This window comes from Ctenopharyngodon idella, chromosome 24 (genome assembly GCF_019924925.1).
Source record: "Ctenopharyngodon idella isolate HZGC_01 chromosome 24, HZGC01, whole genome shotgun sequence".
Classification (NCBI taxonomy): Eukaryota; Metazoa; Chordata; class Actinopteri; order Cypriniformes; family Xenocyprididae; genus Ctenopharyngodon; species Ctenopharyngodon idella.
In genome coordinates, this window is record NC_067243.1 from 11,365,318 (window position 1) to 11,437,406 (window position 72,089).

The window sequence follows — 72,089 nt, forward strand, 5'->3', positions numbered from 1 at the left end:
ACATGAGGTAGTTTAACACTGTCTTGCTTTGCAAACTCTGCTGTGTGTGTTCATGTGTTTTGAAGGAGGCGTGGCTTTTGAAGGGAGGGTGGGATATTATGCTTTCAAAGCTAGCTTGCTATTGCTAGCTGCTCCGAAAATTGCCTACCCTACCTTTAAATCAGTTTGCCGAAACTTTCACTGAATAAAATTGAACGGAACTAACCCTTTCAGCAATAGTTCATGAAATTTATTAGCTACTGACTGATACTGACTGCTACTGAAATGCATAGCCTATATATATATATATGCTATAAAAGATGTTAAATGCTAAAAAGAATAGTTTCCCATTAATACACGGGCCTCAAATGTATAGATGTGTGTATCACTTAATAAAAATGGATAGGCCTTTCAGATTATCAGTGTTATATCAATTATATGAAGAGATGCTTGCATGTTTGGTAATGGCTGTCTGTATCTGTTAATAAAGAATGTTGCAGATCTGTTTGCTTCAAACTGGGTAAAAGGTTTCAAATAAGGTCAATGTTTGAATTAACGGTGAGTGGGCAGTACAAATAGCAACAAATTCATGTGTCAGTCAGTTGGTTTGGTAAAACATTAACCTGAGGTTAATTATGAGAGGTCATGGACCATATGTTAGTGTTTGCAGTATGCATTTTGTGTTATCAGTCTTTATGATAAGGCCAAAATGCATACATTTCCTACCACATGCTATGTGAAGACAAGCCTGTGCTGCTGGCCTGACCCTGGTTACTATGGTTACGATGTGTACTTTGTTGTGGCCGCTAGCAGCTGTGTCCCAATTCAGAGGCTGCAGACTTTGAAGGAAGCGGACTTCAAAGGCCACACTTTTGAAGTCTGAGAAGTTCGTACTGAGCATTGTTGACTCTTTCACCGCCAGCATTTAAAAAAAAAAAAAAAAAAAAAAAAAAAGTTGCCAGCCACCGCCAGCATTTTTGATCATTTTCACAAAAAAAGGTTTTATGGCCCCAAGAATATTTTGTTGTATCAATATCTGAACATGCAATATATAAAAAGGAAGAACAGAGCCTCTGCTTTTAAACAAACAAAAAACATTTTATTCTAGCTTCTTGCATTAATTTTTTATCAACACTTGAATGGTAGGTTTCAATAAAAAAAAGCAACATTTTGAACAAAAAGCTGCAAAAATTGTGTTTTTTTCAAAGACTACAACGTGCTTTTATCGCTTGTTTCTACTTGTTTTGCCTGTGTTTTGATCCGGAGATTCTGTACTCTTTCAGAAGTTGCATAACAGCTCCCCTAACGTATAAAGGTGCGTTCACACTGCACTTTTTTTTGTCCAATTGACTTCCATTCATATGCATACGAATGCGTCAGACCAAAACGCAAGCTCGTATGAAAAGTTTCGCACTTCGCTGCTTTCCAAAGTTCAAGTTTGGTGAACTCTAACCTGCGAATTCGGATCACGTGAAGATGTGCGACCAGTAGAGATCGATTCGTTACTCTCTGCTGAATTAAAGCTTATACTTTTGCAGTAAAGTCGAGTAGGTTGTATATTTTTACATTTTGAATGTATAGAGGGTATGCACGTGACGTCACCGTCGACCGTTACGACTGCGGTTACGCCCACTGAGTGGCAGCATTGGTTTTCAGCGTGAAAAAACACAAAACACATCCAAAACGGGAAAGAGCTTTGCGACTGACTGTACAAATAGCTTTGACACAAAATCTGAGGTATATTTTTACAGACTGCTGAAAGCTACAGAAAAAAAGAAGCAAATAGGTCGCTGCAATTCACAGAAACAGCTGGACTCCAGGCAAAGAAACATGTTTTGCAGTTATCATTTTGTGTCAAAATGTTTGATTTTGGTGTAAAATCATGCCTATATATTGTATTGTTATATATTGTGTTGAAAACGCATCAATTTAATATTTACCATCTTATATTCTGCATAATTGTGTGTTTTTAAATAAACACTACAAAAGTTTTAGGGCTGGACGATATGATGAAATATATATAATTGATCGCTCCGATTTATACCTACCTATATTGTAGTTATATAAAGCGTTCACAGGCAGATTTGCTTTATGTATTTTCCCGGCGTCGAAATCAGGCACATAAAAATGTCAGGAAACACGATTCCTGGCTGCATGCCAATATCCATGGATTAGGTTTCTTTGACATGTCATAAGGAACACTTTCGAGCCCAACCTTTAGTGTAATCGTTTGTTTTACTCGCGTTTTCGCAGTTTCCCCTATTAAATCCAGTCATGCAGCAGGTTCTTTTGCCACTCAGTCCAGCTGAGGGAGCGCGTTCCGGCGGGAAAGTGACGTCTATGCATACCCTCTATTATTATGTTATATGTTGAATTTATGTTTATAAAAAAGACACTGTAGACTGTGACGTCATATCACGACCGTTGTAGCATCCGTTGAAATTTTGCAAGTCTAGTGTGTCTGCGGCTTAACAGTGAAAACGCGAAAAGCCTAGCAACTGTGACAGCTGACGAGTGAAAGTAACATTTGTACTGGACTTTTTTAAGAGTTATATTCAACTGTCAGAAAACAAAACATGTTCCTAACCTGTCTGAATCAAACGTGCAACACAAGTCCTGAAAAGTGAAGCTAAAGCGTCTCGATCGCCCCCAGGTGGCTGGATGCAGTATAGGTCATAAACCCCGTCCTCTCCATGTAATGTAATGGGATGCAAGACAAACTAAACAATCAATTTTTTTTTTTCCAAAGATGGTTTCTGTCATTTTAGGCAGTTTTTAATCATGCTGATGTTAGTTCAAGTGTTCACTCTTTAAATAAGTTTGTTTTTAGTTAGTTATTTGATGCTATAAAAACGTGGGTTTTGACATCATGATTGACAGCTGAGATTGAGTAGTCACTGAAGCACCAAATGACTTTTTTCTGGATCTTTAGGGGGAGATTGGAGCTTTAACTTTAATTTCTACATTTCCAGAACTGTTTATTTGGCACTGGCATAATGAGATATTCTGCAGTAAACTGTATTAACCGATTCTGCGGGAATGTGGGCGGGACCTTGATATCGCGGCTCTACTTCGTGCTCACTACTGTGCAGGCTCGAGACTCAAGATGTCAGCGCCATATTGGCACACTTGCGGCTTCAGTTATCACAATGGAAGTGAGTGAAGGTGCGTCGTCCACCTTTTTTACAGTCTAAATGCTCACCTTGGTCCATTTCAGTACGTACATAAAGAGTATAAACTGTATAAAATCGCATCTTAGTAAGATACAAGTCAACCGCTTTATACACAGACATATATATATATATATATATATATATATATATATATATATATATATATATATTGCCCAAGAAATGAAGGATGCATTTCAAGGCCACATTTGAAGGGGCCATCAAATTGGGACAGTTTTTGTCGCGCTGCTGTGACGCAATCGACCTTCGAATGTGGCCTTCAAAGGATGCAGCCTCTGAATTGGGACGCAGCTGCTGTCTGCCTGGTAACCCAGTTCTTGCTAATTGCTGTTGTCTTGGCAACAAGGTGCCCAATGTAATCTGGAAAAAATGGGTAACAATCTGCAACAAATGTATGTATTCATTAGAAGAATTCAGCCTCCCCCTTCAGCCGTTCCTTTGGCAGACAAGACTACATTTTAATCTTTGTATTTGGGATTTGAATAAAGTGAGACAACACACCTGACCTTACAAGATCACACTTATTTCAGCGCAACCTCGACTATGGGCTGCCGGCCACCTGTTAGACAGCAGTGTAATATGAAACGGAAAGGGCCTGCTCTGGTGTAGCATCGTGTGTTATCGTGTAATTCAATAGAGAGGACCTACACTGATTTTCACCCGAGTGAGATGTGCACATCATCATTCAGAGGAGACAATGAGTCTAATGTGCATGTTTAGTCCAATAATTCACCTAATTTAATTCTGCAGTAACTCTTTGCATAATGTACAAAATTAGCCCACTGTACCTTATAAAACGACAATATGAATGTGAATGTATTTATGTATTCTTGATATATATATGCTGCTGATTTAAAAATGGTCCCAACATTATTTAATAAGCTGCTAATACTATTTAATGTAATCTTTTCCATAAAATGAAAGTGAATAAGGACTCCATGACAAAAAGCAGCATAAAACTGGTTCATACAACTTGTGCACTATAATTTGTTATACCCAAATATCCCCGCTTTTATACTTTTAGAATACTTTTGTGGTGCTTTTTTAGTAATTTTGTAGCTTAATAGACCTAGTCTCATTTTGCTTTCATGAAAAAAGCCTATTTTTCAAACAAAATTTTTTTGTGTGTTTGAAAGAAGAAAGTCATTCAGGTTTGAAACAACATGAGGGTGAGTAAATGCCAATTGTTATTATTTCTGGGTGAACTATTGCTTTAAAATAGTGCAGTCAAATCGCATTTAACGAAATAGTTTATAAATATATATGGGTCATTGACGAATAAGGGTTTTAAAAGTGTAAAAAAAAAACATAATTGAGATATAATTAATTTTTAGGTTTTGATTAAGTGTTAACAATGAGATTTTTTATTTATTTTTAATCAATTAACACTGCTTTTGTCATTTTTTACAAGATGCACAAAATTTGTCACTAAAAATGTCATTCGGTTTAACAAAAATTTTGGTTTTACCGAATTACACTTTTGTACGGAGCCCCGCACACGACATGCAAGAAAAAAAATTAAATCGTATGCACGATTTACTAATTCGTTCCCTCGATTTACTAAATCGTGCGCACGATTTACTAATTCGTTAGCTCGATTTACTAAAACGTGCGCACGATTTAATATTTCGTTCCCTCGATTTATAAATCATGCGCGGGAACGAAATAGTAAATCGTGTGCAAGTTTTAGTAAATCGAGGGAACGAAATATAAATCGTGCGCAAGATTTAGCTTACTATTTTTTTTTCCTGCATGTCATGTACGGGGCTCTGTACTTTTGGTTATACCGAATGACGATATTTTCAAACAATGCTAACAGGCTGATATCTAGCTAGCTAGCAAAAGGACAATCAAACATTTTATATTTAGTACAAGTTTTTAAAATATTACAACATTTTCCATGTTTTATAGTGGTTGTACCGAATGACCTGATGTTTCAGGACATGCGTATGAGCAAGTGAAAACATTAATATTTCAAATAGTTAAGAGAGAGTTAGTTACTTTGCTTCATGACCACGTGGTCCTTTGCAGGTGTCTGAATGATGTCACCTCCTGTCACATGATATTGATCCAAAATGGTCCCTTTATATTGGTTACTCCGAAGACATTGACCCATATATATACATATATATACAGGTTTATGTTAGATGCAATAATCGTGATTATTCAATTTGACAGCACTACTTTAAAATAAAGATTTCTGTCTCTGTAGCTACAATGTGTTTAAGGGTACATGGCGGATTCTTTCTATCATCCCTCTCTTTCTCTTTTTGTCCCATCTAAACAAACCGATTAAATCATTAGGCTTACAGTATGGCAATACTGACACAGTGATTCATGACAAAAAAAAAAAAACCCTTTAAGTAACACTGTACTGTACTTTTTCATTGTTCTCTCAAAATATTTGGAAGTTAGCCCAAATTTCTTCATTTAATTTGACTGTTCTGTATAAATGGGATGCTATAAACATTTCGCACAGCAAGTCCATGTTTAGTTTGAAAACATTTCTGAGAAACTGTAGCTTAGGGAAAAGCTAAATCCTTCTCCTGAGATCATTTAGTGGGCATTGAGTTTTAAAACCAACCATGTGCGTAAGGAGGTTGTGTTACTGTTTTCTCTTCAGTGTATATTCATGTATGTGTCATATACAAGTAATTTATACAGAGTCATAATGAGATGCATACATCAAAACTAGCCATTTCTCACCCATATTCTGATCCAGAAACATTTGCATTCAGCACCAACTCAGGATGAATCTCAGTGTATAGCAGACAATTTAAAACTGCAGCTTTGATGTATGCTTTCTGTTGTCTCTTTAAATTTAGACTGTTATGGCCAAAACTGAGTCCATTATGCTTATATAAAAGAATATTTAGTAGGTCATGCATAGCTACTTAATTTGTGAAAGCAAATAGTACTTTTACAAAGGCTTTGTTCTTGCAAATGTTTTATGTATGCCATTACTATCCTCGTTTCTGATTAACGAACATATGCTAGAACCTTCGCCAACCTCTTAACAAAACGTGCATTGGTCGCTGTATAAATGTTTAGATATGTTTCTAAATAAGTTCCCCTGCTCTCCATTTCCATTTGCAGCCTTCTCCAAAACCCGAAACCTTTTCAGTGAGACGTATTGCGCTTGATTAGGTTCTTCTGAAGTACCTCACATCCTTGCTACGCCCTTAATGCTGTCAGCAGCCATCAAAGACCTCGCTGCACGGTGGAAATGATCATTCCCCCATTACCAAGGCTCTACTATTTTTAACTGGTGAATGAAACCTTCTAACCTTTTCCCTGTTCACTCCTCAGCACATGTCTGAAAGGTAACTGCCCCAATAACGCACCGCGACATGTGTCAGGTACGCTAACCTAGGCTTGTGCTCCAAGAAATCAAGGTAATTTGATAGTTCTCTGTTAGAGTATGCAGAGTGAAGAGCACTTATAAAAGTGTTACCTTCATTGTTCCTGCTTTAAAAATGCACACAAGGTCATAGTTGGAGCTAATGAGCCCATACGAATTGGATGATATTATTTTTGGAAATGCTGAAACATGGTTAAGTGGGATAATAGCACAAACGGCTTCTGCTGTGTGCTTCCATTTTTATAGATGAACAACTAACTAAACAAATAAACAACACTGGAGTCAAGCTAAGTCAACATGCCTGTAAAAATTATTTTGGATCTGCAAAACACTGCCTTTATTCTTGTTTTGTTTTCCAGATACATTAAGCTTCAATTGAACTGGCATATATACACATACAGTAAGGTATTTTATCCATATTTGGGTCATGATACATCAATAATGTGATGATTGTGGTGATGTGATATAGTTTTACTCATTCATGGACTGCATTGCTTTGTGTTATCTTATAGCTATATTCTTTATATTATATTGCAGTTATATGTCACTCTGAGTTTGGTGAAATAGAAAGAATAGAAAGAAATTTCCTCTGCTCACATACTCTTTTCCGCTTTTTCAACATTTTTTTTTTTTTTGCTGTGAGAATATTGCTAGTTTTGCAAAGTATACAGAGGTACTTCTGTAGTACAAATCTGTCTTTGTTGCTCCTGTGAGTTTTATTTACCTACCTCAAACAGTATCTAAACCAAGAGAACAGATGAAATCCATCTCTGCATCATATTTTGGCCACTTTTTTTATCCCCAAATTCTGGCACAATATTTGTACCTCATGTCTTGAACACTCTGTCAACATTTAATATCATCCATAGTAGTCTTTTTCTTCATATGACCAATATTGATTGAGAGTTGCAGTTCATTTTCTATGAGCACCTCGATTGGGTCGATTGTTCAAAAATCCTGCAAGGAGACGGAAAACCCTGCAAAGACACTCAATAAAATGAAACTTTTGTTGAGGCAGAAAAAAAGTGGAACAAGCCTAAATATTGACAGAACATATTTGACTAGGGCTTGCTGTTCCTCGGATTTTGTCAAGCTGTACGGGAGCTCAAGCCGGCTGTGAATTGCGAATGAAGGTCTGCACGCTAGTGCATGTCCAGGGTGTTGTAGTGAGTGTGGGACTGACTTAATTTCCTTCCCAGTCGCCACACCTGATTTGGCGTTAACAATGGAGAGAGAGAGAGAGAGTTGTAAAGAAAGAAAGATGCATCTAAAGGGGAAGGAAGGATGGAAAACAAAAAGTGGGAAAAACAAGACAAAGTAAGTCAAGAAGAAAGTGAGAAGACAAAAAGGAAGAAAAACAAAAGGTAAAAAAGTAAGAAGGAAAGAAAATGAAAGGAAGGCGAAGAAGAAAGAAAGGTGCACGGAAGGAAGAAAAAAGACAGTAGGAAGAAAGAAAAACCAAAAGTAGGAAAGAGGAAGGGAAAAAAAAGAAGAAAGGCTTGAAAGAGAAAAGGAAGACAAAGTAAGTTGTAAGGGGAAGGAAGAAAAAAATAAGTAGGAAAGAAAACAAAAGGAAAACCAAAAAGTAGGAAGGAGAAAGCGGGGAAAAGGAAGGAAAGCAAGAGTAAGGAAAGGAAGAAAAAGTAGGAAGACAAAAAAAGCTGCAAAAGGGAAGGAAGAAAAAGTAGGAAGGAAGGAAAACAAAAGGAAAACAGAGGAGGAAGGTGGAAGGAAAGAAAAAAGAAAGGAAGGCAAGGAAGAGTTGCAAGGGGAAGGAAGAAAAAGTAGGAAGGAGAGAAAACGAAAGGAACACGAGGAGGAAAGAAAGAAACGACAGAAAGTTGCACTGATGAAGGAAGGAAAAAACAAGGGCAAGAAGACAGAAAGGAAGGAAGGAAGAAAAAGTAGGAAGGAAGGAGAACAAAAAGGAGGAAGGAAATGAAAAGGAACGAAGGCAAGGAGAAGGAAAGGAAGTCAAAGTAGCAAGTAAGGAAGGAAAATAAGTAATAAGTCCAATAATGTTGAAAGAGGGAAAAGAATGGAAAGGAACTGAATAGGAGAAAAAATAAGAGGGACTATAACAACCCTTGCTTCCCTCAAAAACAAAAAAACACTATTTAAACCATGGTTTTAGCTGGTTAAAGGTAGTTTATTCGGTCTCTCATCCCAACCAAGCTAGTTTTTAGCTATTTTTCTAGCCTATAACCACCTGAACAAAACCCATCTAAAACCATAGAAACTGATTATCTTAACCATGTTGGCCAGGCAGGGCGACCAGTACAGTAGGATTTTGTGGACCATAAAGGTTACCAAATTTTGTCTAGTTAAATGTAGGATAATAATCTGCATTCAATTAATCTGTAAACCCATAAAAACCCTCTCAGTGGATGGGGAGAAAACTGCGGAGAACGATCGCGCAACACGCTCCCGAGACAAACCTCCAAACACCCTCGCTGCATGTCGCTATCGGAGCATAATCTAAAATTACGCAGCGAAGCTAACTCATTAGCATACTCATGCACTGGAGGGAAATGCACTGATTATGTTTTACTTTACACTGATGACCGAGATGTATTCATCTGCTACGACCGCTGCTTTGTGTGTCTGCGTGTTCGGTCAGGGGAAAAGGGAGGGGGGGACGGATACGTAATAATCATCCTCCCTAGATTAAATGGAGGCCATTAGACAGATATTAGGGGAACAATTGGGAGTATTGGGCCAGGCTGTCCACTAGCGCACTTCACTACGTTCAACGAGTGAGTCATGGCTCCGGCTAATGGTTTATCAGCCGTGTAGACATAGGACAGTAGCGGGGCTGCGGAGGGCAGCGCACCGGGAGGCCTGGCCGCTGATATTTTATCGGCCTACATGTCTCCGGCTTCTGTTACCTCCTCTCCCGGCATTACCGGGAAAAAGTCATTACTGCTGTAATTATTTTCAAGAAGATGTACTCACAAATATCAGCTATTTGCTTTCTTTGATAAATACTACAACATTCAGGGGGGTTGTTTTGCTGCACGATGCACCATGTGCTTCGCTTTTTTTTTCTTTTTTTGTGAGGTTGTCATGTTATTTTCCAGGGTATGTCCATTTAGAAGTAGGTTGTTTTACCGCGTTTGCGTCCACGCGTTAATTGGTCGTAATTAAGGACATGCAAGCACCACAAAAAGGATGAGTGCGGTACTCATTGAGGTAGAGGCATGTTCGAAGCCGAACGTGTGGGTTGGTTCTGTCAGAGAGGCACAAGGCAAACAAAGCTGCTCGGTCATGTCTGAGAGCGCCATGAATAATTTCTGATTGAGCCCAATTATCACAGCAGACAAATCTGACAGAAACAGAGGCGGAGGCAAAATGAGTAAGACCTATTAATATTAGCAAAAAAAAAAAAAAAAAAAAAAAACTCCGGTATAGCGCGCGCGAGTGAAAAAAAATCGTGAGAGAAACATTGGCGCGAAAAGAGAACAGGCAAAACAATACGGTGCCAAAAGATCCAGAGGCGAAATTAGACCACCTTGTGTCAACACACAAAATAAAACGAGGCACCTGTTTATAATAGTCACCTCCCTGGAAGAAGCTTATTTCTCCTGATGGGACCCCTACTGATGAGAGGAGACCCGACTAATCTTTATGTGACCTGTACCTAGCCGCGGGGGACGGCGAGAACACAACGCATGCCCGGCGGTACAATAGGAACACAGAGACTCGTATTGACAGTTTGCAGTCGGTGGTATCGTTTTGCTCCCCAGGATGGCATAATCACATTATGGATGAAAGTGAAGCGTTGTCTGTATTAATAGGCCTTGAGTCAGGTGGGTTTTACCCCGGTGAGCCGAAAAGTAGGGTTGAAAACATTTAGTCGGTTTGACTAGTGCAGTGCTGCCACCATGTGGTGAGTGCGCATATGTGAACAAGTGCATCTTCATAATAAAGGCATGCTGATCATGTTTAAAAGGAACCAGGGAAGAAAAATAACACCTTCTTTTTTCTTTTTCAGAATATCTGAGCAAGTTTCCCATGGATTCGTGAAGTCTTTTGTCACTTTATGCCGTCAGTCAAAGCACATGTACATATTCCATTGCAGTGCTTTTCTCCATTAAGGCCAGAGGAGGGCAGTGCTGATCACAGTAGGTGTTCTTTAATGTACAGAGGATGTCAAACAGTATATTGATACGTTGTCAAGCATATAAGCCCACTTGGTCTCAGATTCTGGCATTACTTTTAATGTTTGTTTTTTTTTCTTCTACAATGTGATTGACTCCAAAAAGAATGTTATTAAAAAGTGCATGATTAGTTGTGGGATAAATAGGGGATACACACACAGCTTTGATAAAATCTGCCTGTTTAGTTTTGATTAGGTCAGAGGATATACAGTAATTATGAGAATTTAAAGATAAATTAGAGATTTCATTATAAATTACTAATATTATTTTTACATGAACATCATTGTAGTCTCTGGGACCCAAATATTAAAACAGTAAATCAATTCCAACAGAATATAAGGGCTTACACTTGTATATTATATGATATTATGTTATATTATTAATTTACACAATTTTTATCCTTATGCGCAGCTGTATTTACAGTAAAAACACATCAATGGCTGCTTGTCTTGACCAAATAGGTTTATGGGAACTGGCCAAAAAGCAAGCTTTCTCTGTCATATCCAATTAATGCTTATATAATTTGCCCCACATGAGCCAGACTAATGATTCAAGTTATTGATTTCTTGCTCTACTTTTAGGGAAGCCTTCTCCGGAGGACGAGATCTGGGGGTTTATCTTCAAACGCAGAATAACACGATGCTGTGTCAGGTATTTTTAGCTAAAACGCATGCAGTTTGACAGGTTTTGAATATATTTCTGACTTATATTTATGTCTAAAAAAAAAAACATTTCTATGTAGTGTTCGCTTTATAATGTTGTCTTCATTACAAATGCACTTGCATGGTGGCACATCTACTAAATAATAATAATAATAATAATAATAATAATAATTAGAAACTCAGGTTAACAAGTTGTAATTAAAAAACAGTGTTCGTTGTTACAAAGCAACTAACAATACTTAGCTTTTCATTATTCTATGTGTGGTGTTTAAAATAAAGTGTGAGCCCATATTTATTGTTTGCAAGCAATATTAAACACATGCTTAAGACAGTTTATTCAGCATTAAATTCTTTAATATGAATAATTCCTAAGCTGACATGAGGTCTATTGGAAATGCACAAGAAGGGAGCTACAATTACACATAAATAAATATTCCTGACAGCGCTAACACAAAGGCTCTCAATGTGCATTAACTATAATCCCCACGGTTCCTGCTGTTTGACCATTTAATTAAATGTAGTCGGTCATAGAGCTTTTGTGTGGAGATCCGTTGCACATAAGTCAAACTAGGATGTGTTAACACAGCAGAAGCCAAAACAAAAGGAATTAAATTCTCATTCAAGGATGTTATATAAGCACTCATTTGAATATGTATCTGGAGGTCTATTTGATGCACAACAACAAACAAGCAAAAGCCTTTAGCCAAATGACTGCGCCCCCATGTGGTTTGACCGAAGCCCGAACCATTTGTGGTTTTTAGAGACTGAAGTGCCAGTGTTGTCGAATTTCGACCCCCCCCTGCCAGATAATTACCCCCCTAGTATTGGTAGGTTTAGGAAAAGGTATGGGGGAAGGGTTAGGATTAGGGTTAAGATTAGGCAATCAGGTAGCGACTTCAACAAGGGGGGTAAAATTTTGGCAGGGGGTCGAAATTCGGCATAACACTGGTCTTATGAGTTGTTCAGTGTTGACTGTTTAGCATTTTTGAAGCTTATTCAAAGTGATACAGAAGCATTAATACATCACAAATCTTCATCTGTTTCACCTACTGCACTGTGATTTTTATGCAATGTTTATGCAATCAGATTAATTATTCATGAGCTTGAATTTGGCTGTTGCTGTCTTTCTTTATCTTGCCACTAGGTGGCAATAGTTAGCTTTCTATCTTCTTGTGCAGTATTTGAATATTTCACCATGACCACAGTAGAACAGAGAGTGACTCAGACTTGCAATGATTTCACAAATATGAGAAGAAAAAGAGAAACATGTATTTCTTATCTCAAGAAGTCAGATTTGATGTACACTATTCATAGTCTAAAATAATCATTGCAAGCTCATACATTGTCGCTTATGGCTTCTACTCTGACTGAGGCCTATATGTAAATTATTGTGAATGAAAATCAGGTTGTCCATTCAATAAGTACAGTCTTAGGGGCGAATTCACACAGCTGCAGTACACAAAAAAACAGTTTAACCAGACGCTAAATGCTGAAATAGCTGATCAAATTAAGACATTATCATTTTTTTCAGTGCGCAAACACCTCTTTTTTTTATGTGAATTAGGGTTATTATAAATGATTGCAACATTTTTCGTGCAAATGTCTGATTTTCCCAACTGAAATCTTTGGTAGTATTTTGTCGGAAAGCCTTATTTTCAATGTTTTGTCAGTTAAACACTTCACCAAGGTACATAACAGTCCCACTAATGAACTAATCAGTCAAATTAGCCCCAATTAAGGTCCATGATGTGATTAATGTAATGTTTGTGGGTGGTATAAGCGCTTGGTATGTGCATATATTTTGACACCATTGAAACTGCAGGAAATGAACAGCATGGTGTATTTATTTGCACGTTCCTCTGTCTAAACAACTCCCCCTCTCTGCAGCAGTCTGGTCTGAAACATGTCATGAATCCGAGGGGACGGAGATGTTGTCCAACCTATGGAAGGAAAACAGAGAGGGAGAAAATGAAAGAGAAAGAGAGGGCATCGTGCTTCTCGCAAGCTGACAATTCCAGCGACTCTGTCAGACAGCAGTTGACTGCTACTCTGCTATTCCTGTTCGAGGGCTGAACCCACTCTGCCTTGTTGGCACAGATATTTTTAGCCCTGGCGTTTGGCAGAGAGACCAGCACTAAGAGTGATGGGGCCACACAGGCCTCCAACGGCAAAAGGGCAGCAGTAGGAAGAAGAGGGCGGAGGCGGGCAAGGTCACATGAGGCCACTGGAGACGAGAGAGTGGAGGATGAGGTGATGAGATCTGGTGATTGAGGTTTGTGGAATCTGTCTTTGACAGGCTGCATCTTATATCTTTGAAAGGCTAGCATCGTATTTTCTTAAACATTCAATTATATGTAGGCAAAACTACTACTACAAAAGGAAGGCGAGACGCAACGAGCACAGAGCACAAACAAGTGATTTATGAATCAGTTCTTTTTAGCGAGTCAGTCAGAAAGATTCACATGTAGTCTCAAACCCACTCATGCGATCAGACTCACTCAGTGAATCATTTAGAGCCGTTAATGAGTTTGCAAATGACTCCCTCACTGAATCACGAATCATTTTCTGGTTATGATTCGAACAGAAGTGGGAATCATGAATTATAATTAAAGATACATATTCACAGCAGAGTTTTTGTTGTAATAAATGATAATCCAAAAAAACAAATGTTCAGATATTTCCCAAAATATATTTTATAGGTCAATGTTTAGTTCCAACTGTAATGTTGAATCGATATTAAGGTCGATATTTATAGTCATTTTTAGCCCTGCATTAACTGTACTTCTTATTTCTCAGAGTTAAAATTTTTTTTTTTACAAAGAATTTGTATTTTACTTCTGTTTTACTGTTTTCTCAGTACAATGTCTTTCACATCTTTAACAACTGTTTGCTATCACAGGAATGCCAAAACAGCCTAACCCCTTCACAGTGTATTGCCTCATCTTTCCCTCATAAACCTTTTTGTTTCACAGACTGTTTGCATGCCCGGATTGCGTAATGGCTCCTGCTCAGTTACTGATAGACTTCTTTTCCTGTCTTTTAGCTTTCTTCCCAGCAGGTCTCTTTCTTAGATCCACCTGTCTGTGTGTCGAGCTCTGCGGAAAGCACTAACATATTCCCTTTGTTAGCCGTACCTCCTACACAATTTGTCTCCGCATGGATGACCTTGACTGCTCCAATCCCAAAATAGACCCTGCACACAGGTGTTTTTTTACAATACAAGACTGTATTATCACACGCAGATTTTCTTTCTATAAATGGAAGATCTGAATCTTACGCTATCAACCATCCCCTGCCAAGTCAAAGCAATCTGTCGTTTGGCATTCAGTTCTGCGGATTACTTGTTGCTATGTGAAAGTTTGGCTGAAGGCTTTATTGTTTTGGAAAGTCGTCACATTTCTGGAATAAATTTTCTGTCCACCTAGTTTGTACTAGTATAAATACTACTATACATTTGTAGGACTATATATTGAGAAGGTAAACGTTTGGTTGATATCCAAAACAGTGAATGAGACATATTTGACAACTCAGCTGAGTTTTCCTGGTAATTAAAGCAAATGATTCAGTCAGTGAAAACTAATTTGACAGCCTCATGGCTAACAAAACATTTACCAACACCAGTGCCATGGATTTGATTCCCAAAGAACATACAAAATGTGTCCTATGTGTGACGCAATAACTAGGCCTACTTCCAGAAATTTTCTCCAATTCAGATGCGACTTCAGCCAGCAACAGGACATTTCGTTGGCAGGTTAGCATCTAATTGTGTTGTGTCATGCCGGGTAGCCCTGTCCACAATGAGATCTCAATGGTCCAAATGTAAATGTAGACAGTATCAAAAAATACTTGGCTATACCTTATTTTGATGGTCCCCTTTAGACATTCTGTTTACTATAAGTAATGTTGCACCTACATGCCAACAAACTCTCATTAGAGTATTAGTAGACTTATTGTGATGGTCCCCCAACAGACCCTAACCCTTTATTCTACTAATCCTAACCCTATCATTCTACTAATACTCTAACGGGAGTTAGTTGACATGTAGGTGCAGTGTTACTTACAGTAAACAGAATGTCTAAAGCGGACCATCAAAATAAAGTGTAACCAAATACTTAGCTAACATATGAAATTAACTGTATAAGTGCTAACAAGCTGCTAACAGAGAACATCGGTTTGAAAAAACACATTGCTAATGTATGAAATTAACAAGTGCTAGCAAGCTACTAACAGAGTGAAAAAGATCAAGTAGGCTAATACTTAGCTAAATAAGAAATTAAGTATAGATGATAACACAGCAAAGCAGATTGAAATATAGATAGGTGACATAAAATCAACAACAGAAGTGCTTGTAGCTGCTGAAAGAGAAAAAAAGATCTAAAAAATACTAAGCTAACATAACTATAGAAGTGATAGTTGCTAAAAGAAAATCTGACTGAAAAATACATGCTAGCAAGCTGCTAACAGAGAATAAAAACATTGAGTAATATTTTGCTAATTACTGAAATCAAGAATAGATGCTAGCAAACTGCTTAGCTAAAAAATAGCTACTGAAATGCTAGCAAGCTGCTAACAGAGTGTAAAGATTGAGTGATATTTAGCTAATATTTGTAATTAAGAATAGATGTGCTAGCAAGAGCAGACAGACTGGAAAATTGATAAACAAAATTAACAACAGAAGCGCTAACAAGTTACTGCAGAGCAAAAGAGATCTAGCTAACAGAAAATAGCTACTGAAATGACCAATAAGTGCTAGCAAGCTGCTAACAGAGTGAAAAGATTGAGTAATACTTAGCTAATATATGAAATCAAGATGTGTTAGCAAGCTGTTACAGTCCCCCTGTGGTGAAAATCAAGTTTTTAATGTTGTTTATATGTCTATGTGGTGTTTTTAATATGTGCAAATTCAAAAGTCATTGCTGATTTTCAGAAGGCAGACTGAGACAGCGAACGGGAACATGGTTTGTGTAACATTAGCAACACATTATTAGCTTTTTGATAACGTAGTCAAGCAAAAGGCTAATCATGTTAATTACCTTTATGTGTAATGTGTACCGTTATTGTGCAGAGTTTACTTCAGTAAGTTGACCTCTCTGAGCTGGTGCGAGTGAGTGGAGGCGGGGCTAATATGCATATTCATTGATCCGTGCATACTAAATGAAGCAAAGTTACATTCAAGCTATTTTAAGGCATGAAGAATTTTTCTTCACAGGAAAAAATGTTTAAATATGTCATTTTGGTGATGAGTTTTAAGGGATAAAATGATTAACTACAATGGGAATTTAACAGAGCAAAGCAGATTGTAATAGAGATAGATAACAAAATCAACAACAGAAGTGCTGACAGAACAGCTTGAAAAATAGATAACTTAAAAATGTACAACAGATAGCAAGCTGCTAACACAGCAAAGTAGATTAAAAAAAATACTTGTCTAACATATGAAATCAACAATAGAAGTGCTAGGAAGCTCATTACAAGGTGAAACAGGCGAGCTAAAAGATTTAGCTTATTTAAGCAAGCCAAAATAAACATAATTTTGTTCAGAGATGGACATGAAGCAGATTTAGAGGGAACTTGGGTATGAGATTGAAGTGTATGATATCTCAAGTAGACCTAGACCTTGGGGCTGGAGCATCAGTCTCTGAGGACACGACTGGCTACTGTGCCACAGGCTCGCTCTCCTCATCCTCAAGAAATAACTTGCCTGCAGCCTGCTGTCGTGCCGTCTCTGAGTGTGAATTGAGTCTGTGTGTTGCCAGTGGTTATAGATGCTATCAGTCAAGCACCACACATCCACATGCCTGTACCTGCGGTCTGACGCCAGCAACCAATCTATATTCTGCTGGAACGTCGAGAGCATGTGTTAGCTGACAAACAAATAAAGCCAACAGTCGGTTTGATGGGGAGGAGATGGGAAAATGAGAATTTGAACGAAGTTTCACAATAATTCCCACGCTCGATGTATTAGCGGAAAGATGGTTCTAACTTCTAAGGTCTGAGATGGAATTAAATATCCACCCCACTGAGTTTTTGTCACCGTTCCTCTGCAAAGCCGCAGCGATTTCACATCTCTCTCTGGCGGGTCTTTGATATTAATGTGGGTGTTTTTATTGTGAGAGGAGGTATTTTTCTTCCCTTATTACTCTCTCCATTGAAGAGCGGTACAGTCAGAGAAATTCGATTGTCCCGAAATAAGGCTGTCCTTCACTGTGTTGACATTTCCAAAAGGCAACTTAAAATTGAGATCTACATTTAGCAACTGCCTGACTGACCCAGACTCACTCGCACGGCTGTTAATCTGAGGTAAAAAACACGTTTCATAAAAAACGGAGGCCAAATTCTGCTTAAAAGTCAATTGCTTAATCCGTAAATAGTGTTAATAACCCAACCTCTGTCCCCAGGTAATTAGTCTCCGTGTTCAAAAACCCTCTCACAGTCAGGTGTTGCTTTCACACAGAGATATCCGCACTTTCTCTGATTTATGAATTCCGGTTGGTAAGTAACAGTAATTTTTTATAATGCTTAATTAAAGTGGCCATTAAATAACGACTCCCCTGCTGTATTTTTCAAGCTTAATCACATTGGTGCATTTCGTTATAAAAGACCGACTTGGCAGAATATTAGAGGCTAGTGTTGTATTACTGTCTGTGAATGCAAAAGCACAGTTCACTCCTTTTGTTTCTAATATAGAGTCATAAAACATATCTTCTTATAATTCAGTAGGCTGTGCAGAGAGAATCAAAGCACAGGCATTTTAATATTATTTATGGAAGCGCATATTACCTTCTTGGTTTTCACCCAGGGTTAATTTGACTGAGAGTATTTGTGTGTGAGTAAGTAGTTCCCATATGTTTCTCCAGATGATGGTAATGTTGTTGCCCTCTGCTGGTACAATAGATAATTAGCCCTGTCAAAATGACCTCTCAATGCAAGGACTAATTTATGCCTCAACAGGAGAAAATAACAAGTGTGTTTCTTTGAAAGGACTTCAGCTTCAGCATTCAAAAAACATTATTTTTTGTCCTTCTTCATAGGTTCCACATTATTTTTTTTATACCAGTACCAATTTCCCGCCTTTTTAATATGAATGTGAAGCGGCTTTAAGGTTCACTCGACAACCCAACACATTTCTGAACAGGACGTCCCCTTGATACTCTGACTGTTGACAGATGTCTCATGTTTTGTTCGACATCTTTAACTCTGTGACACACATGTCAGTGCGCTCTTGGACAAAGGCTTCTCTTTGAAAATGACATCTGCACAGGCCACAGAGGTGACCATAGGCCAGGGGTTGAGTCCTGCAGGCATCTCTCTGCTGGTAATTTCTGTGGCTCAGAGGTCTACAGCCTGCAGGACTGAACTGTCGCTTACAGTCCTGACAGACTGCTCAACATGTGTTTCTTTCTTTACTCACAGATTATAATCCATATGTATGCTAACGTATAGCCTATAGAAGAAATAAAGCAATACTTTTATTCAGCAAGGATGCATTAAATTGATCAAAAGTGACAGCACTTTTACATTGTTTTTAAAAATTCTGTTTCAAATAAATGCTGTTCTTTTGAACATGCTATTAAAGAATCATGAAAATAATGTATCTCAGTTTCCATAAATTAATTTTCTACATTTATTGTAATAATGTTTCTATAGCATCAAATCAGCATATTAGAATGATTTCTGAAGGATCACGTGACATTGAAGACTGCAGTAATGATGCTGAAAATTCAGCTTTGCATCACAGTAATAAATTATATTTTAAAATAAATAGAAAAAATGTAATATTTCACAATATTACTGTGCTACTGTATAAAACTATTATAAAAAATATTACCAACCCCAAAGGTAGTGAAAGGTAGTGTATATAATATTTAATTTTTATTATATATATATATATATATATATATTATGGCATACCATTCAGGAAATTATTGTATTTATAATATGAAGTTTGAGTATATGGAATGAAAGTCTGAATATATGGAATTAATGTCTTTCATTCCATATTCCAATTTCAATTCCATATACTCAAACTTCATATTATAATACAATAATATATATATATATATATATATATATGGAACATGAAATATTAGAAACAAATATATGTGACCCTGGACCACAAAACCAGTCATAAGGTCAATTTATTGAAATTAAAATGTATACATAGTCTGAAAGCTGAATAAATAAGCTTTCCATTGATGTATAGTTTGTTAGGATGGGACAATATTACAAAATATCTTCATGTAACATGATTTTTACATAATATCCCAATGATTTTTGGCATAAAAGAAAAATCGATAATTTTGACCCATACAATGTATTGTTGGCTATTGCTATAAATATACCCGTGTGACTTATGACTGGTTTTGTGGTCCAGGGTCACATATAAGTCTACTATAAGTAATATTACTTGTAGCATATAAGTTATATATTGCTTGTATATAATTTTACTTGTAGCAGACTTACATATAAATTTGTTTTTAATATTTTAGCAGTGAAATCTCATTAATGATGCAAACTCTTAGCCCTCTGGTCATGCTGACTAATACAATAAACTCTTATTATATTCAAATTCATAGCACAAATGCTTTGCATAGATAAATGATTACTACGAACGCAGAAGAAATGCAGCATTCAGAGGTGGGAATCAGTGCACACCGGCAGGATGATGAAAAGGAAGCTTCCCACTGTGCTTATTGAAATGCATCACAATCATTTGACATGCAAGAAATCTCCAGGCGGATTGGCTGGCAGGGCTTCTGAGCTGCAACCTTTTGAGACCTTCAGAAAGGGAAATTTTGTTCTCCAGATTTTTGGAACCCAGTTAAAAAAAAAAAAAAAGTTTCTTATATGTTTGGCCTTTAAAATGCACAAAAAGACATTTGGTTTGTGGCTTATTCTGATTCTTAGTTGACATTTTTATGCATTATGTCATGGTTCATCTATGCAGATTACAGACAGACAGTTATAACATCCCCAGAGTTCCTGATGCCTTATTTGCTCTTGTCACTGTTTGGCATGTAGGAGGACATGCTACATGCAGAATATGTAGGAGGGATTTGGTCTGAAAAAGAGATTTTGAGCTGTTATGATACTGAAATGTTGTCCTGTTTTAACCTCTGCTCAAGAGGTTTTCTGGTTGATGATTCCCGGCCAACACAGAACATTTTTAGGGGCAGTCATGGCCTAATGGTTAGAGAGTCAGGCTGGTAACCCAAAGGTTGTGGGTTCAATTCCAGCCACTTTCATGTATTTCAAGAGAAGTGGATGAATTCACATGTTATAAATCCAACAAATGCGATTCTCTGAACTGCGGCGCAAACTAACATGGCGGCACCCATCGTGCATGTACAGTAGCTCAACAAATGTGATCATTATAAAGGTGTTTAAACAACAAAACACATGCACTTAAACATATTTGATAATCGGAATATCACATATTTAATCTTATAGTTAACAAGGTTGTGAATATTTTTCATAAAGTTAAAATGAAATAAAAGCAAAACATCAGTCATACAGCAGTATTGTGGTTGCGGTGTGTCACATGACAAGCAATGACGCGTCGCCATGGAAACAATAAAGCGATACGTTCTAAATAACGGTCGCCTTGAAAAACTCACACTGGTGGCTCAAATAGAATATTTTAAACTTGCGTGTGAAAGGGTTAATTGACCGTTCGCAAAGACCCGCCCCCTTAAATTTCTGTTGCTATGTCCGACAAGCCATGCCGATCTTTCACCACACATCATGTTCTCACGCAGTGAAAAATACATCGCGGAGCAAAGAGGACACTGGCAACGCGTCGACAGACAAGACAGAGCAGGTTACTTTTGATATGAAACAGTCTCAAATTTCAAATGTTGTCATTTTTAAAGAAATTTAAACAATAAATACCGTTATGTGGCTCTTTAATGTGTCGTGACAGATCGCTGTAGCACCTCAGTTCAAGCGGCTCGTGAACCGATCATCTCTTCCTACTAGTTCATTTATAGCTTCAAATAAACATGAATGAACATCAGAAGGAATGTTGTTTCAATCGCGGAAAGACATCAGTACACACCATTTTTCAAGTTCAAGTCCACCTACGTTAATCTGGTAACTCCCCTGACTGCTTTGTCGGACAAAATGGCGGATTCGGTGTTATGATTGGTTAGATCGCCTGTCAATCAAACTCCTGGCAAAGGGTCAATTGAACGGAATCTTTTTGATGAACTGGTTCACAATGATTCAGTGGTTCTTTTACATGATCACGTGGTCCCATTCTGACATAGGCACATTAAACATTCCAAAATGTTTCAATTAAGCAATAAGTAGGGCAAATAATGCTGTTTATTATGGTTATTTTATCATGTTTAATGAATTAATTTTGTAACTTTAAATGCATATCTGCTATAAGTTATTTTCCTCAACTTTTAGAAGTAACTAAAAGACATTTCTTTTTCATCTTTATTTCAAAACTCTCCAAAAACAAAAAAGATTTTAACATCGGACTTGATGTGAACAAGACCTGATGTGAACAAGCCATATGTCTGGATAATTTGCATACAATGTTCAGCCATTTGAAGACATTTCATGTCCAACTTCATTCCAATTTGTAAGTACCAGACATTTCAATAATGAGGTTTTACATGCAAGATCAATCCTCCTCAACGGTACGGGTGATGTATTAATCTGCACCAAAGCCAAGAACGGTTTTATTCAAAAGGGAAACTGTGAGCGTTGTAACATATTTTGTTTCAACGTCTGTGTTTTTTTGTTTTTTTTTGCACTATGTACTGTATGTCAAGCTTTGATACAGTATTCCAACAATTATCTGCTACAAATTACATAAACCATACTGTGTGACAACTCAATACTCTCTGCTTTCATTTACTTGGTTTGTGTAAAAACAGTTCATTTTGGGCCCGATTCCAAACTGATCACATTGTTTTGTGTATTTCCTTTTTCTCCTTCCATAATAATGAACCCTAATGGACCAAATCAAAAGCATTGGATTTCCTCCAATGTGCAGCTACAAAGAAGTTTTCTCTAGGTCTCTTTTCTGCATTTCTATTTCACTTTTCAGATACTGAATACTGAGCCCGTTCTGCTCCAGTCGAGTCACCATGACACAGCTCACTTACTTTTGCCTGTACAACACAATGTGTTCCCCCTCCCTTTTTCTGGAGCATCCAGACCTGTAGGTTGAGGGGTTGCAGTGTGTTTTTTTCCTTTATTTTGGTGCTGTTCTGCTGAGCAGACAGACCCTAAAGAGAAATCCCATTTCAAATTAAATTTAAATGACCCCCCAAGCTCATAAACAGTGGGTCGCCTGACAGCCTAATTTATAATTCAGCACTGAGCTAGGGGCTCCTGGTTTGATGTTAAAGAAAAGGCAGCCAGAGAACGAGTCTTTGCATCTGATTCTGAAGAACACAAAGACACAAAAGTTTGGGATAATTAAGATTTTTAAACGTTTTAAGTCTTATACTATCCAAGGCTGCATTTATTTGCTCAAAAATACAGAAAAACAGTAATATTGTGAAATATTATTGCAACTTAAAAGAGCTATTTTCTATTTTAATTAAGTTGGCTTGCAAAAGCCAACTTACTGATCTACTATATAAACTACAACTACTTCTTCTGAGCCAAAATTTAGACTGTATCTCCTCCCAGAGTTTTAAAGCTACAACCACCAAACTCAGGTCACACCTAGCTAGTATATATAAATATATATATCAAGGCCATAACCATGTCTTGAACATTGGGGGGGACCAATTATTATTATTATTTAAAAAAAAAAAAAAAAGCAAAAATAAACAGAACAGTGAAGGAAATTCTAGGTCTAATTCTAGTTGGGAAATAATCATTGTGAACTATTTGCATTAATTTACATTAAAATATGCACACGTAGGCTACTTTTATTTGTATGCCTAATATGTCGAAAACATAAGTGTCTCGTCACACTCAGTTAAGAATTACATGAATCACATAAATGCATATTTTCAATTCAAAATGGCCATATTTAAGAAAAAAGTTTAGTAGTTTGCATAACTGGATGTTACTGTCAGTCTTTTAACATTTCTATCGCAAAACTTGTTGCATATTAAATGTTTCGCTATTTACATCTTACCTCACTCTTTCAACATTAATCTGATGCTTTGTGCTGGAACAACAGTTCTTTCTGGTTCTCGAATCTGATAGCCGTGTGATATTTTAGTGATAACGGCACTCCTACCTTTTCACCGTTTGTATCACTCCGCTTGAAGCGACTATCATGGCGGCCGAGCAAATCCACTGTAATTTTTGCGAATACTACACTTGTTGTACCACAAACTGTAGTTTTAAGAGTTTTTTAGGCGAGAATGTAGTTGTTTAGACATGAATTATGTGACTTATATTTAATCATAGCACCTATTTTACAATTTAAGACGTTTTCGGAGATGTGAGCTCCAGGCCGTCAACGGCCATTCAGTGCTCGTGTACCCACCGAGAACAACTCGGCCAGTGCTTTGGGGATTTGCCGCTGGCTCTTTTACTGGTTATACATGAGACACCAATTCATTTTTGGTACATAAAACAGGCAATCTTTGGTCTTATTAATCTATTACTTGTTCCAGAGCAAGTCGAATTGTGTTATGTTCAATTTGATAATGTAATATTTTACTTCCTCCAGATAGCATAGCATATTGGCTACAACTAGACGGGAAATATCAGGCGAAGACTCTTCTCCTCTCTTCAAATACATAAAACATTAGCCTTTATAGATATAGTGTTTCTTGAGCAAAGAAAATGCATTATTATTATTTTTTTTTTCAAACATCAGCTCTTTATTTACCTTTGCATTGCAAAGAAGCAGATATCTCCAAACTGTGTGTGGCTTATTGCTCATATATATATATATATATAAATAATAGTAGTAATGTTTTTCAACATTGATAATATATTAAAATAGAAAACAGTTCTTTAAAATATTTTTCACAGTTTTTACTGTATTTTTCATTGTGCATAATTTATATTCAATTGATATTCCTCCCATTCTCTGCTTTACAGAACTGTATTGTTTATGGCTTCAGCAGTTGGCTGTCTAAAATGAGATCTTGAATGCTCCCAGGATCCTTTTAACTGCTGGATTAATGTGTGATATTAATAGTATGATCAAAGATGGATACGTTTATACAGTTTCAACAGTAAAGGCTAAGGCTAAAGTCGACACAAATATAGATGATTGAAGGATGTGGAAAGTCTGTGTGCATGTGTTTTAGGCGAGAAAGAAAACTGCAATTACATTACATTTGTTTATCCGCCAAAATTATGGAAAACAAAGCTCTGGATAACTTCCCAATTTCATTCAGAACCCCTGCGAGGAACCCCCTGCCATGTAGCCAAAACACGCTCTCCACCGACAACCAAATTAGCTTCAAGGGCAGATGCAGTGCAACTGTTTATGAAGGTAAAGTCATCTCTGTTGAGTTTAGTCGTGTCCTTAAAGACACAATATGTACGATTTTTACATTAAAATATCCAAAATAAACAACAGTAGCACGTCATATATTTTGTACACTAGTGTACTTACATTGCCCCAAATGATTCCAACAATGTTTAAAACCAGAGAAATTTGCAATTTTAACCAGTGTAACGTCCCTCCTGGGTGCTGCCTGTCAATGCCATCATGTTAAATTTACAACAAGTTGGTGTAAATGTGCTTTCCTAACTCAATCATGCATACTAAATGTGTTAAAAAAAAAAAAAAAAAAAAAAAAAACGGAGACTGAGACAAAATGAAAAAAAAATAAGAAGACAGAGAAAACCTATATTATGCCTCCATTTCCTTTTTCATATTTCTTCTGTAACTGCTTGCTTCCACCCAGCAGAAACCCACAGCTCCACTAAAACAAGCTTACTGGCTACACATGCTGATGGAAAGCACCAGTAAAGATATCCGCACTACAGTGAGATGAGGGGCCGCCCGCTGCGCTGAAGATACGGCCATGAGGGGCAAGCGTTCTGTGCTGGAAAGCGCATCAAATCATGTTCTCTTCCATTCTCTTCTTCCTTTGTGAATACAGGAAGTGGCAGGAGGTAAAATGTGAAGTTCTGTTTGCACTCTCTTTATCTTACTGTGTGCCATACATGTCTGTAAAGTAATGTAGTGTTCATACAGAAGTGGTTATCTAACACTTTTGAGTGAATACAGTAGTGTGTTGTTACCATTACCATTTAATGTGTTGTACACATTACCATTTAAAAGGTTTTGCTTTCTGTCCATATTTGAGGGATTTAAACAGAAGAAAGTCATACAGGTTTGAAACGACATGAAGGTTAGTAAATGATGACTGAATTTTAATTTTTTGGGTGAACTATCCCTTTAATTAAACACCCAAGAGTGGCAGTAATAGGTTACATGTGGCTTACTGATCATTTTCTAAGTGCTAAGATCAGTTTTGGTAAACAAAAAAAAAAAAAAAAACCCTTTACTCTCCAGTCCAGTAGGTGGCAGAAGTGCATTTAACAAATAAAAGCACATATCATACAACTTTACACATGTTAGATATATGATAGCTATATTAGGCATTATCACATAAATATTACTTCATTTATATTTAAATTTTATATCTAGTTCACTCATGAAACTCTAGATGGCACAGGCTGATAGGTCCTTTACATGCAGTCTGCAAGCAATCATATCATTACCGCATGGCACAAGCTGATTGGCCTCTACTGATCCTGCAGCCAATGAGATTGCTTGCTCAACATTTAAATAGTCTGGTTCAATGTTGTAGGATATTGTAGGCTAGTCACGCAGTACGTTATCAGAGTTCCTCTGAAACCCTCCACCTCCCCAGCTCTACCTGCCTAGATCTGCTACGGGATTTATGTATGTCTATTTATGCAGCAGCAGTACATTTTAGTTTATGAAAAGCCAGTTACAGGTTTGAATCTGGCCTACGACATGTCTCAGTTCTGCACTGTGTATTTCATTAACATGTAAAATGAAAATATAATTAAAGTGCAAAAAATGTTAATTTCTGCCACCTATTGGACTGGAGTGTGAAGTGCTGGATGGCGCATAAGATTTTAGTCATATGAACTACTTTTGTGGTACATTTATTGCGTTTTTGTCTTTTTTGGTGCTTGGCAGACTACAAATATGTAGTATAAGGTTGTTGTAAAGTGAATGTGTGTATGTTCTAGTTCATGACAGAGTCTGAGAGAGTAACAGAAAGCTGGAGAATGATAAAGAGAGAAAGCCAAAATCCCTCTATTAGAAGCAACGCTCAGAGCGTGTGCTTCAGGGTGGAGGGGTAGATGAGAGAGGAAGAAAAAGTGCCGTTAACGACAGATAAAGACGCGTCATAGAGTGATGTGTGACTTACGGCAATGGAGACCACATAAAAAAAACAACAGAATTAGAGGCCCCCCCCCTCCCCGTTTGTCAGAATCAGCAGCGCTGCCTCGCTTTGAAAACACACACATTATGAAACATCACACATGATTAGCAAGCTCTTCCTTTGACTTTGACAACTGAATGCCTGACTGCTTGTCAGGAAGGGGAATTCTGAGGAGGTTCTTCCTGTTTTTTTTCTCTCTCCCTTTCTTTCCTTTCCGTCTCAGACTTTGATGACTTATCACGCATGTCAGAGACAGCACTTGGTGGATTGCTGTGTTTGTCTTTGACTCATTGCTTGAATAAATAAACACTTGAGCTGTAGCGTGTGACTGTTTTGGAGTTACACAGTTGAGGACAAGATGTCTTTTTTGAACTCGGATGATTGCATGACGATTGGTGTTATATTTTTGTAGTTTAAAAAGTATTTTATTTATTTTAATAAGGTTGTTTTAGTACAATTGGAGAGTTTTTTAGAGTCAAATAATACTTTTGAAAAATTTCAATCTGGGTTCAGGAAGCATCATAGTACTGAGTCTGCACTTTTCAAAGTTCTAAATGATATTTTGTTATTTGTAGACTCAGGGGACTCAGTGATGCTTCTACTCTTAGATTTAAGCGCTGATTGTGATACCGCCGACCACAAAATCCTTATCTCACGCCTTGAACAATATGTGGGCATTATAGGTTGTGCTCTGGACTGGTTTAAATCCTATCTTGATGATAGAACTTTCTATGTTTGTCTTGATGGTTTTTCTTTATCCAGCTGTGCCTTGAAGTTTGGAGTTCCTCAAGGCTCCATATTGGCTCCTGTTTTGTTTTCGCTATATATATGCTTACTTTGGGGTCCATTTTTACCAAGCATGGGGTGTTATTTCATTTCTATGCTGGTGACACCCAAATTGATCTGCCCGTGAAGCATAATGACAAAACAGGCTTAACATCCTTAGTTGCGTGTCTGTCTGACATTAAGTCTTGGTTTTCTTTTAATTTTTTGCATCTCAATGAGAACAAAACAGGTCATGGTTTTTGAACCTTCAGACACCTTTGATTATGATTTGGGAGACTTGGTCTCCTATGTAAAACCTTCTGTGAAAAATCTGGGTGTCATTATTGATTCTGCACTCAAATTTGATAAAAAGATAAATTCTGTAGTTAAATCTAGTTTTTTCCAATTAAGATTGCTATCTAAAGCTAAGAGCTTTTTATCCTTTCCAGAGTTTGAGAGAGTGATCCATGCATTTATGTCATCTCGGCTTGATTATTGTAATTCTCTTTATATTGGAATAAATCAATCTAATATAAATCGACATCAGATGGTTCAAAATGCAGCTGCCACCTGGAAGTTTGATCATATCCCTCAGATTAGTTTAATCAGAATCTGAATTTAAATCTAAGTTAAAAACATATCTTTTCTCCCAGGCATATAAATGTTCCTGGAGTTTTTGTGGCCCCATTTTTAATGGTGTTTTGATGTTGTACTCTTTTCTCATTGCATTGTGGTCTTTATTGTTTATATTTACTTTTTATGTTTATTTCAGTATGGTATTGTACAGCACAGTAGTCAACTACTGTTTTTTTTTTTTGTACTTTATAAATAAATTTTGATTTGAGATATATATGAGCAATGTCACATAAGCAGCCATTCGATATCGCTCTATATTAGCACGGCTACAGGTGCGATATTGCATTTATACAACAGTTTGATGGCACAAGTGTGTAAATAAATAAGAAACAACAACGGAGTGTCTTTAAAAACCTTTTTTGCAGAACTACTTCCATCCGTCACTGATTCAAATCTCAAGTTGACAGAACTAGCACTTATTATAGTGCCAAACTACAGAAAATGTTAACTCACCAAGCAAAAGACTTGGATTTGTGCTTTATTTTAGTTCTCAAAGAGAAAAGGGAAGACAAGGTGTGTTTGTTTTCCTCTGTGACCCATTATCTTTTAGTCAGAAGTGGTGTGTGATGTGGCATCAGGTCAGGCGAACTGGGAGCGAAAAGTGTGTGTTTGTGTGTGTTCGTGGACTGCAGACAAACTTCACTCTACTAATTGACTCGGTGTCAGTGTGTGGTCAGGGCAGGGTCACCCTCCACTTCACTCTCATTCACAATTCACAAAGGCTCTGGAGACTCGCACCAGCTGTGGCATTTTCAGTTAATACACCGATTAGGTTTAAAGCACACACACACACACACACACACACACACACACACACACACACACATAAGTGGTTTATGGGGACTCTCTATAGGTGTAATTGTTTTATACTGTACAAACTGTATTCTGTCCCCTTATACTATAACCCTACCCCTAAACCTACCCATCACAATCACAAACTTTCTGTGTCTAGTATGATTTATAAGCAGTTTTCCTCTTGGGGACCAAAAAAATATCCCCACAAGGTCTAAAATTACTGGTATTACTAACGTAGGGTTTACCAGGACCACATAAACACACACATAGACTCAAATACAGACACACGGTTAGCTGGCAACGTCTGCCAAATGTTAGATTTTCTCTTAGAACTGTCAAAATATGCTTTTACTGTGGATTTGTCTCACACAGACTCAAAATCTAAAAGTAAATATGTTACGTTTTTCCTATGCTGTTAAAGCCGATAAAACGTATAATCCAGGCCAGATAAAGCTGGATTATTACTTTAGGTTGAATATATATACACTGTATTTGGAATAGATGATCAAAAGTGATAGTAAAGACATTCATAATGTTACAAAACATTTCTATTTCAAATAAATGCTGTTCTTTTGAACTTTCTATCCTACTCATCAAAAAAATCTTGAAAAAATGTACTGTTCAAAAATACTGTTATTATTGATAATAATAAGAACTTTTTTCTTAAGCACCAAATCATCATGTTAGAATGATTTCCGTAGGATCATGTGATACTGAAGTCTGGAATAATACTAATAATAATACTAATAATAATTTCAGGGTCCTTGGGGGTATTCCAGAAAGCAGGTTATGTGACATATCTGGTTAGGTTTACTCAGAGTAAGCGGACAGCCTCAACTTTCAGTTCCAGAAATGGAGGTAACTTTCAGAGTATGTAAATAGCCATAGCAACTTACTCTCTGATCATAACCTGCTTAATAAATATCATCCCCCTCTCATTCTGTGTCTGGGTCCTCTCACAGAACTGTGACAAATAATACTTTACAATTTTACTATTTTTTACTGTATTTTTGATTAAATAAATGTAGCCATTTTGACCATAAGTCTTTTAAAAACATTAAAAGGTGTAAATGAAGGATCATGTGAAGCTTTGCCATCACAGGAATAAATTACATTGTAAAATATATTAAGATATTAGAAAACGATAATAAATTGTAAAAATATTTAACAATTTTATTGTTTTGTACAGTGTTTGCGATCAAATAAATGAAGCCGTTTTGAGCATAAGAGACGTCTTTAAACAGACATTAAACAGTCTTACTGACTCCAAACTTTAGAATGGTATTAGCTGTAAACCCTAACGCTCAAAATACTCAATTGGTTTGAGTAGGACAAACTTAAGTTCAACAAATTAGTTCAGTCAAATTAACTTTTATGAGTAGCTTTCAAGTTCACAGAACTGATATATTTTAAGTAAACTGAACTATTTCATTGTTTTGAGTTTTATGGACATATTTCTATTTCCCAGTATGCTTTGCCCATGGCACTCGAAAGGGAGAGTAAAAATCCTTTTTTTTTTTTTTTTTTTTTTTTGTGCAAGATTAATGTTAAGCAAGACTAGTATGGATAAATGCTTCAATATTGCTGTACTCATTCAGCAAGTGCTATATCATGCTATTGTTTTTTTTTTTTTTAAGATTTATTTTTGGCATTTTTGCCTTTATTATGATAGGACAGTGATTAGACAGGAAGCGAAGTGGGAGAGAGAGAAGGGGACGGGATCGGAAAGGACCACAAGCTGCGACTTGAACTCGGGTTGCCCGAAGCACATTGGCGCTACATGTCGGCCCGCTGCCCATGAGGCCATCGGCGCCAACTATATCATGCTATTGTTAACATGTTAGCAAATTAGCATTTTCTGAATTAGTTTGTTATAGCTAGCTAATTTTACACTAATAAAAAATGTTTACATTGGGGTTACATGATAATTTTAAGTTAAATGTTAAATCATTTCAAGTAAAGAATAATTAAAATGTATGCATACAAAATAAAAATCTGCCAGTTCTGCTTATTTAAACTTTGAATTTCTTAACTTTGAGTTTTGCCAACTTATTTGAGTTTACAGTGTATTTAGCAATATTTATTTATGAAGTCTGTTTTTTGTAAAGTTTTTTTTAATGCATAGACATAATGGTTGATTTCATGCTCTCTTGCCATGTGTAGCTGTTTTATTTTTCAAATAACCACATTAAACTTTGCCAACTTGTTAAAACTGGTCAATTTTAAGTATATTAATATTTCCCAGCCTGAATTGCATCATTATTGCATCACACGTAACGAACCCTCCATGAGGGAAACAAGTTTTTTTTTTAAAGCTGAACAATGTTAACAGTACATGAGTACATCTTCATACCCTACTGGGCTACAGAAGCTCCCTGAAGATACCAGACAGCCCTGAAGATCTGAATACATGATTAATTGAAGAAGTTTGAGTTTCACATTCAGATTAAGGAGTTACACACAATCTGGAGAATTAAATAAATAACAAAGTTGAAAGTTGCGATTTCTAAGTTCAATCTGAACTTTTAGATGAATGAGCAATGCCCTTTGAATCACTTTTTGATTTGCAGTCAACTTGAATATTGATGTCTGCAGCATTTGACCTCATCAGTCTTCTGAGAGAGACTCCGACTTCAGACATTTGATGCATAAGTAACAGGACGGGCCACGGTTGGAATTCAAACCATCGCCTTCACTGTAATGACTCCTCGGACTGAACCTGCAGTCTTTTAAGGTGAAACATACTTCTTTGCTTGTAGCTAAATACCATTATGTTCAAGCTAACGGCCCGGCGGCTAAATAAACAATAGTCCAGCTGGATCAGGAATAGCTACCCTGAATCCATCACAAGAGCTTAAACGCGCTTGCTGTGGGTTGTGGAGGATTTCAGGCTAGTGACAATGATTTGCTGCCTCGGGGCTTGATGAAATAAAAGGCAATGGTTTAGTTCAAAAGCTAGCATCGCTAGCAACTCTCAAATGGCTAAATTGTACAGTAAATGGTGCTTCAAAGCATCTCAAGTTTTGTGTGTGCTGTGTACGCAGACATTTGATATAGAGAAAGCAGACAGCTATTAAACCAGTTAGCAAAGACTTATTACTTTCTGTAAGTTCATATCCCACTTTTGAACAAGAATCATTATATTTTAACCCTCAGTAGTATGCATTATGTTGTAATAAAGGAATATTAAATATTACTGCGTTCTTTTTTTAATTATTTTTATTATTATTATTATTATTATGTTTTTTTTTTTTTTGCAAATTGTACTCTTCCCAAACTTTTGAACGGTGGTGTAGCTGTTCGTGATTGTTCAAAAATTGTGTTATTTATGCATAAATACTATTATACAATTATATTAAAATGGCCAGTGAAGAAATGCATTATTGCAATTCTGTTCTAGTGCAGAATTTCATTATTCCAACATTCATATTTTTTGTAAAACATCTCAGTTTAGTAAAGATGCACCCCAAAACAATTGTTGTATAAGAAATGTACAATAATGTGTTCAATCAAATTTTATTTGCCTTAAAAACAGCTTTTTCCTACCCTTTTAATCTCAACATGCAGTTTGTTGCAGTTTTTCTGAATTCCTAAAGAGAGCTTTGTTTTGTTTGGTCACAGTGAGAAGAATGTAGCTGGAAATCGATATTAATATATTAGGTGTTTGGTTATGACTATTGGAGAAAAACAGTGTCATCTTATTAATATTCATGAGCAAGGCTGATAAGGTTAATGTGTTTCTACTCCCTTGTGTGGACATTTATTGCTTTTCCTCCACTGATTTTACTGAAAAATGTTTAGATTTTGCAGGCTTTAAATGTTTGTTAATGTGTCGAAAACAAGCGGCAAAAATGACTTTGCTGTTATCGAGTGCATGCGGTCTCTCATCTGGAGGTGTTGTCGTTATGTTGACTTCACATCATTAAGACCAAACCAGCCAAGCGTAGATAAAAAAGACATGATGTATCCTTCGCCCACCCCTCACTTAAATTAAAAAGAGCCCTCTTTTTCCTCAGTGTGCGAGGCCAGCGTGTGGACCCTACTTGGGTCATTACACTTCAAAGTAAATAATATTTTTGATTTTAAGCATACGTTCCCCTACCGGCGTGAATGATGTGCACTCGCTCCTCCATTTCATGGCACACTGCCCTCTGGGATGAGAACCTTTTTTTTGGCTGAATTCCTTCATTATTATTATTACTATTAGAGACCTGCATAAAATAATATCCGTGCTATATCTGAGGGCATAATAACGATGAAAAGGCCTCCCTTGAGATGTTCCTTCCTTCTCATGTTGGTCTTCAAATTCCCATCATGCCCAGGCTTTTCTAAAAACGTTCACAGATCTGTCAGCTGTTGTATCCATCAATTATTACATCAACATGATGCTGACGTGATAATGTCAGAAAGTAAAGATGTCATGAATAATTGCAGCTGTATAGAGTGCTGTAGCGTTCCTAGCAATTAATACTTATTTTTAGTATTATTTTTAATTTATTCATTTACATTCATCAGACTCTTTTGTCGTATTTTTCAAATTACAGCTTCATTTCTGTTGGAAAAGTATAGAGAGGTTTTTTTAACTCTAGTACACTCTTAAAAGTAAAGGTTCTTTATTGGCCTCGATGGTTCTATTAAGAACCTTTAGCCTCCATGGAACCTTTCCATTAGGTTCTTTATTGGCATCGATGGTTCTATTAAGAACCTTTAACATCCATGGAACCTTTTTATTAGGTTCTTTATAAGCATCAATGGTTCTATTAAGAACCTTTAACATCCATGGAACCTTTTTATTAGGTTCCTTTAAGAAACTTCAAAATCCGTAGACCCTTTCCATTAAGTTCTTTATTGGCATCGATGGTTTTATTAAGAACCTTTAACCTCCATGGAACCTTTCCGTTAGGACCTTTATTAGCATCGATGGTTCTATTAAGAACCTTTAACATCCATGGAACTTTTTTATTAGGTTCTTTATTGGCATTGATGGTTCTATTAAGAAACTTCAAAATCCGTGGACCCTTTCCATTAAGTTCTTTATTGGCATCGATGGTTCTATTAGGAACCTTTCCATTAAATTCTTTATTGGCATCGACGGTTTTATTAAGAACCTTTAACCTCCATGGAACCTTTCCGTTAGGTCCTTTATTGGCATCGATGGTTCTATTAAGAACACCAAGAACATTGTGTTCTTTATAGTGGATTATTCAGATTAGTGTGAAGATGTTCTAAATTGGAAAACCCAGAATGGTTCTTCTATGGCATCACTGTGAAAACCCCCTTTTGGAACTTTTTTTTTTTTTTTTTTTAATATATATATATATATATATATGAGCAATAATAATAGTGATCAAGCAACCCAAAAGCAATGCTAGCTAGTACTCAGTAACTAATTCTATTTGTGCATGTTTCACAAATGTAGCAGATAGACATAAAAATTAGCTGTTGCAAGCCACATTTATATAATAACCATAATTAACAGGTGGTTTATGATTGTATAAATGTTGTTCTTTGCTGTGCGCAGGATGAAATCCGACTCCAGGTGGTGTTGTATAATAACAGTGGCAAATTTTCCTTGATTCTAACCCCGGAATGGATTTTATCCTCTTGAATATAGGGATATAAAGCCGCCTTTTGACCACATGTACTAATGGTCCGTAAGGTACCAGTGGATGCCTGCTATATAGTTTTGAAATATTTATGAGGATTGTATTTGCTCAGTTCTACAGGGAACAGTTGCTATCATCAATAGTAAATGTTCGGTGAGAAGGAGCCAGCCGGTTCTCAACAGTAACCGTTTGAGATCTTTTTCAAACATCACAAACATCGATGAGATTTTGTTAAGGGCATATATCTCTCTGTATTTGTCAGTATCATGTTGATGTTAAAACTGGGATGTCTACAGTATATACCAGAGCTTTATTTCCCAGCATGCACAGCTGCATGACTGCATGATGCGGTAGCAGTTTTTAATTGTTTTTTTGGTGTCACTTTGGACTTGTATTGTAATATCCAGGTGCTTAATGATCTAAAATTTAGCTTGATTGTCAGCATTGTTGAGTTTTGTATGCTGTGTGTTTATGACAAGCATCACCCTTAAATGTTTATCAAAATTATACTGTTTTTGTCAAGTTATGATTAGGTACACATTTTATCAGACTTATTTACTTTATGAAACTTATTTACCCCATCTAACACAGTGCAGTTGTGTTCTGTAACACTATTATACTCACTTAGAAAATTAATTAAAGGGTTAGTTCACCCAAAAATGAAAATTCTGTCATTAATTACTCACCCTCATGCCGTTCCACACCCGTAAGACCTTCATTCATCTTCAGAACACAAATTAAGATATTTTTGATGAAATCTGATGGCTCAGTGTGCCAGCAATTTCACTGAACCTCTCAAGATCCAGAAACAAAAGACGTTTAAAAATGTTTTGAAATCGGCCATCACTAGATATTGTTGAAAAGTCGTTATTTTGGGGTTTTTTAGGCAAAAAGTATTCTCGTCGCTTTATATTATTAAGGTAGAACCACTGTACTCACATGAACTGTTTTAAATATGTCTTTAGTAGCTTTCTGGGCATCTGAGCCATCGGATTTTATCAAAAATATCTTAATTTGTGTTCTGAAGATGATTGAAGGTCTTACGGGTGTGGAACGACATGAGGGTGAGTAATAAATGACAGAATTTTCATTTTTGGGTGAACTAACCCTTTAATATGAATATTATAATATTAATATCATTCAAATATATTTTAATGTTAAAATAAAAATGTAAATTATTATTTTAAATAAACAGCATGTTAGATTATTATAATATACTGCTTTTAAAATATTATATAAATGATAATACATTATGACCTGCCATCATTAAATGCTGCAGTGTTATAAAAATAAAATATAATACTATTTTTACAGTCATTTTATTAATATCATTATTTAATATTTTAGAGTCATTTGCTGTGGCACCAAAAACCTAAATACAGTATTTTGGTAAAATCCTGTCTTTTTTTTTACTGTGCATATTTTATTTAAAGATTATTTAGATATTAGAACTGATTGAAAAAAGCTGCTTTTATCTTTTATCAGCTTGATGATTATAATCTATACTGACTTGACTTGACATAATTGGCAAAATGCAGTCTGAATTTGTCATATAGTGCTTCATATAATGAGGTGAAAAGCTATACCATCTTTGTGTGGATGTCTTAATATTTAATAGCTCCACACTGTTCCTCAAGCTTTGGGGGCAAAGTATGGTTCCTTGATTTCAATGGTGTCTTTGAAGGCGGATGAACCAGTGTGGCCGTGCGGGAGGGCACAGGCTTACGGTTGGGGGGCCTTATAGAATATGCCTTTCAAACCAGTCATTTTAATTTTGAATCACAGAATCGCTTTCCAAAGACCTGCTGACACCTCATTAGGAACACAGTGGCAAAGCAGAATTAATAATACACACAGAAAAGGGACAATCTTGCTGTTTCTTGGCTCAGTGGTCTGTACTTCTTCTGATTAATGGTTAAATAAACTGTTTACACAATTGCTCAAGAGTCTTTGATGAGATTTTGTATTTTCATCTGGCAAATTCTTCCTTTTTATATTACTTTTTTCTGTGATTTGTAACACACACACACACACACGCACCCCAAGCCTTTTCATTTCATGATCCTGGGGCTTTGTACACATTTATAATTTAAAAATATAATAAAAAAGGAGTCACAAAAAGCATTTATTGCTTGAAATAAAATAAATGTTAACTGAAATAAAATATAAAAAACTTAAACTCACATTATTAAGTCATTCTCATGCATTTATGATGCTCCATCCATCTCCAGAAGGACTCTTGTGCTTTCCAAAATGTGTCATGAAAAGTATGAGTAATGCTATAAGTTTCCCAATGTAATTATAGCAAAATGATAGCAGCTTAGGTTGAAATCTCACTCAGACCTGACAGTATCGATGGACTGTAATAAAAGACTGACCAGTCTCCCATCGCAAACTATCCGTCCTCCCGGTCGCTCAATGACTCTTTGGTCATGACCTGTTGTACCTTCGCAGATGGCGAATCACAGTTGATGCCCCAGATGGCGATACGTTATCTGCTGTGAGTAAACTGAGCTTGGGCGATGATTCATTTCCCTCATGCCCCGTTTTATTTCACCCGCTCCGTAAATGTCTTTTGATTTGATAAAGCCAAATGTGCAGATGCAGTTTTCACATTTCACTTTTTGAGGCACGTCATGCGGTCGGTTGCTGCAGTTACAGCTGTCATCGTCGGTTCGGAGGGAAAGATGAAAACACTGAATTACTGTATGACATTCAATGTCAAATGTTTAATTTCGCTTAGACGATCCATTGCCCCGAATCCATTTCAATTGTCATACAGAACAGTGCGGCAATAACTAAATGTGTGTAATATATTCTTTCAGCTTGAGTGAGTGCATAATGACTTCAGTCGTTCAGTCACCTGAAAATTGTCAGCAAATTCTAGATGTACCCTGTTGCAGATGTATAATTTTACATGAGGCAGTAACAGCATAATCACAGCAATTACAGAGAGGTACATTGACAGTTTCATCTCCACAAGAGTGAAGCGCACTATAAAGGTGGTGTGAGGCTTGAGTGTGTCATAGTTTTTAGCCACAAGTTTCACCGCCATGATGGGCCCATGCTTATTTTTGCCTTGTTTTTCCTGTTTAAAAGTCAACATGAAACCAAAGTTGGCTCTACATAATATACACTGTGGTAGAAAAGTTTGGGGTTGGTAAGATTTTGATTTTGAAAGAAATCTCTTATGCTCCAAGGCTGTATTTATTTGATCAAAAATACAGTAAAAACAGTAATATTGTGTGTTTTAAAAAAAATGTTTTCTATTTTAATAAATTGTAAAATGTAATTGATTCCTGTGATGGTAAAGCTGAATTTTCAGCATCATTACTCCAGTCTTCATTACCACATGATCCTTTAGAAATCATTGTAATATGCTGATTTGCTGCTCAAGAAACATTTATTATTATCATCACGGTTGTGCAGCACAAAATATTTTTGTGGAAACCTTGATCATTTCTTTTCAGGATTCTTTGATGATTAGGAAGTTAAAAGGAACAGCATTTATTTGAAATGGAAATCTTTTGTGACATTATCTTTATCTTTACTTTTGATCAATTTAATGCATTCTTGCTGAATAAAAGTATTAATTTCTTTTATTAAAAAAAAAAAAATCTTACTGACCCAAACTTTTGAATAATAGTATATTATGCATGTATACATATTATATACTTATATTATATCTTATCTTCAATTTTGATCAGTTTATTTGTGCACTTACTTTATTTTATATATACAAGCTATAGCTGTGCGATATGGCTGTATATCAGCACGCTGTGATTACCCACGCATTCGGCCTAAGGCCTCGTGTCTATGGCCGAATCACATCCATGCTGATATACAGCCATATCGCATGGCTATGAGTGTGATATTGCGATTATACAACAGTTCGATGGCACAAGTGAGTAAATAACTAAGAAACAACAAAGTCTTTAAAACCCTCTTTTGTGAGGAACTACTTCCTCCTTCAAATCTCAAGTTTACAGTTTAACGGTTGAGCCCAAGCCTCCGTTACTAACTCTAAAACGTCACTTCAGAACTAGTAACGAAGAAACGTTGAGTCACTTCATTGAAGCTTATTGTATTATGTAGAGTAGATTATGGTATTATGAGAGAGAGATTGACTAAACGAGTGTATTGCATCTGATATAGCATTCATTCTTCAGGTTGATGTCCATAATATTATATCCATTATAAAAAATCAGTTTGAATGCCCGCTGAGGAAAGCAATATCTTTGTCCTTTTAAAAGTTAAGGGGATTTCCCATGACAGCCCTCAAACAACTTCTTTGTCCCTTTCAGTTTGCTACTCGTTCACTCATAAAGACAGTCTTTGCCGCCATCTTTCACTGACGTACATATGACGATCACTAACGGACCCTTTCTCAATACCAAATATGGGAAATTATTTACATAAAATAATATTTATTGAGCAATAATATTTAAATTAACAACAATAGCCATTATAAAAGACAATAGGAAATAAACACAAGCAAACAATTCAGTCAAACGTACAAAAGCAGCATCTGGAGCTCACATCTCCGAAAGAGTCTAAACATATTGTAAAATAGGCTCTATGTTAATATATAAGCCACATATTTGAGGTCTAAATAACTACATTCTCGACTAAAAAACTCTTAAAACTGCATTCTGTGACACAATAACAGTAGTATTTGTAAAAAAAAATATGGTGGATTTGTCGCCACATATGGAGTGAAACAGTATCTTTTGGAGTAAATGTTAAAATTCAATGTGAATGTTCATTTTGGACCCTTGGAACTTGGAAGACAGAAAGAGAAATACAGAGGCGTTTGTGTTGATTTTGGAAGTGTGTTTTTGTGGATTTGTGAATGGTGTTTGAGTACTACTGAACGTGTCCAATGAAGGCGTGCTGACTAGCGAGCCAACAAACCATCCTGACCTCTTCCACCTCCAATAGTAGAATATTCACATGCAGACCATGGATGAAATCTAGGCTTGAAGAATGAGAAAAACAATGCAAGAAAATAACCAACAGATACATATGCGATGGAACGGGTTACGGATGGAAGAGTAGGAAAAGAGAAAAATAGGCCCCTGGAGACAGTAATTAAGACAAAGGATGTGCGGTGCACTGCCTGGATCAGGGTTAAACAGTGGCCATCATGGAGAGACCGTAAAAGAAGGAGGAGGAGAGAGAGAAAGTGGAAAGAAAGAGAAATCAGCGCGGCATCAGCACAGCCCCATAGTGATGGATGAAGCCTGGAGCCAGCTATATTAAACCCATTAGAGGGACATTTCTTCACCTTTCCATATAAATCTCCAGATAAATTATTTACCTCTTGCAGCTCCACGCAACATGATATATGTGAGCAGGCTTTTGTATGCCTCTTAAGACCAGCTTTCGACAAACCTCACTGTACAGACCTTCAATATGCCCCTATTTGTGGTGAGTGACCCTTGCAAACAACCCTTTATATCATTGCATTGCTGGTTTTTGAGGTTTTCCATACAGCCAAACTAGTTTCTGCAAAAAAACACAGTTATTTTTTCTACAGTAAAAATGTGATAGCTTGGATTTAGTAAGAACACTTCAGAAAGCTATATGGTTGCTAGGGTGTTGCTAGTCAAACCCGAACAAGATGGTACAGCTCTACAAGGAATATAGTATGGATGATAAAGTTTGTCACAAACAATTCATCAATTTACTGTATTGGCAAACTCTAAAATAATATTAGGGAAATTATTTTATTATATAAAACATTGTAACATTAAACAATAATTTAATGCATTTATTATCATAAACTAACAATGTACAATATCATTTGTACATACTATTACAATACATTTTAAAAATTTCAAGTCAATTGTGTGTACATCTAATTATTTATACAATTATTTTTTAATAATTACTAAATTAATTAATTTTTTACATATTCTAATATATTTTGAACATATCAATTCAATTATATGTATATAATTATATCTAATTATATATATATATACACGCTGTTCTGTCATCATTGCTTTGTACCAATGTTAGTTTTTGCTTAGTCTTATGTAACTTTATTACTTTGAGTTTGATGAACTTTCCTCAAACCATTTAAGTAGCTATATAGTTGTTAAGACTTAGATTTGTTACCTGAATTCAAACTGAATGAGTGGAATAAACTTCAAATCTTTAAGTTGAGTTTACTTTAATGATTTACTAAACCAACACTAAAATATAAGTAAGCAATAAGGTACGAGAGGCTATGATGTATTGTGAATAAGTCACGGCTGAAGGGCATTGTTAGGCATGACGCAAAGCGTAGCAAACTAACCCCTTCAGCCATGACTTATATACGATACAGCGCAAGCCTCTCGTACCTTATTGCTTTTATAAAATGGTTACCACACAATACAAATATTAAAGCCAAAAATATGTAACAATGCAACTTTCATAAAGTAAACTCTTACTAAAAGCCTTCCTTCCGCCGGAAAAAATAGTCCCTGACTGTGAACAGCAACAGAAGTTACATTATTACACCATTAGATGGCGTCAAAGACTGTCTTTATGACTGTGTCAGTCAGTAGCAAAGACTTTTACATTGAAAAGACTGAATTGTTGTGAACACGGAACAAGACGCAACTGACAAATGCTTTGACTAGTGCTGTCAGTCACGGGAAAACCCCTTAACTGTTAAAAGGACAAGATATTGCAGCGGACATTTAAACAGATTTTTTATTATGAACATAGGACTGACCTGAAGGAAAATGCTAAATCTGAATGCAGGTAATAAACTCGTTCAATCGATCTCTTTCTCACAATACTCTTCTACATAATACAGTAAGCTTGAATGAACAATATAAATTGAGAACATACAGTTTACGTTGCAAAGAGTGGTTGCTAACGGTGTTGTGTAGTGATACACAGAACCGTTGGGTGAAGCGGTCATAGCCGTGTTTTATTGTGAATAAAACACAGCTATTGACCAATCAGAATCAAGGACAGGAACTAACCGTTTTATAAGTGAATTTAACTTAATGTATATGAGTTTACAGTACTCATACTTGTTGGTTTTAAAACTTAAATGGTTTAAGGCAATCGGTTACCGTAACTTATCGGGTTTTACAGTGTGTGTGTGTGTATGTATGTGTGTATATATATATATATATATATATATATATATATATATATATATATATATAAATTGTTGTAAAAAATTATTATATACAAATTTTTAGTTGCATTATTTAATGCATTGAGTATCATGAACTAACAATCAACGATACTTTTACAGAATTAACTGTTAATTTTTACATATTAATACATTTTTAACATTTAAATTCAATTATATGTATATAATTATACCTAATTATAAAACATGTCAACACTGTACAGTTGCATTATTTAATGCATTAAGTATCATGAACTAACAATGAACAATACTTTCAGCATTTATTAATTGGTAATTTGTACAAATTTGGTTCAATAATAATACATATTTATACAGTACATATCTAATTATGTACTGTATAAATACTAAATATAAATATACAATATATACATATATATTGTACATTTATGAATAAAACAATCCTGATTAATAAATGCCATAAAAAATGTCATATTTAATTCATGATGCCTAATGTTAATGAATTTACCTTATTGTACCAAAAAAAAAAAGTACAGTTAGCAATAAATAAAAAAGTGTGGATGTACAGTTAGCTCAAGGTACAGTCATTATGGTTGTTGTAACTGACAAACTGCAGGCTTGTTTCTATTTACTTTCTGACACACTGCACAAACGAGCAAGATGGATCGGAAAAGAAACAGCAGCTTGCAAAACGCATCCTAGGAACGACCTGAAATATGGTCCGGTTGATCTACAGCACAGACAGATGTGATCTCATTACTGGTCTGAAGCAGTCAGTAATAACCTGCACTGAGATGGGGAAAAGATGTGCTGTTTATTTTTTCTTTCCTTTTCACCTGGATGGAGAGATCGGGTTTGCTAAGGAGATGATATTGCGGCTGTAGTACATGACTGGAAAACAGCACACACTTGTGTGTGTGTCACGTCGGGCTGTAAGGGAGTGTGCTGGTGAAATTGAAAGTAGATTACATAGCTGATGAAAAACAAGTGTGTGTGTGTGTGTGTGTGTGTGTGTGGGGTGATTATGTTTAAGGGGGGCACCATAAGATAAGAAGTGCTCTCTGCTCTCCCCTTCACTCTATTAATATGGAACAGAATGATTTCCATTGCAGCTGCATGCATACGCAGACAAAAAAATAATTTGGCAAAGCAGAATTAACAAATAAACAAGCTAAATATTTGTGAGAATTATTTAACAGGCATTGCGCCGAGGGAACTAGGCTCAGCTTGTGCTTGTTTGACATCGGTTGACGCTTTTGTTCATAATTTGCATGAAATATTCTCATTCCAATCTGCTAATTATAATTTGTAGGAGGAGGAAATTAATTTTCGATTGCTCGCCATAGTCTACATCATTTTGTTTCAGGAAAATAAATAAAAACTGTTGAACATAGATTCAAATTTGAGGCATTTTTAATCTTGTTTTTATTTATTTAATAGTTACAAATAGTTGCGGCGTGATATTTCAATCAAAACTAAATAACTTCACAGAAAGCAGTCTGCTACTTTCTTGGTTTATTTCCACCAATGAACATTCACGCTCACCATTCACAGTTATTAAATCAACTCTGGAAGCTGTGTTACCTGGCAACACGCCGGCCAGTGTCATCTTTATGACAAAGGCAAAGATCAAGGTGTTATTTATCAAGTGCACATCAAAATAGCATGAAGCAGTAAGGATGAGAAGTCACTCTTCATCAACAGCAGGCACCAAAATGTCTTCATTTTGGCAACTCCCATTTAATTTCTTGTTTTTAAGAAGAGTTCATTTGCTCAAATTCATTTCTTCCCTCTCTGACAGCCCTGACTTTTATCAGTCTAGTAAAACAGAAGAATGAGATTCATTTGACTTTCCTCTAAAGGCCATGAAGCCTGACTGCCAACCTTTCACAGCAAAGACTGTGTGACAGAATAGAGTTTAGAAGTTAAAAGGTAACACTTTTGTGTTCTTTTCAATTAAAATGTAAACTGCTGCATGTAGATCCATTCATTCCTCTTTTTTTGCACCTAAAGCTAACATTTTTGCTTTGAAAAACGTGAGACGCGGGCAGTGGAATGGGGGATAAACGCGTTTTTTTAAAATTGAACTGGTTTTAACTTGAGCGTTTTTAGCAGCCCAGTCTCATTAGAAAAACGTACCTGTGGGAACATTTTTGCAAAACAAAAATACGTAGTGCCATGCACGTTTCAATGTGAAATGTCCACTGAGTGGCGCTAAAAGCGTGTTCAGTTTTTTTCCAAAACAGATGAACGTGAATATGGTAAGTTTTTATTACATTGGTTTTATACGTATCACCGCAGTTCTGATTTGAAATGTCCGGTGAGTGGCGCTAAAAGTGTACGTTTTAAAATAACGTACCACCAACACTACACCTAAACCTACCCAATAGTGTTAACAACAGCAAATGTGACATGAAAACGCAATCGTAATCATGCCATTTTAGCTTGTTTTTGATCTCTCTTTTACCGTGACTCGTCTTTCACGGGATTCGTACCCAAGGCTTCCTCATCGTAAGTACAATTCTGTATCAGCTGAGCTACACTATAAAAAAATTACCGTGACTTTAACGGTAAAAGACTGTAAAAATGCTACGGTGAAAAACGGTTAATTGGTTTACAGAAAGTTTCCGTACTATATACAGTGAATAACTGTAATAGATCTAACGGTACATTTAGTGTTATTTTACGGTAAAATACTGTTAAATTTACAGTTTTTGAAGTGAAAAATAACAAGTCATTATATAATTTACAGTAAAAAAAACGTAAATCGACATTCCCACAATTCCCTTCATGAAGGGACACTTCACATTTGATGTATTTTCGTTGAAATAACTCTTTCTTCTTAGTTTTCCTTATTTTTTTCTAATCAGTTATGTACATTAGGGTTTTATGTTACATCTAATGTTGTTAAATTAATGTTTTAATGTGTTACAATGATGGTGTTTAGTGTTTGTGTGAATGACACTGCGTGCACCTTCTATATATTAGTATTGTCCTTCATTAGTATTGTGATGAGCTTTGATTCATCATGTGACTTTCATCACCACTGTGTTTGGTGGTTGCCAATGTATTACAAAGGTACAAAACAGATATTAGTACTTCAATAAGGTGGTAAATTAACATTATATCAGTTAATAAAATATGTAAAAGTATGTAAAATAAACAGTTATGAACTGTAATTATTACAATATTAACCTTTAAATTTTAAAAGTGCTGTCCCATAAAACCTAAAACGTTGCTACCGTATTTTTTACGGTAAAGTTCTGGCTACCACAGCTGCTGTATTTTTACTGTAAATTTTACGGGGATTTTTATTTTTTTATTTTTTACAGTGTACCGAGCAAGCTTGTTATGTCAAAAAAGCGAAACATATGGAGCTGGTTAAGCGATGCAAAGTCCAAAATGTATTTGTTTACAAGTCATGTACTTTGGTAAAAAGTGTTTTGAGATCATAACATAATATTGTGCAAGAAGACGTGAAAACAAGTCTTTATTAATCCATAATCTGACCCTGTAATTATAACTGTATGAAAACGATTAAAAGCGCTTGCTGTTTTACTGCCTCTAGTGATCATTTCTGTTGGAAATTGCAGTATGTACATATTGGTACGTATTTTGTGACTTGCAAAAATGTTCCCCCAGGTACGTCTTTCCATGAGACCAGGTTGGTTTTTAGAACACTGTGTCATGCGTGAGATGCTGCAAAATAGGCAAGACGCGAGTGCAATGGTCAAACATGTCCGTCTAGTGCGTATTTACATAGATAAACAATGGAAAAGTAGCGCATTGGAATGGAAAAATGCATTCTGTGTGAACGGCCCCTTATTCTGTATTTTTGATCGAATAAATGCAGCATCGGTGAACATTAGAGGCTTCTTTCAAAAATCTTACTGACCCCAAACTTTTGAATAGTGTAATTGAAAATGTATCATCTTTGTTATGGTTGTAAAAAAAAAAAAAAAATCCTTGTAAATGAATATTTTCATCAGTCATTATGTTGACGAGGACACTGCCAGTAATAATCTAATGTTCAATTAGTAAAATAAAACAAATAATGCATGCAATATTAATTATTCAGAATATAATGCAGTTATTTCAATTTAAAAGTTTTAATAGATTAACAGCTCTAATTTAAATGTCATTTTTACTAATTAAACTTTGCAGTGTGCATGAAATACAAACCCCCAGGGCAGATTGAAAGCATTAAGGAAGCTTTCCTGTCTTCAAGATCATGCATTAATACATCTCTTTGACCCTGTCAGCCACATTACTGTTAATTTTAATGCATGTGCATGATGGATATCAAAATCTCATAACTCTAATTTACAATAACCATTTTAGCATTTGGTGTAGCGGCTTTGAACTTGGTTTACTGAAGAGCACAGAGCGACAACCAGTGATTTATACGGAGCTTCCTCTACAGGAGCGGTCCATTACAAACCTACCCCATTCACCCACCATAAATACGGCCCTAATTGTTTCTGTGACAGGGAAAACATGGCCATTTTGTAACTGCCCACACAGGAACATTAGCACCCAGACAGTAGCGCTCCGAAGCCACCTCCCAAAACATCTCCCATGGAGCCTCAGTCTCAGAGAAAAGCCATAAAACAACCACAAATGCATGGAATGCTAAGCCCAGGAACATTTGAAACCACCGGCACCCTGGAAAAGCAGCCCGAGGGTTGTCAAAGTATCCAGTGAAGTCATCAGAAGAACAAGATAATGGGCTGATTAGGCCCAAGGTGCTGATGCTCAGGGAATTTAGTGGTAAAAAGACATTAGCCGAGCAGGATAACTCAGCCCGAGTAGGAATTAATAGCAAAGGATGCGGCATAATTCCATTAAAAATGTGTTACTGATGGGTCAGCAGATAAAATACTGTTTGGCTCCTAAGGTTACCCATCCCATTGCATTTTGGAGAAATCTATATGCAGGGAGGCAATTGTGGCAAGTCTTTAGCACACACGTAATAGATAATTGATGTGTTCTTTGTGCAGACTGTCTCTGTCTTTGGGTGTTTCAATGTTTTTATTTATTCTGCTTCCATTATTGGGATCTTAAAGCCCAACTTTAGATTTCTAAAGGGAAAACTAATGCACAGCCCTCGGCTATTAGGGTTTAGTTTGTTGTCAACACTGTTATTATATTTGTCTTGAGTCTGTTGCATGTCTGTTGTTTTATTTCATTTCATTTCTTTTAGTGGCTCTGGACAGACTGTTGGTCATATGCTGTGGGCAATGAAGGAACGAATCACCCCGAGGATGTCTAATATACCTGGAGACTGGAGCTGTCCATTAGCATTCCCATTTACCTCCACTGGCACATTAGCCCTGGAGGTACATGGCCAAATCAAGCCATCTTTGCTACATGCGGACACTGTTTTCATTTCAGTCAACCACTCTGAATTCTACATATAGCCCCTTTAACTTGATGAAAAGTTACAGAATAGAATTTTACATTGTTACAAATAAATGCTGTTCTTTTGAACTTTCTATTTACTTTTCAACATTGATAATAAGATATATTTCTTAGGGCCCTATCATACACCCAGTGCAATGCGACGCCTGGCGCGCCACAAGTGTTTCTTGCTAGTTTCAGCCCGACGCATTTATCATTTTCACGTCCAGCGGCACGTTGTTTAATTAGCAAATGCACTCGCGCCCATCTGTTCGTCCATGAGCGTGCTGATCTGAAAACGAGGTGTGTTCAGGTGCATTGTTGGCGTGTTGCTATTTTGAGGCAACTGCTGGTCAATGGGGCAGTATTTTTTTGTTATTTAAAGGGCGCGTAAGTAATATGCGCCTGTAGGTGGTTGCACAATGCACGTACCCTCTGCTTATGGGTTCTATTCCCAGGGAATGCATGAATTGTTCAAATAAGTACTCGCATGGGCGAGTGACGTATATGTACACAATTTCCTGTGAAAACCATCCCGTCAGGTCTAAAATATAAACACTTATAATAGGCTTACCATAGTGAATCGGGGTAAGACAAAAACACATTTTGGAAGGAGGATTGATGATGTATTGACTTAAATTTAAAGTTTAAAAAAAAACATTACATAAGCTGCATTTCCACCGCAGGAACTTTACCCAGGAACTAGGAACTTTGGGGTGGTACTCAGTGTGTTTCGACCACAGAAACCAGGGTCTAAATGAAGTTCTGGGTAAAAAATTCCCCTTCTGAAAGTACCTGTTTGGAAGGTAGTACTTTTTCAAAGTTCTGGAACTTTTGGGGGTGGGACTTGCGCGCTGAACATGCTGATTGGTTGAGTTCAGGCAGCAGCTCCTGGGAAAAAAGTTCCTGGGACAAATTGTTCCGGGTATTTTCAGTGGAAATGCGGCTATAGTGTACCTTTGGATAAAAGTATCTATCTAAGATGATAAGAATACCAAGAGAAAAGAACAGTAAGGAAAAAAAAAAACTGCTGGCATTTCAATGAATTTCTTGGTGAATGCTATCAAGGCTAGAGCCTTACAGAAATCCCCTTATGTAATGATAAGGAAAAAGAGAGCCTCAATGAAGAAAGACTGAAGGATAGAGGGAATTTGTTAGTAAAGATTGAAACAACAACAGCATTTTCCCGCTGGGTACCACCTACCAGGAGCAGTGGGTGATCGTCTCTAGCACTTGGCCTGTAAGAAAGTGATTGTGATGTGTCTGAATGGTAAGTCAGCAGGCTTTGCTGCCCATGAGGTCGACCCACGCAGTGCTTCAGGCAACCTGCTGACCAGTGGTAGCTCTCGAAGAAGACCCCTATAACACTGTGTAAAGTGATGGCGGTCTCCACGGAATACATGATTTTAAAAACATCTATCTATCGTACTATTGTACTATCGTACTATCATTATGTCTATCCATGCATCCATCCATCCATCCATCCATCATTCGTACTATCGTTCTGTCCATCCATCCATCCATCCAACCAACCAACACAATGAAACATGCCAAATATATGCAAAAACAACAGAAGACCAACAAAATATTAATAACTGATTGTGTTGTAGTCAATGTACTGTATTATTTTTTTGTCTTTGAGCTTTTTGTTTTTTTTTCTATGCATTTTTTACGTAGTAAGTAGCTGTAGTTTGCCTTTTTTGCCAAATAATTTTGCCAGATAAATACCTTAACCAAGTTTAGTGTTTTGTTATTCCCTCATATTTAAACATTTTAAAAATATAAGATATTTTCCTCATATTTTCATGGTTTAATCAAACTTGTTGGGTCATTAAAAACAAATTTCCCCTCTAGACATCACTTTTGGCCACTACTGTATGTGTTTTCCTAGTTAAAAATTACAGTTATAAGAATTTATTTGAATTATTTTTTAAGTGTACTTCCTTACATTCAAATCAGAATTCAGTATTGTATTCACTACTTCAATTAAAATTAAATTCCAATTCAGTTCCTAAATTTGAATTTAAGACCAATCTCAATTCAAATGTGATTAGCGCACAACCCTGATCTAAAAAAAATCACATCCTTTCCGATCCATCACCACGGTCAGCACAAAACCTGCAAAAGCCAGCCTGGACCACCATAAATTTACATTTTTAAGCTGGTCTTTTCAAAAGAGTAGGATTCTTATTGTAGTAAAGTGAAACTTGTATGTATAATTGTCTACAATACTTCAAAGATTGACGACCAGCACCTGGGCATGCTGGAAAAGTATTCAACCAGAGTTCCTGATCTTTGTAGGAGCCATGCAGCGCTGTCACTCAACGGGGAGGTAAAGATGATAGAAAAAGCTCTCAGTGCCCTGAGCCGTCAAGTCAACAGTTAAAATAAATAGAGCCACTTGCAGAAAACAGCAGTTGGAGTGTTTAATACCTGTTTTCAGTGCAGAAAAAGGCCCAACTGCAGCTCGCCTCGTATACTGTTGGTTTAGATGGCCAAGATAAGTGGGTGGTAAACACAGATCACAGAGTGAATTTTCACGTCAGTTTTACACTTTCTAGTGGTTTTACAAATGACTTGTACTGTTTGCAAATAACCACATTTTGTTGTTCAAAAACTTCAAAAACAATTTATTTATGTCTACTATAGTATATCATCTTATGTCTTCCTGATATTGCCTTTTTAGAAAAACTGCCCTTCGTAGGCTACATGTAGACATGTAGTGGTGTTTTCTCCTTGTAACCCTGTAGTTTTAACATTAAACAACCCAAGGGACTAGTTCTGGCACAATTTATCGAGCGTGAACACCACTGGGTCATAACACACTCCTAAATGGAAGGTGCTTTCTGTTTAGTGACCTATCTGGGGGGCCAGAGGAAACTCATAATGCCCATTACAGGGTAGTTAATGGCTCTTAGCAAATCCTATTAATTAAACACACAGACAGCAGCCCGTTGATGTGATAGGTACTTTCTTTTCTCTTTTTTGCTGTGTGCATTATTAATGAGCAATGAACAGGAGCCCTTCTGCATTGTGGGATCTAATTGACTCTAATAGGTGGGACAAGGGAGATAGAGTTTACATGGATGGGCCGCAGGATTAATAACGACAAGCTCATGCATTTACGTGTCGCTGTTTTAATGTGATGTGTAACACCAGTTTGGCTTTGTTTTATGTGAATGCTGGTATTAAAGTTGGAAATAAATACTGCATTCAAAGTCAAGACATTGTGAGTGTGAATGCTAATGTTTAATTTCAGTGGTTAAGGTCACGTGTTGGCTACATAACTGCTTGCGTAAATGGGACTAACAACTTTTACCTTTTGATTTTTATGGGAATTTAGTTTGGATTGGTGATTCGCTCTGAATTCATTAGTGCGGTTTGGTTAATCATTTAAAATGCGCTTCTTACAGTCTTCATTTGCATAATAAGTTGGCACTGAAAAGGTTTAACAACATTCCCTGTGATTTTAAGGGTAGTTAAAGGGATAGTTCACCCAAAAATGAAAATTCTGTCATTTACACAAATCCCTCAAACATTTTAAACCCACTTGACTCCAAACGACTGGCTCCATCAACTCCCATCCTACATTTTTTCTTGAAGAACATCCACTTGGAAATATGCCATGTTACGAAAGTATAATGGATTGGCAATGGTTTTAATGTTGACTTCAATTGAATCCGTTGGGGTTACAGAAAATTGCTAGTATTATATATTTGACAGGAATGTTGTTCCAAGATTAAAATAAATAAATAAAATGATTCGAGCATAGAGTCTTAACCATTAGCCCTCCAAAAAGTTAAAGATACAATTATCCAGACCTTTAACATACTGTTTGAGTGTTTGAATGTATGCGTCTCCATAAAGTCTGGGCCATTTGTTTTTGATTTATGTTCTGAATGCAAGAAAGAGTTCATTTCATCCCATAATAATCATCTCATTAATCACCTCTGCTCACACAGTTGGATTTAGAAACTTACAGCGAAAATGAAAATATGCTGTGGAAATCCAACAAGCATTAACTTCAGACAAACAAGAACCATATGCCTCTAATGGAGCTTCCCACTCAAAAATAATGCTAGTGTGCTCAATTTATAATGTATCAAGTTCTCTAAAGTCTACCAAGTTTGCATAGCTGGCAAAAAAAGTCTTTTTTTTTTTTTTTTTTTTTGCTGCAGTAAACTGCTTTAAAGTGCCATGTCGGTATATACTGAGGAACCTGTTAAATGGACAGTGGGTTTTCTTTGAAATAATTTACTGAAAAGCGCAGTATTTATCATAAGTGCTTTCAACAGATTATGGTATATTTATTATCTATAATGGATATGAAGCACCTCAGATGGGTTCAAAATGTTTGAATAACAGAAGCCGGCCATTTAAAATGCCTGGACGAGTGTTATATGGTTAAATGACTGCTCGTGGCAGGTGTCTGAAACATGAACGAGCTGTCATTTTCAAACAATCGTCAGTCTAGTTCACAAAAGAAGTCTGAATGATTTGTTCATGAATCAATCAAATTGATTTAGTCACTCACTGACTCAATGCTTTGTTCACAGCTCACCGGAGAGGAAAATATGTCATAAGTAATTAAATTCACTTATTACTTCAATTCGTCATGTCACTTAAATTCACTTAAATTTCAAAAGATTTCAAATATGACACAAGTTATATAAACCACTTCTATGGTGCTTTTGTGTCCTTTTTCAAGCTTGGATTCTTTAGTTTCTGTGCATTGTAATTGCATTGGAAAGAAGTAAACATTTTTAGTTTCTGAAAATATCCTGTGAAAATAACTGTGAAAGCGAACTTTGCTTAAATCACTGTCAAAGAATCCACCTTAATGGTGGGGATTTTCATCAACAGTTTCTTCAGGTTACATAAATACACCAGAAGATGACGACAAGTGACTGTCTTTATGAATGAGTCATTGTAATGAGTCATGATTCATTACATTAATCATTCATAACTCATTCAGGAACTAAACATGAGGCTATATGAGTGAGTCCTTGAAGCATTTCCTCAAACAATTCGTTGAACACCACTGATTTATTCAGAAACCAAACAAGAGACTGTTCATATGAATGAACCCTTGAATCATTCACTCAACTGAATCGTTCAAAAACACTGATTCATTCAGGAGCAATTCTCTGAGGCGTGCAGCTGTTAATTCTGCAGTGGCTTCATTTGGAACATTATTAGTTTCTGAAAATATCCTAAAACCTACTTTTACAATGAAGAACTGTGAAAGTGGACTTTCCTGAAAATCATTGTGAAAGAATCCACCTTAAATGGTGGGGTTTTTCATTAACAGTTTCTTCAGGTTACATAAATACACCAGAAGATGGTGACAAGTCACTGTCTTTATGAATGAGTCATTGATTCATTTACATGATTCGTTCAAAACTCATTCAGGAACTAAACATGAGGCTATATGAGTGAGTCCTTAGCATTTCCTCAAACGATTCGTTGAACACCAGTGATTTATTCAGAAACCAAACAAGAGACTGTTCATATGAATGAACCCTTGAATCATTCACTCAACTGAATTATTCAAAAACACTGATTCATTCAGGAACAATTATCTGAGGTGCGTGACAGTTAATTAATTTGGAATTTGAAACTATTTTCGTTAGTAACTCGTAACGTTGAAAATGTAAGTTACCCAGTATCATAACTTCTTGTTTATTGAATTGTTCCACAGCAATGCAAAACCTCACACAAAAAGAAGCTTGCCAAGCCAGAAGAGGTTTTTGCTTGTCCTACAAGCATGTCATACCTCAAAGACGTTAATCACTTAGAGCTGACTAGTCTTAGTTCAAAGCTGTAATGGCCCATCCAAGCCTGTCAATGATACTATTATGGAAATGCCTCCTTGCCAAGACTTACTGGAGACGAGTTTAAAGGACTCTGCCGCTCCTATGCAAATTACCAAACATGCAGAGGAGGGCAATGCAAGTGCTGCCAAGCAACACTCGCATGCCTTTTAGACTTTAACAAATATATAAATCTTGGCTAATGTCCTATTATTAAAATAAGAGGAAAAAAAGATTCATCAATATCTCAATTTGAGCTTAAAGTCCCACTGAAGTGCCTTGAAACATTCAATGTGTTGATCTAATTTCCACTGAAACAGGGCGGGACATATCGAGCAGCTCCTCCCCCTTTTTTAAAATAGCCAATAGAGTTTGTTTATATCACTGCTCGGCCAGAGCTGTTGAACTTGGCAAAGCCACATTTGACAGCTTATGATGGCCACAGTCTAATATATTCCCCTTTTAGATTTAATATGAAACTGTTGCTAAAGCAAAACAGTGAACATAATCATGCTGAGATGGGGCTGCACGATTATTACAAAAATCTTAATCGTCGATTATAATTGTCACATTCGTTCGACCAATCAGTGTACAATTACATCACTGTTAGTTTATTTTGTGCTGGGTTAGACCTTTTACACTCTGAAGTAGTCGTGATTCGCCTCTCACAACGTAACATGCTCTAAACCTACCTCTTAAGCACGCAGAATAATGTAAGTGGACATTTTTTGTTGTAATCACGCCTTTAAACGATTACGAAATTGTGGCATCCGTAATCCTAATCGATTAGAAATTCGATTAATTGTCGGTGCCGATAGCCAAGTGGTTAGAGCGCCGACATATGGGGCAAATGCGTTCACGGCGACCCGAGTTTGATTCCCGTCTCGAGGTCCTTTGCCGTTCCTGCCCCCCTCTCCATATTTACCATATAGTAATTGTGTGAAAAAGTGACCGATTTCAGCTTCAGCGTCTATTTATAGTGTAGGAGGGGTGGGACACTTCAGATTCAGAGAGCATTTGATTGGACAGAAAATCTGATGAGAAGCTGAAGTGCAGTGTGATGTCATCAAAATCGCTGATTCATATTGGCGGAAGTGAGAGACTGTAAGTTTTGAATGCTTATATCTTCTAAATGGGAATTTTGTCATTGTTTTGGAGCACACTAGCTTATAGATAACCTTAAGGCTAACATATTCATACCAAAAGCCAAAAAAACTTCAATTTTGATTTCACTGGGACTTTAAAATGATAAAATCAGTCTACAAACACTTGATAAATGATAATTTTTTTTCTTGTTTTATACTTCAGAAAAGGTTTTAAAATTACATAAAAATTATTTTATAATTATAAAAAATATATTTAAAATTATTAATATTATAATTACGTAATTCCAAACCCTTATGCTTTTTTCTGTGAATAAGGAGATATTTTTTTAAGAATGTCACACAGGTAGCTTTTTCAATTCAACAATTCTAATCTTTTTTTTTTTTTTTTTTTTAAAGCACCTCAAAAGTACCATGAAAGTGGCTCAAACAAACCAATTATTTATTCAAAATTAATATCTTTTTTTTATTCCACAAACATTTTGGATGAACTGTTCCTTTAAGCAAAGGAGTTTAGCAGTACATTTCTTTCAAAAACCCACTCTATCGGCACCATCAGCGTGTGGTGGGTGCGAAAGGCGTAGCTATCAAGGGACATGGTCCAGCATGCTCTGCTGGAGTGAACACAGCTGATGAAAAGAGAGAAGATATCGTCCGTGCTTCCTCCATCAGACTGACCCATGCCTGCGGACATGCACCATATCTCTTCCTTCTGTAGTGCTGCGGCCTGTCAACTGTGTCCGTACTGCCAACACGCTAGCATTTTTAACCCTACGGCTCTCCTGCTCTCTCGCTATGCTGAACATATAAACAGTGGGAGCTATAATGGTGTAATGTCTATTAATGAGCTCTGTTTTTTTTTTTTTTTTTTTTTTTTTTTTTTGCTGCATTTTGATGGGGCCAGATCCTAGGATTGGACACCGTGGAGTGTGTTTTGTTCCTAAATGTCTGTCTGCTGCAAAAATTGTTTATCTGGCGTGGATGGCTGACCCCAGCGGGGCGAGTCATGTCGGACCATATGACATGGCTGTGTGTTGGCCTAGAATGTGAAGTAGGCTATTATTCTAGATAGCAGTATGCAAGTCCATTGAGATTTGTTATGGAAGCACTTTTTTATATTACTCTGATTTGTAAGGTGTCTTCAATAAAAGCATCTGCTAAATCAATAAATGCAAATGAATATGAATGATATATATATATATATATATATATATATATACAGTTGTGGTCAGAATTATTGGCACCCTTGGTAAATATGATCAAAGATGACTGTAAAAATAAATCTGCATTGTTTATCCTTTTGGTCTTTAATTCATAAAATTAGCAAAAATCTACCCTTTCATTGAAGGAAAAGAATTGAGAGTGGGGGGAAAATCACATTATGAAATAAACGTTTTTCTCCAAAACACGTTGGCCACAATTATTAGCACCCCTAGAATTTTTTAATCAGTAAAATATCTCTGAAGTATTTTTCCATTCATATTTACATTTGTTTTAGCACACCAGGGTGATCATGAACATGAAATTGTCCAGCCATGACTTCCTGTTCCACAGGAGTATAAACATGAGGAAACACAAAGGCCAAATTCCCTTAATCATCCATCACAATGAGCAAAACCAAAGAATATAGTTCTGATGTGCAGAAAAAGACTGTTGAGCTTCACAAAATAGAAAGTGGCTGTAAGAAAATAGCTAAAGCATTGAAAATCCTCATTTCCACCATCAGGGCAATAATTAAGAAGTTCCAATCAACTAAAGATGTTACAAATCTGCCTGGAAGAGGATGTGTGTCTAAATCATCCTAATGCGCAGTGAGGAGGAAAGTTTGAGTGGCCAAAGACTCTCCAAGGATCACAGCTGGAGAATTGCATAGATTAGTTGAGTCTCAGAAAGCCTAAAAAAAATTATCAAACAGCACCTACATTACCACAAGTTGTTTGGGAGGGTTTCAAGAAAAATCCTCTGCTCTCATCCAGAAACAATCTCCAGCATATTCAGTCGTCAGACAAGACTGGAACTTCAAAAGGGACCGGCTTCTATGGCCAGATGAAACTAAAAAAATGGGTTTGATGGGTTTGGTGCAAACAGGGATAAAGAGTACCCCATGTCCACGGTTAAATATACTGCTGGATCTTTAATGTTGTGGGCCTGTTTTTCTCCTGGAGGACCTGGACATCTTGTTCAGATACATCGTATCATGGATTTTGTCAAATACCAACAGAAAAAAAATCAAAACCTGACCACTTCTGCTAGAAATCCATTAATGGGCTGTGGTTGGATATTCCATCAGGACAATGATACAAAACAAACATCAAAACCAACACAAAAATGTGTCACTGAGCACAAAATGAAGCATCTGAAGCTTCCCTAAAGAAAATGAGTGGAGTGAACTGAAGAGAAGAAGCACCAACATGGAGCTGGGAATCTGAAGGATCTGGAGAGATTCTGTATTAAGGAATGGTCTCTGATATCTTGTCAGGTGTTCTCCAAACTCATCAGGCATTATAGGTGAAGACTAAGAGCTGTTATCTTAGCAAAAGGAGGTTGCAAAAAGTATTGAATAACGGGGTGGCAATAATTGTGGCCAACGTGTTTTGGAGAAAAACATTTATTTCATAATGTGATTTTCCCCCCACTTTCAATTCTTTTCCTTCAATGAAAGGTTGGATTTTTGCTAATTTTATTAATTAAAGATCAAAAGGATAAACAATGCAGATTTATTTTTACATATTTACCAAGGGTGCCAATAATTCTGACCACAACTGTAATATATATATATATATATATATATATATGCTGTTTTAGGTAGCTTATGCATATGTAGCATATAGTCATAAATTACATTAAATATTATTTAGGTTGTCATTGTTAAATGGTTAATGTTTGTTTGAGGATTTAACAATTGTGTTTTTTAATTATATTACAATTTCTTTGGTTTTTGCAGCTCAGTTAAAACAAACTGCAAACCAGCAGGAAAACAGTCATATAAATGAAATAAAAATGAACACTGTATTAAATCGCCTACATCAGTTTTATCCCTCTCTTTGTCATTTCAGCACTCACTATCAAAGCTGATAATAGAATAAAATGAGATTAAAAATGACCTCAGTCTTACGTCAACAAGAAGCAAGTGTACTTATCATTCCCTATAGGCTTTCTCATTCTTTATCAGCTTAGCGCTAAATCAACCCATCTCAGATCAGACATCGCAGCTCCCACAGGACCGCCACACTTAAAAACCACGATAGACACTGGGGACTCTCGTCACTTTTGTAATGCAACACAACACAAAACAACACAGTTGACAACATCTGCACGCCCATCAACGGCACCTGCAGCACAGATCACGATCATTGTGAAGGAACTTGATGGTTTGTTAGCGATTCCCTCATGTATTTTGGAGCCATTCACTAAAGACACCTTAAATATGACTTACTTTCTTATAAAATGAATTTTCAATAAAGAAAGTGACTGACGAAGAGGGGTGATAACTTCCAAAATGACAAAAACTGGTATAGTTTCTTAACAGAATTAAGGCCCGTTCACACCAAGAATAATAACTATAATGATAACAGTAAAGATATAGTTCTAAAAAATAGTTCTAGTTCTAAAAATCTAAATATAAAAGAATAGCAGAGTCCAAACCACAACTACTGTACGTTGTGTAGGTGAAACGATATTGTTGGAATCACTTTCAGAATGATTTTTTCCAGCTGATGATTAATAAAGGCATTGACAGCCAATCAGAATCCTTCCTGCTTTAAAGAGCTTGAGCATTTAAAGTGACATTGACGATAATATAGTTCTAACATTATAGTTCTCGTTCTCGTTGTGAATGGGACTTTAGCGTTGTCCAATTAGTGAACAAATCGTTCTTTTGAACATTTCAGTTGATTCAGTTCCCAAAACAGGTCTGAATGATTCGTCCACGTCTGATTCAGTTTTTGCTTTCAATCTACTGAATAATGTCAACGATTTGAACTCAAGAACCAATTCAGTCCTGAACGAATCATTAAGACCAAACAGTTAAAGGGATAGTTCACCCAAAAATAAAAATTCTGTCATCATTGACTCCCCCTCAAGTTGTTCCAAACCTGTTTACAATGTTTGTAACCAAGCAGAGACTACCATAGTAGGGGGAAAAATACTATGGTAGTCAATGGGGGGCGAGATCTGCTTGGTTACAAACATTCTTCCAAATATCTTCCTTTGTGTTCAGCAGAACAAAGAAATTTATACAGGTTTGGAACAACTTGAAGGGGACTAAATGATGACAGAATTTTCATTTTTGGATGAACTATTACTTTAACTGGAGGAGTAGATTATCAGTGAATAATGAAATTTCTGTTCCTCTCACAAAGGTATCTTATGGCTTCAGAAGATTGTTATTTTAGACTATTATGATACGTTTGCATTTTTTAAAAGCTTGCACTGCCATTCCTTGTAATTTACAAAAAGACTCAATGCTAGGCTTCTTATTTTCCACAAAATGTCTCCTCTTCTGTTCCACAGAAGAACAAAAGTCATATGGGTTTGTAATGACATGAGGGTGAGTAAATGATGCCAGAATTGTCCTTTTTGGAAGAACTAATCCTTTAAGAGGAAGGAGGGGAAGAAAATGTAAGCGCGCAATTGAGTTGGACTATAGCCAGCGCAGCATCTCCCCTATCCAAAGTCCATCCTTCATTCTCGAGGCTCTGAGAGCCTGTAAATACTTCAGAAAGAGTAAGACACCTCATTTTTACCTGAATGAACACCTCTGCTCCAGCCAGTGCATTACACTAATTGAGTCCTGTGCTGGTGTTTGTGTGTGAGAGAGTGTGTGACCTTTTAATACAATGCCTGCAGCACACTATTCCCAGCAGTTGTATCTCTCCAAGAAGGTAATGTGCCAAAGACGACGTGCCTGCGCAATGTAATAAATTATGACATATCCTGATTCGGATAATTGTTTTATGGGTAAATTTCAGCATTCACCGATATTAAGGTGTGGTCACATTTACTGTTGCTCGGAAATATTTCATGAGTGAAATTGGGAGATTTGCCTGAGGGTGAAAAATTTGAGAGGCAGTGGGTGGAGCTAGATGTCCAGCTCCCCTTCTCTGGACGTAATGGATGGAGCTTGAAGGTCCAACCACACCCTAACCTTACCCATAACCCTATCCCTAAACATAATTAAGTTAAGCTCCACCCATTAAGGGGTGGAGCTGGACTAGTTCAAGCTCCACCCATTACATCCAGAGAGGGAGAGCTCTGTCATTTGGCTCTGCAGTGAGCACCACTTGAAAAACCTGCCCACACAGAATTCATTCATTTTTAATATGAATTTGCCATGCTGACCAACAGAATGCTGCTTGATTATGAAATTGAATACTGTGTAAGCAGTGCTTCCCAGCTACTTTGGAACTTTGGCTAACGTTCAAAGTTCTGAGTAAAATTGTTCCAGTAACATCTATAGAACGTTTATTCAGAGTTATCTGGTCTTTAATAATGTTCTCTCAAAAAAAAAAAAATGGATGTTTTGAATAATCAGAAAACATTCAGAAATAACTTATAGTTAATAGGAACATTAGCAAAACATTCTTAGAACATATTTTTGTTTCAAACATTTCAAAATTGGCAATGGACATACAGTAGGATCTTTTTTGCACTTTTAGGGCCAGATATACTAAACTGGGCAAATTAGCGTGAGAGCGCAATTCCAAAAAAGCGCCTATGGGAGTGGACATTTACTGACAATGCGCAAATTAAGAACACAGACGCAGCCAGATCATTTCCATAATGACCAATGCAATATACCAAGAGTAGCACAAATTGGCGCCTGGTTTAAGACGTCGTTAAATAATGGCGCAAATACCAATAAATTGAGTAGCACAAACCTTAGTAAATCACCTTGCATGATTCATTTAAATACTCTCCTCCCCTAAATTTTGCGTCTGAAAGGGAAACTCCTACAAATACATATGCAATAAGGTCAGCTGCAAAAATAACTGTGTCCACGCCTTTTCAGCGCTAATTCTTCTCTGCGCGTCTTTAGTAAATCCTGAAAGTAGTTTTTTTATGCCAAAAGAGGGTTTGCGCTGGTGCAAGCTGTTGGTAAATCTGGCCCATAGTCTGTGATCTTAGCCATCCGAATCGGAAATTTCAGTGTCTTTTATTTTCTCATCGTTCGGGTGAATAATTTACTTTTTAATTTAATGACAGAAATGGGGTTTATCATTATAAAATAAATAATAAATTATAATTCGCTGCCAAATATGTGCTGTTTTTTGTATCATGTGGTAAATTAAGTCTAAAAGTCAGACACGTTTTAGCATGTTCTGTACGTGTCGTTGCCTATATGAATGAAAGTACATCACAAATGTGTGGGTTTTATCACGGAGGAGTCCTGCAAATTCACGTCACCCTGATAAACAATTATTATTCGAATTGGGAGTGCACTTTGCTTATATTTATTCTAAACAGTGTTTTCTTGTTGTATTTTGGTGCAAATGTTTCTCTAACAGAAACATTACAGCCCGATTCTGGCGGTTATTAGATCAGACCACATACTAACTGTCAGTGCATCTCCATTTGCTGCCATTAGTTGCAGAGGGGAATGTTTTAGCTGGGGGACGTGGCAGAGGATGTGGTATCTGTTGTGGCCTGAGATGATTCACTTCGGCTAGGTCATAAAGCCCCATAATTGCCGTGCCTTTCTGTTTTATTGCTATTCATTGCAGGGAGTACGAAGCAACTTGGAGGCCAAATGTGGGACCCTGCAAGCCCTTTAATGGACATCTTTGCCCATTTTGGTCTCCACTATGATTCAAGATAGAAAGAAATAATTGAATAAGGCTCAGATAAATGGCTTTGGTTTGGGCAACGGCAGATGCTTAATGTTCAATAGATAAGGTCAAGCAAACACTGTGCCGGGATGGAGTCTCTGGTTGTCATTGGTTTATGGTTGGTGATGCTTCAGGCAAAAGGGTGAAATGCGATCTTAGAGGTCAAAAGAGCTATATGTTTCTCTGTTGGAAAAATGCAGTTGGCTTGGTTCAGCTCTGAGATTAAAAACATAATTTAAACCTGGAACGCTCAAAAAAAAAAAAAAACTGTTTTTCAGTTAATGCAACTTTTAAAGAGGACCAATTTATGCTTTTTTACATTGTCAATGTTCTTTAGTGTGTAATGTTGCTGTTTGAGCATGAAAAAAGTCTGTGAAGTTATAAAGCACAAAGTTACTCTAAAGGGAGTTATTCATCAGTGTGCACTGTTTCTGAACTGCCTGTAATGTTTTGCCTGTAATTTTTTCCAGTAATCTACACATCACAGTATTCCTCATTTAAATAATTCCCGCTCAAGGCATACACAAAAAAAAAGGAGGCGAGGCCTGGTTGAGTTAGTTAGTAGCGTGTTGAAACTCGCCATAATGGTAAAGGTAGTGACTTTTCCCAAACATGCTCAAAGCGGTGACCAATCCAGCCGACCAATCAGAGCACTAGGGATGCACAATTAATTAAGCCGTTTGGCTTAGTGCGATTATGAAATCGCAAAGGCTGCGATTTTTTCATGCACACCCTGTGATCGGTAGTAAATGCTGCTCCATCTGAAAGCACTGCGAGTTTGAATCACTTATAACGTGCATTTGAAAAAGCAAAACGCGTCAATGAGAAGCATTTATGAACCTCTTGTCCAACAAAAGACATTTAATAACATATTTTCACTCCAAACTCACTTCATAACGTCAGTCGAGTGTTTGAAATAACATCCTTCTGTGAGATGATGTGGCTTCTTACATAGAATAAGACACACAACATATTGTTTCATAGTATTCTATACAGTGATAAAGGCTATGTCGATTAGAATTGCATTATAAATATACTTTATTAACATGAAAATACCCAAGAAGGTTTGAAGAACTCAGATAAACCATATATTGTTGTAGTCGTGTGTTTATTAGTCATGTTTAATCAATCAAAGTGTTTCAATCTTCTGTTTATTCAGCTACAGCGATAGTATAATGCCCATGTTAATTTCCTGGAACGATGTGCATTATTTTACTTCTGCAGGGCATATTTGGCGGTTCTGTGCGAGAGCGCCCCCTGGCTTTCAGAAGGAGCAGCATTTACTACTGATCACAGAGCCGTGCTTCACTGACAAGATGTGCATAAAAAAATCGCAGTCTTTGCCAAATCGCAATTTCGATTGCACTTTTCAGAAGGAGGGACTTCATAGAGACCAGAACAGAGCATTATTTACAGACTAGGAAGTGAGGTGCTGCAACAATGTAAAGTATGTGAAAAATAATGTGTTTTTTGGACATGAAAATCTAGTGGACCTCAAAAACAAAATCAAAGGGCATAATAGGTCCTCTTTAAAACAAAAGGAGGAACAAATTAAATACACTCTGAAATTAGATAAAATTATTTTTTTTTTTACTTCAACATTCACTCAAATTGTTATTCTCATAATATAATTTACAATTAAATAAACTGTATTAAATAAAAAAATGGAGAATAGGATTTTCACTAGTCTATGGACCACACTGAAGGTCTAATGTTTTCTTTATCATTTTTTAATGCTTCAACATGGTTTAGGTTTGTCATAGCCCAGTGAGCAATGGGCCCCACTTGCTGCTTTTTAATGTTTTTGTGGCTTAAATAGGATTATATGTTACACTTTAAATTAATCGTATTTTAAGCTTCCCTTAAGACAATCCCCAGCATGCAATTACCAGAAGAAGTTGTCTTTAGGATTTATAATTTCATTATTTATTTTATAATGATAAACCCTGTTTCTGTCATTAAATTAAAAAGTAAATTATTTTAAAACTCCTTCCTTCTGCATATGAAAGCTTGTCATGTACTTATTATTTGGGCAAAATAAAAATAGATACATTATGTTTGGAGACAGTAATTGAAATATAGAATGCTGGCTACATTTATGATTTCAATTTTCTCAGATGATCTCCCCCTATTTTCATATTTGATTCAGTAACTGCCACAGAATCAAGGCACTGCATTTCAGTAACCCATGTTTAAATTATCTTTTACATTACTGTATAAGAGACTATATCATCAGATTGGCTTATTTTGTTTAATGTAATTCCCTGAACAAAAGAACACACACATTAATAATAATGCTAAATAATGCTGTACATGTATTCATAATCTGCAAAGTTTTGAAACACTGGCAGCATTTTAGAAGTTTTTTTTTTTTCTTTAAATAGGTTTGAAAGAAGGCCGTTTTGTGCTGTGTTTAATGAAAATATTGTCCTCCCACTCACACACATAGTAGATCTGAAGGCAAGCTTACTTCAAAGTGCTTGGCACGCAAAAGAAAAGGAAAATCTATAAAAAAATAAAAAAAAAGTGTGAGTGTTACTGTATGTGAATAGACAAGGGGAAAAAAAGTGATAAAAAGGGGCCTAATGTTTGGAGGGTGTTTTTCAGTAGGAGGTGATTATTGTTTCTTATCAAAATCAAAGAAGTGGAAGGCACCTGTGATTAAATTGAAATGGCTTTAACTTTATTTCATCATTTGTTTTAGTCATATTTTACTCTTTTTGCTCTTATGGTCTTCTGGAATTCTGGAGGAATTATCTATGCTGTTTCGATAAAAAGTATGCAATAAAAACAAGTAATAATAAAAGCAATAAAATGACCTTTATGCTATTCTTAAAATGCTTTGGATGCAGTTTTGTACTCAAAGACATAATCATGCAGGCATTTATATAATAGTCAATATTTTTAGACCTAAAAATCTATTTTGAACGCAAATCAGATATATAGCAGATTATATAGTACCGATCAAAAGTTTGGAAACATTACTATTTTTAATGTTTTTGAAAGAAGTCTCTTATGCTCATCAAGCCTGAATTTATATACATACATATATATATATATATATATATATGTGTGTGTGTGTGTGTGTGTGTGTGGGTGTGTGAACTGAAACTCATATAAATGCATCTATGTACTAAAAGGAGGTCACCTAAAATAAGACCTTCACCATCCTCTTCGATCTGCAGTATGACAGGAAAAGAACCCGAGGAGCCCACTGTCACGGTCCACAGAGAGCAGTTTTCTCCCGGCTTGTAATCTTCATCTTTTGACCCCACTTTGTGGAGGTCCATCTTCTCCATTACCAGCAGATGTTCTACCAGCCTTGTTGGAGTCATCCCGGACACACCCATCAACCTCCTGAGAATGACAGTGGGGTTTTAAAAAGGTTCCTCTGGTTGGTTAAAAGACACAAGCTCTGCTAGCAGAAAGCAAAATTGTCCCTATGGGTGCCCTAAAATGGATTCCTGACATTGATGAATTGGCCTGAATGAGGGACATGATGATATTTCACCCTTAACATTAGACAGAGTGCAAGTCAACGCCCTTTGGAACACAAAAACAGAAGCAAAAAATACCAAAACACGCCATCATATGAGGCGTACTCTGACATTTTGTTTTCACACAGGAATTGAGTCTCCCTGTCGGTTGACACATAGTTGGCTGTAAAGAATTGTATGCTAAATCACTGGTGCTTCATGAATGCAGATCCCTGTGGAAGATCCCTGCGGTATATTATATGCACTAAGAAGGACAATTTTACACAGATTTTTTAGCCATATTGTTTTGTAATTTGATGCAAATTAGAGACACATTTTGTGGCATTTCAAACTGCTTGCATCACCTTTAATATTAACTTTAATCTAGGGTCAGATTCATATTAAAATTCAAAGTCATAACAAATAATTATATGATTTGGGTCCTAAAAAGAAAAAAAAAATCTGTGTGTGGGTTCCACTTGTGTCCACCACACACTACTGTTCAAACATTTCAGTAAGATTTTGTTTTCTGTAAGTCTGTTATGTTATGGAAAAGACAACATTTGCTTGAGTTAAAAAAAATGACACTAGCCTATAACTAACAGTACACAGCAAATTTCTTCAAAGAAAAAATATCTCTCAACTAATGCTGTAAACAGGGAGCCAGTTGGTACATCGTTATAATATTAAAGGTTACGATTAATTGATTTGTAGGCTACTTACATTTAGGCTAAATTACACATAAGCAAGTTTTAATAATAACATTACAATACATTTTTAATGACATAGCCTAATTATTATCATTTTTTTTTATATAAACATTTAATTGGTGGCTGTCTTAAAAAGGATTTATTCAAAAATACATTCAATATTGAAGAACAGGTTAAGTAAAACTACAATGAATATGCAATATAGTGCATATATTTAGCAAAATGCTCCTCTCTAAGTCAATTTTTCTAGCTGGCTAACGAGTTTTTGGACACTGAATGGCTTTTCTGAGGTAAATGTGATGGCAAATGTGACATTGTTTACAAGCTGTTTTATTGATGTGTTTCTGTGGTTGAAACACTGATGGAGCGATTACATATGACATGATACAGATTTCGGTAAGTTGTACTGTATCTTTCAACATACCTTCTGATGTTCATTCATGTTTATTTTGTGTTGTAACTAGTAAAGTGATGATCGGTTCATGCCACATTAAAGAGCGCCAAAAAAGATAGTGACAGCTCGAGAGACATCTATGGTCTTACTCCAATCTATGGGAAATTAACCATTTTTTGATTCTTATGAGGTTTATTGTGCTTGCAATCAGAATTATTAAAATCTTATAAAGATATAAAAATTACCCTACTTATCTGGAAACAACCATCTCATAGAATGACTTGTGTAGTTAATTGTTGTTAATTGGCTTAGCAAACACTCAGCCAAATCAATTTACACTACATTATCACTAGACTGACTATAGAACATGTGAAACTCAAAGCCAGAACAGTGAGCAAAAATCAATTCAGTAACTCCCCAGTTCCTTTGGAAAAAGCCAACAGCTCTTGTGTTAGCATCCCACAACTCTGACCATTAAGTGACCACCAGTTTAATCACACCCTTGTATAATAATAATTTAATTCAGTCACTGTTTATTTCAAATGCTAAATGTAGAACAGTGTTCCCTCTGAGATGTAATTTATTCACAAGTTGCTCTTTGTCACAGCGCAGACAATCGACAATGACTCGGATGCAGGTTTGTGGCAGTGTGACTTGTTTCTGCTTTAGATTATATCCTTCTGTATGGTAAGTGTGAGGAACAGGGAAAAATGTAATAAAGAGGGAGTGTCTCCTTTTGCCCACACTGAGGCCACACACATGCTGTTACTCACAGAGGCCGAGAAACAGATCTTACAAAGGTTGAATCACAACACTTCACTTTCTGACTCAGTAGCATACTTATGCAATTGTTCTTCACACACACACACGCACACACATATGCACACTTCCACTCTGTTTCACGTGCACACACTTTTTTTTTTTTACTGGTGCACAAAATTTAGAAGTAACATATAAATAAAGTAATAATAATAGCAATAATAATAATGCAATACTGCCTACAAATATTATTATTATAAATAATAATAAATATGCTTATATTATGGTAGTAGGCAATTATGTAAAAAAAGGGGGGAAATGACATATTGAAGCAACTTGATTTTAATAAGTAGCCTATTTATACAAATAAACATAAACATAAGGTAACTGTTTTAAGAGCTTATTTAAGATAAATGCAATATTATCTAAGTTACAGATGAGTTTTGCATAGATCAGGGGTTTTCAAACTGGGGGTCCATGGAAAAGTCTAAAGAAAAACAGTGTAAAAATGTAAAAAATAAATAAATAAATAATAAAAATAAGATTAAACTAAATAAATATATTAAAATAAATAAAATATTGATTAAAATAAATACATTGATTTTAAAAATTAAATAAATAATACATTAAAATACATATATAAATACATCTACAGTACAGCACAGTAATACATTGAGTAGAAAAAAACATAATATATTTGGTCTTTATACATGAAAATATATATTTGCCTTTTCAATTTTAGGATGCTGGGCCCTCACACCAGGATGATCATATTCTGAGGTCCAAGATTGACAACACTGGGTGTAGATCAAAACCATTCTAGTGTTTACATAAGCCAGTCTGGCATAAATATGCACTGGCCCTTTAAGACAGACATTTTAGCACTTTCCCTTTAAGAGGGCCTACCAATCAAACACTCAGAGCCCTATTTTAACGATCTAAGTGCATGGTCTAAAGCGCACGGCGCAAGTGCACTTAGGGCATGTCCGAATCCACTTTTGCTAGTTTAATGACGGGAAAAATGGTCTGCGCGCCCGGTGCACGGTCTAAAAGGGTTGTCCCTATTCTCTTAATGAGTCAAGGGTGTGTTTTGGTCGTGATGTGCAATGAACCAATCAGAGTCTCATCTGCCATTCCCTTTAAAAGTCAGTTGCGCTCGCACCATGGCGGATTTGCTATTTACATGGCAGCGTTTGCAAGCGGATAAACTGAAGGCTTCTCAAGCGAGGAAACGGATCTGCTTATGCGCGAGGTTAAAGCGAGCAAGCAGACCATCTACAGGAAAAACCAGATTCCACCAAAGCATTTTATTTTAATGCACACAATAATAATCTTTTACATTGTAATCCTTTTATTTTTAATATTTGGCATGTTTGTGTACACACGTTGTGCACCCGCCTATAGGCGCATATTACTAACGCACACTTTAATTAACAAAAAAAAAGTTGCGCAGTCTATTTCAGTTGCCTCAAAACAGCAACACGCCAACAATGCGCCTGAACACACCTCGTTTTCAGACCAGCATGCCCATGGGCGCACAAATGGGCACAAATGCATTTGCTATTTAAACAACGTGGCGCAGGAGGTGAAAATGATAACTGCTTCGGGCTGAAACTACCAAAAAATGTGTCAGTCAAGTTAATGTGCAAGTAGATGCTAAACAGTGTGGAATAAACAAACTCTCAGATGGATTTTATACAGTACAAGATAACACCCCCAAAACCACATCTCTTCAGGAATGGGTTTGATTTGCCGATGGGCTTGTCTTGTTGGCCAGATTATTTTTTTTTGAGTTGTTCTGTTGATTGACTGGTTTTAAGAGTGATTTTTGCTTATTTAATGTTTATTTGCTGTCTTGATAATTTGTGTAGCATGTGGCCTTTAGCTAGATGGTACTTAATGGTAGGCTAATTAAAGAAAACTGATATTTGTGCTAGTTGCCACACAGGGATATTATAATTATAATTTTAGCATTTTTTTTTTTTTTTTTTTTTTTGTAGCAGTGGTTTTAAATGTCGGCTTCAAACATTTAGTTTAAACATCAGTCTTAAATTAGAATAAATTTGTGAATCTACACCCCAAAAAATTCCAATATCATATTTTTTTTCAGTACTTCTTGGATAAATAAGTGAACAAAATAAATCCACACTGGCAAATATTCAGGGTCAATTATATAATGATTATTGTCCTAAATAAATTTTTTATTTTTCATAAATGTCAGGTCAGAGCAAATTTGTATAAAATATTGTCATTTTATGCATTTTAATGATAATATTCATAGGCCAAAACCAATGGTTTGATATTTTTACATTTTGTCGTTTTATTAAATTAATGTTTAATATTTGTGTGTGTGTGTGTTAACTTGATGAAAAGCTATATTAGACTGTTTAATGACATGTATCATTTGACAACATGCTCTCTTATTGTGTTATTATTCATGCATATATTCAATGAACTACATCTTTCTTTCCTAGGAAATAATTGTGGAATGATGTATTTAATAGCTTTTTGCATTCAAGGCTTGTTTATTCAGAAATTAACTTTTAAAAACCTAAGCTATCGAAGTGACCACGTTCAGTGCGTATATTGGGCTTAAAGTGAACTAGAAGACATCATAAGAATGAATGACTGTACAGAACACATGGATGTTTTTCTCTCTCAAGTTTCCTCATTACGTCACCAGCAGAGCTGTCTTTAGTTTTCACTTCTTGAGCCATCTGTTGCTCCAACTGTTGCTTTCCCTTCTTTAGTGAGAAACACAAAGTGATGGGGAAAGACGTCACTCTGGGAGCCCGTTTGCATCTGTCTTGCATGGTCTCATCAATAGTGCTCAGCACTAAATTCAGGTATAAACAGGGCTCAAAGCGATTTAAGATTATTATTCTAACTATATTTGTAGGCAGTGTTGGGGGTAATGTATTACATGTAACATGAGTTACGTAATCAGATTACTTTTTTCAAGTAACTATTAAAGCAATGCATTACTTTTAAATTTACAACAAAATATCTGAGTTACTTTTTCAAATAAGTAACTTGGTTTTCCCATTTATTGACTGACAGCTGTCCTGTCCTGAGTAAAGGTGCAGAGGCATTGTGTGCGCTGTGTAAACATGATGGTTATTGTAGATCTAGACTAAATGTGAGCATACATTTACTCCTCTCACTTGCACATAAACAGATTCAGTATTCCTCAAAATGAATAAAAACAGTGAAATGCAAACTCGGAATATTACTCAAACCGGCAATAATTAAATATGTTAAATAACACAAATATGCTTTATATCTCACTTTATTAACCAATGTCTTTGCTGCTGACTTTTGATGATCCAATGCAACCATAGCAAATAAGCAAAAATGACTTTAGATAAACATCTCATTTGTGTTTATTTTTATTTATTTATTTATTTTGAAGAAGGAGAATTGAACTTTCTTCTCCGCCAGACCGCCTTCGGATTCAACTTACTAAACAAGCATAACTGACGCTTTTTCCCTAAGTTGAACACGGAAGGCGGTCTGGCGGAAGCTAGTTATTTTACTTTATAATGTGTTGAATATGGATATTTTTCTTACACAAACGCATCGTTTCACTTCAGAAGGCCTTTATTAACCCCTGAAGCCTTGTGGAGTACGTTTATGGTGGATGAAGCTTTTTTTCGAGCTTCAAACAGGTGGTTTTTCAAGCTTCAAACAGGTGGTTTCCATGCACTGCCATTATAAAGCTTAGGAGCATCAAGGTGATTATTAATATAACTCCGATTGTATTCTTCTGAAAGAAGAAAGTCATACACACCTAGAATGGCTTGAGGGTAAGTAAATCATGGGGTAATTTTAATTTCAAAGTGAACTTTGAAAAAGTAACTTTCCCCAGCGCTGTTCGTAGGTAGTCTGTGTTGCATTAGATAAATGAATTCATACACAAGCCAATTATGCACGTCTTTTATGCCGAAATATGCTGCTAATTTGGCTTTAAAGGTCACTTAGAGCCAATAATAAAAGTAGAGCTTGAATGACCCTCCAATCTCTTGCGTTTCTCAGTTTAGCTTCTCTTTCTATCTGTACTTCTCTTTGCTGAGGTGGCATAATACTGAAATCTGAATACGGTGCTATTACACCTTATTATCTGAGAGCACACCCCTATTCAAATCTTTGTTTAAGGTTCTGTTTGATTATAAGTGCTTAAAAATCTTATAGTGTCACTCCTCACAGGGGTATCGGTTTGGATTATAAATGTATCCTTGATATTTGATCCCTATTTATGAAACTCAGCAGAGAGCAGTGGAAAATGTAGGGTGGTGAGTGTGTATGTATTTTCATGTAGAGATAGGTTAAATGTGTTTTACAATTCATGGGAGATTTTCATTTCTTTTTTCTTTTTTTCTTTCTTCTGGTGTGTTTATGAGTTGATCTTAAGCTCTGTTCAGACTGGACTTGTTTTCCCTGTGGAGGCCACATACATTTTTGTTTTGCAGAAGAACTTTGTGTTTTATTTCCTTTCGAATTAAACAAATGTTTTTTGGCTAACTCAAGTCCACAGAGAAATCTAATCCCATTCGGAAGAGAATGTCTGTTGTTGGGGTATATTATTAACTCCTAATTTATTTTGATGTTGTTGGAGCATCTGGTGCAACTTCATTTTAGATTTAGACTTTAAGTTCTGTTTATTTCATTGGGCTTCTTATACACTCTCAGAAAAAAAGTACAAAATCTGTCACTGGGGCAGTACAGGTACCCTTTCAAAAGGTACTAATATGCACCTTTTAGGAACTAATATGTACACTTTAGGTAATATGTACTAATATGCACCTTTTAGGGGTAAGTAAGGTACAAAAGTGTAGCTTTTTAAAAGGTACCGCCCCGGTGACAGCTTTTGTACCTTTTTTTCTGAGAGTGTACTGATCCCAGTCCTGCCTGAATCATTATGAATTCAACCTAAATAATCACAGTGCTTTAATAACTGTAACTCAAATGTCATTTAAAAACAAATCCCATCTGAATAGTGCCATAATTTTACTGGTAACACTTTACAATACGGTTTATAGTTAAAGGTTTAGTTCACCCAAAAATGAAAATTCTGTCATTAATTACTCAACCTCATGTCGTTCCACACCCGTAAAACCTTCGTTCATCTTCAGAACACAAATTAAGATGTTTTTGATAAAATCCGAAGGCTCAGTGAGGCCTCCATTGCCAGCAAGACAATCAACACTTTCAAATGCCCAGAAAGCTATTAAAGACATATTTAAAACAGTTCATGTGACTACAGTGGTTTAACCTTAATGTTGTAAAGCGACGAGAATACTTTTGTATGCCAAAAAACAAAATAACGACTTTATTCAACAATATGATGGGCGATTTCAAAACACTGCTTCATGAAGCTTAAGAGTGTTTTGTGTTTGAATTACATTGAATAATATAGGCATCTTTTTTTCCTTTCTTTCAATTTGTATAAGAACAGCATCTACTGTGTTGCTACTTTGACAAATAAATTTAGCCTTTTTGGAATTAATAAAGTATTTTTCAATTCATTTCAATCACAAACTAAAAAAACTCAATGACAATTGGGCTGTCTATAGCCTTCAGTTAGTGGACACCTTGTCTCAAGTGCTACAGCAATTCTAGCTACTTTGTTTCCTTGTCCATCTAAAAAAAATTATGTTAAATGTCATGAATGTCAACCCGTTCACATGAGAATGCGTATCAATAGTATGCGAGTGTAATCTCGTAGAATAGATACGCCAAAATAAGTTTTGGCGTGCATATGATACGAAGTTTTTCGCGTGCATATGATACGCACTTTATGGCATACATATAATATTCTTGGTAGTCTTGGGTAGGATTAGTGGTGTGGGGTTCGTGACTATTGTACGCAGTAAAGTGCATATCATATGCACACCAAAACTCATTTTGGCGTATCTATTCTACGAGAGTACACGCACGTACTATTGATACACATTCTGAATTTAT

General features: G+C 36.2%; 1 long non-coding RNA gene across 1 annotated transcript; it reads left to right on the forward strand.

Moving 5' to 3' along the window:
• The first annotated feature begins 10,396 nt into the window (after positions 1 to 10,396).
• LOC127507677 (uncharacterized) lies at positions 10,397 to 47,269 on the forward strand. Its single transcript, XR_007928406.1, has 4 exons — positions 10,397 to 10,655; positions 11,273 to 11,342; positions 13,241 to 13,625; positions 46,847 to 47,269. It is a non-coding gene; the product is annotated as an uncharacterized LOC127507677 (long non-coding RNA).
• Positions 47,270 to 72,089: the final 24,820 nt, after the last annotated feature.